The following is a 72,089-nucleotide window of genomic DNA, read 5'->3' as shown; positions in this document are numbered from 1 at the left end:
TTTACCTCTCGTTGTCTTGGTGTAGCAGCCAGCATAATCAAAGACCCCACCCACCCGGGACATCCTCTCTTCTCTCCTCTTCCATCAGGTAGAAAATACAGGAGCCTGAGGGCACGTACCAGCAGACTTAAGGACAGCTTCTGCCCCACTGTGATAAAACTATTGAACGTTTCCCTTATACAATGAGATGGACTATGACCTCACGATTTATCTTGTTGTGACCTTGCACCTTATTGCACTGCACTTTCTCTGTAGCTGTGACACTTTACTCTGTACTGTTATTGTTTTTACCTGTACTACATCAATGGACTCTGTACTAACTCAATGTAACTGCACTGTGTAATGAATTGACCTGTACGATCGGTTTGTAAGACAAGCTTTTCACTGTACCTCGGTACAAGTGACAATAATAAACCAATACCAGTACCAATATCCCATTGTTATAAGACTCTTGAAACGGACCTCTTGTATGAAAGAGATGAACTCTTGATCTCCCAGCCTACCTCGTCATGGCCTTGCACCTTATTGTCTACCTGCACTGCACTCTCTCTGCAACTGTAACACCATTCTGAAATTCTGTTATTGCTTTTCCCTTTGTATGCCTTGATGTACTAATGTTTTGAAACAATCTGTATTGGTGGCATGCAAAACTAAGTTGTTCACTGTACCTCTGTACATGTGGCAATCATAAACCCATTGCCAATTATCTGGGAGCTTCTGCTGCTTAAACAGCTAAAACTCAGCAGCTGTATTTGAAACAGCTATAAATAAGTAATCTGCTGTGATTGGATAATATCAATAATGAGCACAGATAGTAGATAAAAAGCATATAATCATTAAAGGCTTCTCAGACATCAGTACATTAGTTTATTATTATCACATGTACCGAGGTACAGTGAAAACCTTTGTTTGCATGTCATCTGTACAGATCATCTCATTACATCGGTGGAGTACAAGGGAAAACAATAGCAGAATGCAGAATAAAGTGTAACACCTACAGAAAAAGTGCAATGAAGTGCAGACAGACAATAAGGTGCAAAGTCATGACAAGGTAGATTTTGAGGTCAAGAGACCATCTTATTGTACTAGGGGACCAATCAATAGTCTTACAACAGGAGGATAGAAGCTGTCTTTGAGCCTGGTGGTACGTGCTTTCAGGACTTTGTATCTTCTGCCTGATGGGAGGGGGGAGAAGAGAGAATGTCCGGGGTGGGTGGGGTCTTTGATTATGTTGGCTGCTTTACTGAGGCAGTGAGTCCATGGAGGGGAGACTGGTTTCTGTGATGTGCTGAACTGTGCACATGTTTAAAGTAATTAAGTTGTTTTAACTTTCAAACCTAAGGGTAAAAGTCAGTGGAAGAGCGGGGCCCAACCCATGTTGTGTTTGGGCAAAAACATCCACCTCGTCAGTATAAGCTGAGAAAATGTCAGTGAACGGTTGCACTCTGAACACATGTATTGTTCTGATGAGAAACAGGAGATGGCAAGCCTCAAAACCAATTTACATTTCCTTGTCTATTAAGGTGTAAGTACAGCAGTGATAGCACTTTTTCTCAAGCTGCATTTTGGTTAGATTGGAAGATAAATTGTTTTCAGATTGTCTAAATCCAACAGCCTTTTAGAGGTTACACAAATTCAAAGTTTCTCCACTCCACAGATCTGCATTTATTACCGATTGCAATTTGCTTCTGACTTGCTTAAGGCATATTTTAAAATTATTTTTTGACATCCTGTGAGCTTCTGGCTAACACAGATGACAATCTGTTGCTTTAAACCCTTATCCATTGTCTTATATTTTTAGACCCAATGATGGTGTGGCAAACCATGCAAGTGAATTGATAAGAGGTTGTATTTATTTTAATTGAGAGACCTGTGGTTGGACACAGATATTCTTTTGGATTAAACTATGTCACACATTCAATGATTCATCTTCATGATGTCTGTGCTTCCTGTCTGGAAAGAAAGAGAATTTACAGTCTCTTCAGTTGGACTTACTTCTATTTCAGTTTTGGTAAAAAAAGAACAAACTGGAACTTAATAGGATTTCTTCACCAAGTAAAATTTTAGACATAATTTTTATTAATGACTTGGATAAGGGGGTAGAAGGGTGGGTTGGCAAGTTTGCAGACAACACAAAGATGGGTGGTGTTGTGGATAGTGTGGAGGGCTGTTGAAGATTGCAGAGGGACATTGATAGGATGCAGAGCTGGGCTGAGAAGTGGCAGATGGAGTTCAATCCGGAGAAGTGTGAGGTGGTACACGTTGGAAGGACAAAACTGCAAGGCAGAGTACAAAGTTACTGGCAGAATTCTGGGTAGTGTGGAGGAGCAGAGGGATCTGGGGGTTCATATCCACAGATCACTGAAAGTTGCCTCACAGGTGGATAAGGTAGTTAAGGAAGCTTATGGGATGTTAGCTTTCATAAGTCGTGGGATCGAGTTGAAGAGCCACGAGGTAATGATGCAGCTCTACAAAACTCTGGTTAGACCACACTTAGAGTACTGTGTCCAGTTCTGGTTGCCTCATTATAGGAAGGATGTGGAGGCATTGGAAAGGGTGCAGTGGAGATTTACCAGAATGCTGCCTGGTTTGGAGAGTATGCATTATGAGGAGAGACTAAGGGAGCTAGGGCATTACTCTTTGGAGAGAAGGATGAGGGGAGACATGATAGAGGTGTACAAAATATTAAGAGGAGTAGACAGCCAGTGCCTCTTTCCCAGGGCACCAATGCTAAATAAAAGAGGGCATGGATTTAAAGTAATGGGTGGGAAGTTCAAGGGAGATATCAGACAGAGGTTTTTTACCCAGAGAGTGGTTGGTGCATGGAATGCGCTGCCTGGGGTGGTGGTGGAGGCTGATACATTGGTCAAATTCAAGAGATTGCTAGATAAGCATATGGAGGAATTTAAAATAGAGGGATATGTGGGAGGAAGGGGTTAGACAGTCTTAGGCGAGGTTTAAAGGTCGGTACAACATTGTGGGCCGAAGGGCCTGTATTGTGCTGTACTTTTCCATAATTTCAAGATTCTATGATAATTTTGTCAGTCCTGCATTTGTTAACTTACTAAAGGTAAGCTAAGTACAGTTCGTGAAGTGTTCAGAATTATGGTCAGAGATATGGACCACAGGACTCTTCCAATTCAACCATGGTTGGAAATGGGTTGAACTTGGCTGAACTTGGGAGTACGGCAATAATGTCACTTCACCCAATGACACCATAGCATTTACAGGTTTTATTGCCACAGATGAATCCCGGATGCACTGATTCGGATATCACAAGAACATTACTGGTGTATTAGTGCAGTTTCTTTCCTGATCAAGAAAGTAAGTTTGCAGATGACACAAAAGTAGGAGGTGTTGTTGACAGTGGACAGTTATCGCAGATTACAGGGGGATCTTGATCAGTTAGGGAAGTGGGCCGAGGAGTGGCAAATGGATTTCAATACAGATAAGTGTGAGGTGATGCATTTTGGAAAGTCAAACCAGCATAGGACTTATACTGTGAATGGTAGGGCACCAGGGAGTGTAAAGAAACAGAGGGACCCAGGAGTACAAGTGCATAGTTCATTGAAAGCGGCATCACAGGTAGACAGGGTGGTGAAAAAGGCATTTAGCTCGTTGGCCTTCATCAGTCAAGGCACTGAGTATGGGACTGGGACATTATGTTGCAGTTGTATAAATCGTTGGTGAGGCCGCCCTTGGAGCACGGTGTAGAGTTTTGGTCACCCTGTTATAAGAAAGACGCGGTTAAACTGGAAAGAGCGCAGAGAAGATTTACAGGGATGTTGCCAGGACTCGAGGGCCTGAGTTATAGGGAGAGGTTGGCCAGGCTGGGTCTTTATTCCTTGGAGAGACACTGATGAGGTGGACGGTAACAGCCTCTTCCCCAGGGTAGGGGAGTCCAAAACTAGGGGGCATAGGTTTAAGGTGAGAGGGGAAAGATTTTACAAGGGACCTGAAGGACAACTTTTTCACGCAGAGGGTGGTGAGTATATGGAATAATCTGCCAGAGGGAGTGGGTGAGGCAGGTACAACAGTATCATTTAAGAAGCATTTGGATAGGTACATGGAGGGGCGGGGCTTGGAGGCAGGTACATTAGTCAAATTCAATGAGTACTCAATGAGTACTTCTCTTCGGTATTCACCAGGGAGATGGGTCTTGATGACGTGGAAGGGAGTGCTGGTAGGGGTGATGTTCTCGAGGTTGTAGATATCAAGAGAGAGGATGTGTTGAAGTTGTTAAATAATATTAAGACAGATAAATCTCCGGGGCCTGACGGGATTTTCCCCAGGCTGCTTCGAGAGGCTAGGGAGGAGATTGCTGAACCGCTGGTAAGGATCTTTGAGTCCTCGTTGTCTACGGGGGTGGTGCCGGAGGATTGGAGGGTTGTGAATGTGGTCCCCTTGTTCAAAAAAGGTAATAGGGATAGGCCAGGGAATTATAGACCGGTGAGTCTCACGTCTGTGGTGGGTAAGCTGTTAGAAAGGATTCTAAGGGATAGGATTTATGAACACCTTGAGAATCATGGACTGATTAGGGACAGCCAGCATGGCTTTGTGAAGGGAAGATCTTGCCTCACAAGCCTGCTAGAGTTCTTTGAGGAGGTGACCAGGAAGGTTGATGAGGGCAGTGCGGTGGATGTGGTTTACGTGGATTTTAGTAAGGCGTTTGATAAGGTTCCTCATGGTAGGCTTCTTCAGAAGGTCAGAGGCCGAGGGATCCAAGGAAGCTTGGCTGTGTGGATTAGGAATTGGCTTGCCTGTAGAAAGCAGAGTGTTGTGGTGGAAGGAGTGCCCTCGGATTGGAAGGCAGTGACTAGTGGTGTCCCGCAGGGATCGGTTCTGGGACCTCTACTTTTTGTGATATTTATAGATGACTTAGATGAGGGGGTGGAGGGCTGGGTTAGTAAGTTTGCCAACGACACTAAGATAGGCGGTGTTGTGGATAGTGTGGAGGGCTGTCGGAGCTTACAGAGGGATATTGATAGGATGCAGAGCTGGGCTGACAAGTGGCAGATGGAGTTCAATCCGGAGAAGTGTGAGGTGGTACAGTTTGGAAGGACAAACTCCAGGGCAGAGTACAGGGTAAACGGCAAGGTACTTGGCAGTGTAGAGGAGCAGAGGGATCTGGGGGTTCATATTCACAGTTCATTGAAAGTTGCCTCACAGGTCGAAAGAGCAGTTAAGAAGGCCAATGGGATGTTGGCTTTCATAAGTCACGGGATTGAGTTTAAGAGCCATGAGGTGATGATGCAGCTTTACAAAACTCTAGTTAGGCTACACTTAGAGTACTGTGTTCAGTGCTGGTCGCCTCATTATAGGAAGGATGTGGAGGCATTGGAAAGGGTGCAGAGGAGATTTACCAGGATGCTGCCTGGATTGGAGATTATTGAATATGAGGAGAAGCTTAAGATGCTAGGGCTTTATTCACTGGAAAGGAGGAGGATGAGAGGAGACATGATAGAGGTATATAAAATACTGAGAGGAATAGATAGAGTAGACAGTCAGCGCCTCCTTCCCAGGGCACCAATGCTCAAGATGAGAGGGCATGGTTTTAAGGTTATGGGTGGGAGGTTCAGGGGAGATTTTTTACCCAGAGAGTGGTTGGTGCATGGAATGCACTGCCTGGGGTGGTGGTGGAGACAGATACATTGAACAGGTTCAAGAGCTTGTTGGATAGGCATATGGAGGAGTGTGGGATGGGGGGATATACGGGAGGAAGGGGTTAGGTAGTATGAGGGTGGTTTGATGGACAGCACAACATGGTGGGCCGAAGGGCCTGTTTTGTGGTGTATGGTTCTATGGTTCTATGGTTTGGAGGGATATGGGCCGAATGCAGGAAATTGGGACTAGCTGGTTGGGCACTGTGGTCAGCATGGACTGGTTGGGCTGAAGGGCCTGTATCTGTGCTGTACTGCTCTATGATTCTGTGAGCCTAAGTATATTTATGGATGAAAGAGAGAAAGGAAACTAAAATGGGTATGTTTCTGTTTAGGATGATGGAGGTTTTAATAAACTGTGCAGGATATTTGGGTGGTTCTTTAGTAGTAACTGAAGAATACTGACCATAATAAAACATGTGATATGAACCTCACTATTTCATTGAAAAACTCAATACCAGCAGAACATCGTGACCAAAACTATTTACAATTGTTTTGATCACTGTATCCTGCCAAATAACATAGAACATTACAGCACAGTACAGGCCCTTCGGCCCACAATGTTGTGCCGACATTTTATCCTGCTCTGAGATCTATCTAACCCTTCCCTCCCACATAGCCCTCCATTTCTCTATCATTCATGTGTCTATCTAAGAGTCTCTTAAAAGTCCCTAATGTATCTGCCCCCACAACCTCTGCCGGCAGTGCGTTCCACGCACCCACCACTCTGTGTAAAAAACTTACCCCTGACATCCCCCTTATACCTTCCTCCAATCACCTTAAAATTATGTCCCCTCGTGTTAGCCATTGTCGCCCTGGGAAAAAGTCTCTGGCTGTCCACTCGATCTATGCCTCTTATCATCTTGTGCACCTCTATCAAGTCACTTCTCATCCTCCTTCTCGCCAAAGAGCAATATTTAAAACAAAATCGACAGCCAATTTAATAATCATTGTAAAAGTCATGGAAATATGTAGTGAAGAACAAATATAGTTTCAGAAAATGGATCCACTGCTCCTCCACATCCAACCTGACTTAGTCATGGAGTCGTACAGCACAGAAACAGGCCCTTCAACCCAACCCGTCCATGCTGGCCAAGATGCCCACCTAAACTAATCCCATCGGTCTGCATTTGGCCCATTTCCCTTGAGACCTTTCCTTTTCATAAGAGGAACTTGTCCTAAATATTTTACCTGGCCTTGTCTCCCAGTTTACATATCTCTTGAGAGAATCTCCAAATTTATTGAGATAATTGTGTACAGTTTTGGTTGCCCTGTAACAGGAAAGATGTTATTAAAGCAGAAAGAGTGCAGAAAAGATTTACCAGGATGTTGCCTGGACTTGGGGCCTGAGTTACAAGGAGAGGTTGCGTAGACGAGGACTTTATTCCCTGGAACGTAGGAGATTGAGGGGTGACCTGACAGAGATCATGAGGGGCATAGACAGGGTGAAAGCACACAGTCTTTCTCCCAGGGAGGGGGTGCTAAAAACAAGAAGGCGTAGGTTTAAGATCAGAGGTGAGAGATTTAAAAGGGACATCAGGGGCAGCTTCTTCACACAAAGGGTGGTGCGTATTTGGAATGAGCTGCCAGAAACAGTGGTTGAGGCGGGCACATTAGGAAAGTTTACAAGCCATCTGGATAAGTACATGGATAGGACAGGTTTAGAGGGCTCTGGGCCACACGTGGGCAGATGAGACTAGCTCGCTGGGCAACACAGTTGGCATGGACGAGATGGGCCAAAGGGCCTGTTTCCATGCTGGGTTTAATGACTCTTATGAGACATTCTCAGTGATCAAAATGATAATTGAGAATATCTGTGCCACTAAGAATAAATATGGAGCACAGCAACATGAATATATAACACTGGGGTGTTACAAGTACACAGAATGTTTGAATAACGCTAATTCAAATTAAAACCTATTACATTTTCTCTATTGCAAAATAAGCAAAAACAAATACAAAAAAATTGAGCCTGACTACTTAAATACATAAAGAGCAAGACTTTTCCCACAAGCAGTCCAAATCCAAACACGTTAAAGAAAAATGCAAATCTACATTCAGCAGGTATTGTTTCAATCAACTGAAACAGTTTAAACATTTTTTCCTCTGACCAGGATTAGTGGACATTTTTAATATATTAGGAATTAAACAGTTCAGCCTTTGTTAATATATTGTTTGCAAGAGGTGGTTGTTAACCAGGTTCACGAATCAGAATTACTGAAATTTCCACAAAGCTAGTAATGGAACAATTTGAGTAACTAAATGTCTAACTAAACTAATCCCTTCTGCCTGCACATGGTCCATATCCCTCCATTCTCTGCACGTTCATGTGTCTGTCTCAGAGTCTCTTAAACATGACTAACATATCTGCCTCCAGCCCCACCGTTGGCAGCCCGTTCCAGGCACCCACCACTCTCTGTGTAAAAATCTTGCCCCTCACATCTCCTTTGAACTGAGCCCTCTCACCTTAAATGCATGCCTTCGAGTTTTTGACATTGCTACCCTGGGAAAAAAGATTCCAGCTGTCTACTCTATCTATGCCTCTCAAAGTTTTATAAACCTCAGCCTCTGCTGCTCCAGAGAAAACAACCCAAGTTTGTCCAACCTCTCCTTATAGCTCATGCCCTCTAATCCAGGCAGCATCCTGGTGGACCTCTTCTGCACCCTCTCCAAAGCCTCCACATTATTCCTGTAATGTGGTGACCAGAATTGAATGCAATATTCCAGATGCAGCCTAATCAGAGTTTGATAACTCTCACAGAACCAAAATATAAATTATTGCAACTTAAATTGTTGCTTTTAATATCAAAATGATAATTATTTTTACTTACCTCACAAGCCATTTCCAAATCCCTTGTTATTCTGAAAATTTTCCATTACCCAATTGTTCTCATCTGTCATCAAATCATCAGATATTTCACCAAGATGTGAACATTGATATGTTGCTATTTATCAGAATAAAGCAGTCAATTTTTCTGCTGTAGGTTAAAACCATAAGAGGCATTAAGTAAGGTAATCTGTTTCCAAGAGCGTCACTGTCTATTCTCCCCCACAGATGCTGCTCGACCCACTGAGTTCCTCCAGCATCTTGCTCCAGATTCCAGCATCTACACTCTCGTGTGAATCTATGATTAATTTGTTTACTATTCTCCAACTCATGAAAGTACTGTATCATGGTATGTTCGCAGTAAAGCACCTTAAACTACGAGAGGGTCTGCTTCATCGAAGCCAGAAAAAGTATCCACTGATGATGCTCTCTAAGTAAGGCCAATCAAAATGTTTGAGCTGCTCAGATTTGTAAAGGAACCCATGAATAAGTAATTAAAAAGCTTAAAACTGCAGCAGTTAGAAAGCAGAGACTGCCGGGGATACCCAGCAGGGGGAAGGCAGAGACTGCCGGGGATACCCAGCAGGGGGAAGGCAGAGACTGCCGGGGATACCCAGCAGGGGGAAGGCAGAGACTGCCGGGGATACCCAGCAGGGGGAAGGCAGAGATTGCCGGGGATACCCAGCAGGGGGAAGGCAGAGACTGCCGGGGATACCCAGCAGGGGGAAGGCAGAGACTGCCGGGGATACCCAGCAGGGGGAAGGCAGAGACTGCCGGGGATACCCAGCAGGGGGAAGGCAGAGACTGCCGGGGATACCCAGCAGGGGGAAGGCAGAGACTGCCGGGGATACCCAGCAGGGGGAAGGCAGAGACTGCCGGGGATACCCAGCAGGGGGAAGGCAGAGACTGCCGGGGATACCCAGCAGGGGGAAGGCAGAGACTGCCGGGGATACCCAGCAGGGGGAAGGCAGAGACTGCCGGGGATACCCAGCAGGGGGAAGGCAGAGATTGCCGGGGATACCCAGCAGGGGGAAGGCAGAGACTGCCGGGGATACCCAGCAGGGGGAAGGCAGAGACTGCCGGGGATACCCAGCAGGGGGAAGGCAGAGACTGCCGGGGATACCCAGCAGGGGGAAGGCAGAGACTGCCGGGGATACCCAGCAGGGGGAAGGCAGAGACTGCCGGGGATACCCAGCAGGGGGAAGGCAGAGATTGCCGGGGATACCCAGCAGGGGGAAGGCAGAGACTGCCGGGGATACCCAGCAGGGGGAAGGCAGAGACTGCCGGGGATACCCAGCAGGGGGAAGGCAGAGACTGCCGGGGATACCCAGCAGGGGGAAGGCAGAGACTGCCGGGGATACCCAGCAGGGGGAAGGCAGAGACTGCCGGGGATACCCAGCAGGGGGAAGGCAGAGACTGCCGGGGATACCCAGCAGGGGGAAGGCAGAGACTGCCGGGGATACCCAGCAGGGGGAAGGCAGAGACTGCCGGGGATACTCAGCAGGGGGAAGGCAGAGACTGCCGGGGATACTCAGCAGGCCAGGCGGCTGCTGCAGAAAGAGAGAAAGTTCTAGTGCAAGGTTATCAACCTGAAACATTGCCTCTGTTTCTCTCTCCAAAGATGCTGCCTGACCTGCCGAGTGTTTCCTGCATTTTCTGGTATTCTCTGAATAAGTAACATGAGCACGCACAACCCTTCCTGTTCCGCACAACTAGAAATAACTGGCAATTTTCCCAATGCCCCCAATAAACATGGAACATGGAACAGTACAGCACAGGAACAGGCCCTTCGGCCCACCATGTTGTGCTGAACTAATTAAACTAATGGTGCCTAATCCCATCTGCTTGCACATGGTGCACATCCCCCCATTCTCTGCACTTCCATGTGCCTACCTAAGAGCCTCTTAACACCTCTGTTGTATCTGCCTCCTGCACCACCCAGGCAGCACATTCCTTGGCACCCACCCCTTTCTGTGTAAAAAAACTTGGCCCGCACATCTCCTTTGAACTTACCCCCTCTCACTTTAAATGCATGCCCTCTAGTATTAGACATTTTGATCCTGGGAAAACGATACTGGCTGTCTATATCAATGCCTCTCATAACTTTATAAACTTCTATCAGGTCTCTCCTCAGCCTCTGCTGCTCCAGAGAAAACAACCCAAGTTTGTCCAACCTCTCCTTATAGCACATGCTATAAAGATGAAACATTTACATTTTCTTGTGGTTATTGCAGCAAAAGATTCAATTAGGTAAATACATTGAACACTTAGTGAAATGATGGCTTCTTGAGTCAAATTTCCAGAGAGGTTAAGCAGTATGTGTAAAGTAAATGTAGTCCCTGATTAAAAGAAGTAGAAGAGCTTTTAAATTGAGAGGACTCAGAAATAATTGAATTGCAGAACATTATTTATATCATTTGGATTAGGCCAGGAATCTTGGCACAACTTTGGACTTTCCCACAAAATAGTTGGTAAATTACTATAATGCATAACACAGACCAGTACAGCACAGGAACAGGCCCTTCGGCCCACGGTGTCTGTACCGACCATGATGCCGAATTAAACTAAATCTCTTCTGCCTGTACATGATCCATATCCCCCCATTCCCTGCACATTCATGTGTCTAACAGCCTCTTAAACAGCAGTATTATATTTGCCTCCACCTCCACCCCCACCCTTGGCAGCCACCACTCTCTGTGTAAAAAATTTCCCTGCACATTTCCTTCAAACTTTTCTCCTTTCATCTTAAATGCATGTCCTCCAGTACTAGACATTTCTACCCTGAGAAAAAGATTCTGACTATCTACCCTCTCTCTGCCTCTCATAGTTTTATAGCCTCAGCCACTGACGCTCCACAGAAAATAACCCAAGTTTGTCCAACATCTCGTTGTAGGTCATATCCTCTAATCCAGGCAGCATCCTGGTGAACAACTTCTTTCCCTTTCCAAAACCTCTTGGCTGAGTCATGTAAAAGTAAAGCAGGTGCATGAACTTCTCAGCCAAAGAAAGGTGTTCTATAGAGAGCAATGGAAGGAGAGAAAATAGTGTGTTCTCTGTTTAACCGAAGTTTTAAACATCAATTCACTTTTAAGAGGAAATGAGTCAGGGATATATAAAATGCCCAGCTTGTGAGCCTGTGAACATAGCACTGAACAGCTAAGCCAGGAGCAGGATGCAACTTTGAGACTGTGATTCTTGGAAGTTGCCCAGTTGAGTTATCGGGTAAAAATAGAGAAGAACTGGGTGGGAAGACCCAGCAGGGAAGAAGGAAAAGCAGCCAGTAAATCATTGTAATCTTACAGAAATACATTCAGCATTTTGGATACAAGTTCTTCACTTGGAATGATGAAGGATTTGGGAACACGGTGGGATTGTGGGGACAGAAGGAGATGCACACAAATTTGCAGAGTTGTGGACACAGCCCAGTCCATCACACAAACCAGCCCCCCCTCCATGGACTCTGTCTACTCTTCTCGCTGCCTTGGGAAAGCAGCCAATATAATCAAGGACCTTTCCCACCCCGGACATTTTTTCTTCTCCCCTCTCCCATCGGGCAGAAGGTACAAAAGCTTGAGAACACGAATCATCTGTCTCAAAGACAGCTTCTATCCCAGTGTTATCAGACTCTTGAACAGACATCTTGTACGATGAAGAACTCCTGATCTTTCAATCTACCTCGTCATGGCCCTTGCACCTTATTGTCTACCTGCACTGCACTTCCTCTGTAACTGTAACACTATATTCTGCATTCTGTTATTGCTTTTCCCTTGAACTATCTCAATGTACTGATGTTTTGGAATTATCTGTATGGATGGCTTGCAAAAAAGGTTTTTCACTGTATCTTGGTACATGACAATAGTTAACCAATTAATTAAGCAATTAATTTATCAATTAATAAACCAGATGGGAAATAAAGGAACATCGTAAAGAGACTGATATATAAGAATGCTCAACCATTATTCTTTAGGTAACGGTATTCTAGGTGTTTTCTTATTTCGTATCTGCTTGGTAGGCTATGGAACTGCCATTTTCCCACGTCAGGAATTAAATTGAAAATGTAAGCTAATCAGATAGGGAGGAATAAAGACCAGAACATTAAAGCACTTGAAGTCCACTTGTATGTTGAAAAGGCGAATGATCAGATCACAGTCCGCTAGTAGAACACAGGACATACAGCACAAACATGATGCCAATTTTAACGAATCCCACCTGCCTGCACACAGTCCATGCCCTCATTTCTGCCTGTCCATGTGCCTGTCTGAATGCCTCTCAAACATTACTGTCATATCTGCCTCCACCACCACCCCTGGCAGCCCGTTCCAGGCACCCACCTCTCTCTGTGTAAAAAACTTGGCTCACACATCTCCTTTCAACTTTCGCCTTCGACCTATACTCACTAGTATTTGACATTTCCATCCAGGGAAAAAGACTCTTGAATATCTCCCCTACCTATGCCCCTCATAATTTTATATACATCCCTCACATCTCCCCTCGGCCTCTGTCACTCCTGAGAAAACAATCCAAGTCATCACCTTAGAGTTAATACTCTCCAATCCAGGCTTTGCTTCAGAAGTTCTGATCCGGGGAGCTGCTACAAGTGAGAGTGTAGTTCGTGTGTGGGTGAGAGGTGAGATGGACGGCACAACATGGTGGGCCGAAGGGCCTGTTTTGTGCTGTATGGTTCTATGGTTTTGTGCTGTATGGAGAGTAGGTGCCTCTCTGCTCCCTGAAGCTTCAGGGCAATAAAATATGATTACAACCTAAATTGATTTGTGTTTCAAAAATCTTAAAAGTATGTTGAAGTCACTGGTTCCTGACAAGTCATCCTCAGTTCAGATCATCAGATCCTGGGACTTATCAACCTTTAGCCCCATTAGTTTGCCTAATACTACCAAGATGTTGGTGGTATTTAATTCCTTCCCTGTCTTTTTTTATTGATGGTATGTGTTGATAATATCTTCTACCATAAAGACTGATGCAAACTCCTCCACCATTTCATTTTTTCCCCATCGTCATTCTCCAAGGGACCAATATTCACTTTGACCTCTCTCTTCCTCTTGCCTGCTTAAACACGCTTTTATAGCCAGTTTTAATATTTTGCACTAGTTAGTTCTCGTAGTTTATTTTCTCTTCTTGAATTTGTTTTAGTTGTCCGTTGCTGGATTCTGAATTTATCCCAGTCTTTGGACCCACCATGGACTTTTATAGTGATGGAGCTGACCTTGAGTAATGTGTGTGCCTGGAAGAGTAGCTATCTCTGACTTTCCCCCTGATGGGTAAATGGGTGAAGGTTCTGACTGGCTCAGTAATGGATAAAGATTTGATTCTTAAGCTCAGGGCAGCTATAGTTGAATTCTTTTGGGTTACAAAAGTGGGAGAGATCAGTTGGAATCCTTGCTTCTCAGTGGTATATCAGTGACAATGTGATCATAAATCCTATCTGGCTACAGAAATGCCTCTGAGGCCGAAATCCTCAGACATAGAGCTGTCTGCTGTCTGGGTCTGGCAAGTCTGTGACTGATGGGTGATGCTGTGCCCCTGTGTCACCCATTATGCACAGCCTGTAAATGATTTTGTGGATCTCACTGCAAGTGATCTGGTCAAGGACTGCTTGTCCTATCCTGAGCCCTTTGCATGAGTTCCTAGGGATTGGAGACTCTCTTCAGGTTGTCTTTGAAGTGTTTGTGCGGGCAATCCTCCTTTTTGCGACCCTGCCTCATCATCCCAAACAATAGTGTAGCGGTTAGCGTAACGCTTTACAGCGACCTGGGTTCAAATCCGGCCACTGTCTGTAAGGAGCTTGTACGTTGTCCCGTGACTGCGTGGGTTTCCTCCGGGTGCTCCGGTTTCCTCCCACGTTCCAAAGACGTACGGGTTAGCAAGTTGTGGGCATGCTATGTTGGCGCCGGAAGCGTGGCGACACCTGTGGGCTGCCCCCAGAACACTCTATGCAAAAGATGCATTTCACTGTCTGTTTCGATGGACGTGTGACTAATAAAGATATCTTTTCTGTTCTTCTGTTTACATTTCCCTCAGATCTTAGAACTCAAACCTAACTCTCATGCATCACATTACTGAGACCAGCTACATGGTGGAAGATGTAAATTCACAGAATTTCACATTAAGACATTAATCATCTGTCATTATGGTTGCAAGTGAGAGCCAATCATCATTAAAGACATAAGTTTAAACTGAAATCACAGTTATTAAGTATGTTCGTTTCAATTGACAACACATTGCTAATGTCCTATTTGGGAATTCAGTTGGAAAACAATACTTCCTTCATAATATTAAGCTTTTTGCTGAATATTAATTTTATAGCTTCAACCTTATCAAAGCAATTCTGTTAAATTTTCTTCTGATAAATCACAATGGCTCATTATTAGCATTTATTTATTTTCCAATAATCTACCAATGATTTCCAGACATAACCGACCCAACCAGTTCCCCTCCACCACCACTCTCCTCCACCTGGCAGAACTGGGACTCACCCTCAACAACTTCTCCTATGGCTCCTCCCACTTTCTCCAAACCAAAGGTGCGGCCATGAGCACTTGTATGGGCCGCAGCTATGCCGACCTTTTCGTCGGCGACATGGAACAGTCCATGTTCCAAGCCTACACCAGTAACACCCCCCAACTCTTTCTCCGCTACATTGACGACTGCATCGGGGCTGCTTCCTGCACCCGTGCTGAGCTGGTCAATTCCATCAACTTTGCCTCTAAATTCCACCCTGCCCTCAGATTCACTTGGTCCGTCTCCGACACCTCTCTCCCTTTCTGTATCTCTCTGTCTCCATCTCCAGAGACAGATTATCCACCGACACATTTTACAAACCCACTGACTCCCACAGTTACCTTGACTACACCTCTTCCCACCCTGTCACTTGTAAGGATGCCATCCCCTTCTCCCAGTCCCTCCTCCTCTGCCACATCTGTTCCCATGATGAGGCTTTCCATTCGAGAACATCCGAGATGTCCTCCTTCTTCAGTAAATGGGGTTTCCCTTCCACCACCATCAAAGCTGCCCTCACCCACATCTCCTCCATTTCCCACACATCTGCCCTCACCCCCCCCACCCCCATCACAACAGGGACACGGTTCCCCTTGCCCTCACTTGCCGCCCCATGAGCCTCCGTGTCCAACACATCATTCTCCGCAACTTCCGCCACTTCCAACAGGATCCCACCACCAGGCACATCTTCCCCTCCCACCTCTCTCCACTTTCCGCAGGGACCGCTCTCTCCGTGACTCCCTTGTCCACTCGTCCCTCCCCACCAATAACTCCCCGACACTGATCCCTGCAACCGTACCAAGTGCTACACCTGTCCCTGCACCTCCTCCCTCACCACCATTCAGGGCCCCAGACAGTCCTTCCAGGCAGCGCTTCACCTGTGAGTCTGAGGATGTCGTTTATTGCATCCGATGCTCCCAGTGCGGCCTCCTGCACATCGGTGAGACCCGACACAGATTGGGTGACCGCTTCATCGAGCACCTTCGCTACATCTGTCACAACAGCCAGGACCTCCCAGTGGCCACCCACTGCAATTCCACTTCCCATTCTGACATGTCTATCCTCGGCCTCCTCTACTGCTACCTCCTCAAGGCCAGACATAGGTTGGAGGAACAACATCTCATGCTCCATCTTTGGTAGTCTCCAACCTGACCGCATCGACTGATTTCTCCTCTCTGGTTTCCTCCTTCCACCCTCCCCTTTGGTTTTGCTCATTCCCGTGGCTTCTCTTTCCCCTCCCGCACCCTCAAGATTTGGCCGTCACCTCCCTCCTTCCCTTTATTCCATGGTCCACCATCCTCTCCCATTAGTTTCCGTCTTCTTCAGCCCTTCGCCTCTTCTACCCATCACCTCCCGGCTTCACACATCCCTCCCTTTCATCCCCACTCCCCTACCCACCTACCTTCCCCCTCTCACCTGGACTTGCCTATCACCTGCCAGCCTGTGCTCCTCCCCCTCCCCCACCTTCTTATTCTGGCCTCTACCCTCTTCCCTTCCAGTCCTGATGCTGCCCGACCTGCTGAGTTCCTCCAGCATTTTATGTTTGTTACTCCAGATTCCAGCATCTGCAGAATCTCCTGTGTCCTTGATTTCCAGACAAACATCTCAGGGCATGTACAAAGACTCAATGTCATCGGTAAAATGGATCAGCCAGTTTTGTTCATTCATTTCCTCAGGTCGACCTCTTTGTTCATGTTGTCTCCTAATTAAACATCTGGTCATATTTCAAACAGGGGATGGTGATACTGTGGTTATATCTTTCCTATTCATTCAGGGATGTGGGAGTCACTGACAAAACCGGCAGTAAGTATCCAGACCAAAATGACCTTGAGAAGAAATTTAGTTTGTCTCCTTTGACTCTCACCAACTTTTACCAATGAACCATAGAAAGCATCCTATCTGGATGTATCATGGCTTGGGACGGCAACTGCTCTGCCCAGGACCGCAAGAAACTGCAGAGAGTTGTGGACACAGCCCAGCACATCACAGATACCAGCCTCCTCTCCTTGGACTCTGTCTTTACCTCTCGTTGTCTTGGTGTAGCAGCCAGCATAATCAAAGACCCCACCCACCCGGGACATTCTCTCTTCTCCCATCAGGTAGAAGATACAGGAGCCTGAGGGCACGTACCACCAGACTTAAGGACAGCTTCTACCCCACTGTGATAAAACTATTGAACAGTTCCCTTATACAATGAGATGGACTATAACCTCACGATCTATCTTGTTGTGACCTTGTACCTTATTGCACTGCACTTTCTCTGTAGCTGTGACATTTTACTCTGTACTGTTATTGTTTTTACCTGTACTACATCAATGCACTTTGTACTAACACAATGTAACTGCACTGTGTAATGAATTGACCTGTACGATCAGTTTGTAAGTCAAGCTTTTCACTGTACCTCGGTACAAGTGACAATAATAAACTAATACCAATAATAACGTCAAAATTGAAAGAGAGGAAAATAATTCTGATGGATACAACTTCATTAAGATATTTCTCTGACTAACACATCACTTTGGAGTGGTTTGAGTACTGTGTCTATGGAAGAGAAGTAGGCAGGTTTGAGATGGATTAAATGTAGGATTAAAATTTTAAATTATTTTACAGCTCACTCAACCCAAACTACCATCCAATACGAGTGAGCTCTAATACACCATTTGGTTTATTGCAAAACTTGGTCCATTGATTAAACACAGCAATTCTTCAATTTATGAATGTTCAAAGTATGAATCTTCACCGTAATGCCATTGACTTTTTGGGTATGTGTCTTCGATTTACAAAGCTGATTTTCACCAATAAAACACAACACTCTACCCAATGCATCAAAACACCCACATGCACTTCACTCAGCCTCTACATTCAGGAAGTTTTGCTCAATCAATTATTTTCCAGGTATATGTCCTCTTTGGATTCCGAGGACTTTCTCAAATGCCAATTTTCAAACTATGTTTGCTCAACGAATCTTCAATATTGACTCTGCAAACAGTGATATCTACATCAGTTTCTCCAAGAACATATCTATCAATTTCTCTGGGTTGCCTGAGATGGAGTGTTTCAATGATGAGGAGAGACTGGAGAGGCTGGGTCTGTTCTCCCTGGAGTGGAGGGGGCTATGGAGTTATGTAAGATTATGATAGATAGGGTAGGCTGCAGAATACTTTTCCCCTCATCATAGTTGAATAAAACCAGAAGACACAGATTTAGGGAAAGGCGTAAGAGAAGGGATCTGATGGGGACCTTATTCACCCAGAGAGTAGTGAGTACCCGGAAGCACTGACAGAGGGAGGGGTAGATGTAGAGCTGCTGACAGAACTTCAGAGGTGCCCAGGTGAACACTTGAATCACTTACACGTAGAAGGCTAAGGGCCAAGTGCTAGAGGATGGGGTGGACACAGAAGGGTGCCCACTGGTTGGCATGGACATGGACCAGGAAGGTTGATCAAGGAAAGGCAGTGGATGTTGTCTGCATGGACTTTAGCAAGGCCTTTAACAAGGTTACGCATGGGAAGCTGCTCCAGAAGGTTAAGTCGCTTAGCATTCGGGATGAAGTAGTTAATTGGATTCAACATTGGCTTAGCGGAAGAAGCCAGAAAGTGGTAGCAGATGGTTGTCTCTCTGACTGGAGGCCTGTGACTAGTGGTGTGCCGCAGGGATCGGTGCTGGGTCCGTTATTGTTTATCATCTATATTAATCATTTATATGATAATGTGGTAAACTGGATCAGCAAAGCTTGCAGCATGATCTTGACCGGCTGGGAAAATGGGCTGAAAAATGGCAGATGGAATTTAACACAGACAAGTGTGACAAGTCTACTTTGGGAGGACAAACCAGCGTAAGACTTACACAGTGAATGGTAGGGCACTGAGGTGTGCGGTAGAACAAAGGGACCTAGGAATACAGATCCATAATTCCTTGAAAGTGGCGTTGCAGGTATATATGATCATAAAGAGAGCTCTTGGGACTTTGGCCTTCATAAATCAGGGCGCTGAGTACAGGAGTTAGGATGTTATGTTGAAGTTGTACAATATGTTGGTGAGGCTGAATTCAGAGTATTGTGTGCAGTTCTGGTCACCTCCCTACAGGAAAGATATCAATAAGCTTGAAGGAGTGCAGAGAAAATTTACACAGATGTTGCCGGGGCTTGAGAACCTGAGTTACAGGGAAAGCATGAATAGGTTAGGACTTTATTCCCTGGAGTGCAGGAGAATGAGGGGAGATCTTGTAGAGGTATACAAAATTATGAAGGGTATAGTTAGGGTGAATGCATGCAAGCTTTTTCCCCTCAGGTTAGGTGAGACGAGAACTATAGGTCATAAGTTTAGGGTAAAAGGTGAAATATTTAAGGGGAATCTGAGGGGGAACTACTTCACTCAGAGGGTGGAGCGAGCATGGAACGAGCTGCCAGCGGAAGTGGTAGATGCGGGTTCAATTATAACATTTGGATAGGTACATGAATGGGAGGGGTTTGGAGACTATGGTCCGGGTACAAGTAGATGAGACTGGGCAGAAAACCAGGCCGGTATGGACTAGATGGGCCAAAGGACCTGTTCCTGTGCTGTAGTGCTCTGTGACTCTATGACCCTATCATTATACAGCTTGATATTCTCTGATGTTAAGATGCCCCAAGGCGTTCTACAAGTATGTGAAGAGTAAGAGGATGAGATGTGAAAGAATAGGGCCGATCAAGTGCGGCAGTGGGAAAGTGTGTGTGGATCCGGAAGAAATAGTGGAGGTACTTGATGAATACTTTACATCAGTATTCACCACGGAAAAGGATCTGGGGGATTGTAGTGGGGACATGCAGTGGCTTGAAAAGCTTGAGCATGTAGATATTAGAAAGGAGGTGGTGCTGAAACTTTTGGAAAGCATCAAGTTAGATAAGTCGCCAGGACTGGATGAGATGTACCCCAGGTTGCTGTGGGAGGCGAGGGAGGAGATTGCTGAGCCTCTGACGATGATCTTTGCAATGTCGATGGAGACGGGAGAGGTTCTGGAAGATTGGAGAGTTGCGGATGTTGTTCCCTTATTCAAGAAGGGGAGTAGGGATAGCCCAGGGTATTATAGACAGGTGAGTCTTACCTCAGTTGTTGGTAAGCTGATGGAGAAGATCCTGAGAGGCAAGATTTATGAACATTTGGAGAGGTATAATATGATTAGGAATAGTCAGCATGGCATTGTTAAGGGCAGGTCCTGCCTTACGAGCCTGATTGAATTTTTTGAGGATATGACTAAACACATCAATGAAGGGAGAGCAGTAGATGTAGTGTATATGGATTTCAGCAAGGCGTTTGATAAGGTACCCTATGCGAGAGTTATGGAGAGGGTGAGGAGACATGGGATCCAAGGGGACATTGCAGTGTGGATCCAGAACTGGCTGGCCCACAGAAGGCAAAGAATGGTTGTTGAAAGTTCGTATTCTGAGTGGAGGTCGGTGACCAGTGGTGTACCTCAGGGATCTATACTGGGACACTTACTCTTTGTGATTTTTATAAATGACATGGATGACGAAGTGGAGGGGTGGGTTAGTAAGTTTGCAGATGACACAAAGGTTGGGGGTGTTGTGGATAGTTTGGAGGGCTGTCAGAGGTTACAGAGGGACATAGATAGGATGCAGAGTTGGGCTGAGAAGTGGCAGATACAGTTCAACCCAAATAAGTGTGAAGTGGTTCATTTTGGTAGGTCAAATATGTTGGCAGAGTATAGTATTAATGGTAGGACTCTTGGCAGTGTGGAGGATCAGAGGGATCTTGGGGTCCGAGTCCATAGGATGCTCAAAGCGGCTGCGCAGGTTGACTCTGTGGTTAAGAAGGCATATGGTATATTGTTCTTCATTAATCGGGGAATTGAATTTAGGAGTCGGGAGGTATTGCTGCAGCTATATAGGTCCCTGGTCAGACCCCACTTGGAGTACTGTGCTCAGTTCTGGTTGCCTTACTACAGGAAAGATGTGGAAGCCATAGAGAGGGTGCAGAGGAGATCTACCAGGACACTGCCTGGAATGTGGAGCATGCCTTATAAAAGCAGGCTGAGGGAACTCAGCCTTTTCTCCTTGGAGAGACGGAGGATGAGGGGGGACCTGATAGAGGTGTATAAGATGATGAGAGGTATTGATTGGGTAGATAGTCAGAGGTTTCTCCCCAGGGCTGAAATGGTGGCAACAAGAGGACATAGGTTTAAGGTGCTGGAGAGTAGATATAGAGGAGATGTCAGGGGTAAGTTTTTTACTCAGAGAGTGGTGAGTGTGTAGAATGGGCTGCCGGAAATGGTGGTGGAGGCGGATATGATAGGGTCTTTCAAGATACTGTTAGATCAGTACATGGAGCTGAATAAAATAGAGGGCTATGGGTAAGCCTAGTAATTTCTAGGGTAGGGACATGTTCGGCACAGCTTTGTGGGCCAAAGGGCCTGAATTGTGCTGTAGTTTTTCTATGTTTCTATGTCACATGTACATTGAAACACATAGTGAAATGCACCTTTTGCATAGAGTGTTCTGGGGGCAGCCCACAAATGTCACCACGCTTCCGGTGCCAACATAGCGTGCCCACACCTTCCTAACTCGTACATCTTTGGAATGTGGGAGGAAACCAGAGCACCCGGAGGAAACCCACGCAGACATGGGGAGAACGTACAAAATCCTTACAAACAGCGGCTGGAATTGAACCCAGTTCACTGGCGTTGTAGTAGTGTTATGTTAACCGCTACACTACCGCATGGAAAAACTATCAACTGATAAATAAATGCCCTTGACTATTCCTCAGGCTACTCCGCGAGGCGAGGGAGGAGATTGTTGAACTGTTGGCTAGGATCTTTGAGTCCTCGTTGTCCACGGGAATGGTCCCGGAGGATTGGATGGTGGCAAATGTTGTCCCCTTATTCATTCCAGGGATTTACAAATAGTGCAAGGAATTACAGACCAGTGAGCCTTACGTCTGTAGTGGGCAAGCTGTTGGAAAGGATTCTTAGAGATAGGATCAATGGGTATTTAGAGAATCATGGACTGATTAGGGACAGGCAGCATGGATTTGTGAAGGGAAGATCATGTCTCACAAGCCTGACAGGGTTCTTTGAGGAGGTGACCAGGAAGATTGATGAGGGTAGTGCAGTGGGTGTGGTCTACATGGATTTTAGTAAGACGTTTGACAAGGTTCCACATGGTAGGCTTCTTCAGAAGGTCAGAGGCCAAGGGATCCAAGGAGGCTTGGCCGTGTTATTCAGAATTGGCTTGCCTGTAGAAAGCAGAGGGTTGTGGTGGAGGGAGTGCATACAGACTGAAGGGCTGTGACTAGTGGTGTCCCACAAGGATCAGTTCTGGGCCCTCTACTTTTCGTGATATTTATTAATGACTTGGATGTGGGGGTAAAAGGGTGGGTTAGCAGGTCTGCAGACGACACAAAGGTTGGTGGTGTTGTATTGTTCTTGGTTTATTATTGTCACTTGTGTGGAGGACTGTCAAAGATTTCAGAAGGATATTGATAGGATGCAGAGCTGGGCTGAGAAGTGGCAGATGGAGTTCAATCCAGAGAAGTGTGAGGTGGTACACTTTGGAAGGACAAACTCCAAGGCGGAGTACAAGGTAAATGGCAGGATTCTTGGCAGTGTAGAGGAGCAGAGGGATCTGGGCGTTCATATCCACAGATCACTGAAAGTTGCCACACAGGTGGATAGGGTAGTTAAGAAAGCTTATGGGATGTTAGCTTTCATTAGTCGTGGGATAGAGTTTAAGAGCCATGTGGTAATGATGCAGCTCTACAAAACTCTGTTTAGATCACACTTGGAATACTGTGTCCATTTCTGGTCACCTCATTATAGGAAGGATGTGGAGGCGTTGGAAAGGGTGCAGAGGAGATTTACCAGGATGCTGCCTGGATTAGAGAGTATGGATTATGAGGAGAGACTAAGGGAGCTAGGGCTTTACTCATTGGAGAGAAGGAGGATGAGAGGAGACATGATAGAGGTATACAAAATATTAAGAGGAATAGATAGAGTGGACAGCCAGCACCAATGCTAAATACAAGAGGGCATGGCTTTAAATTAATGAGTGGGAAGTTCAAGTGTGATATCAGAGGGAGTTTTTTTACCCAGAGAGTGGTTGGGGCATGGAATGCACTGCCTTGGGCGGTGGTGGAGGCAGGTACATTGGTTGAGTTCAAGAGATTGTTAGATAAGCATATGGAGGAATTTGAAATAGAGGGATATGTGGGAGGAAGGGGTTAGATAGTCTTAGGCGAGGTTTAAAGGTTGGCACAACATGGTGGGCTGAAGGGCCTGTATTGTGCTGTACTGTTCAATGGTTCTATGGTTTTGACAGATTAGTGATTATTCAATGGAAATTAATCTGTATTGACAATCTGCCTGCAATCAATGATTAAGTAAACATGTGCCTTTGTGATTAATATAACCTCTATATTGCTACATGATTTTTTGCGATACAGGAAATCTTTAAGAAAGTATTTAAATTACAGTCTGACATTTTCTGTCTCACACCCAGTTATATGTGAACATGAGTTTAATTGTAATGTTTAATCTGGACAAGTGTGACTTGTTGCTCTTTGAGAGGTCAAGTGTAAAGGGAAATTATCCAGTGAATGGCAGGATCCTTCAGATCATTGATGTGCAGAGGGATCTCAGGATGCAACTCCATAGCTCCCTGAAAGTTGCAGTACAAGTGGTAAATAAGGCATATGACACGCTTGCCTACATCAGTCAGGGTTTGAGTATAAAAGTCGGGAAGTCATGTTGCAACTGTATAAAACTTTGGTAAGTTGTAAGTCACAAAATAAATAGATAAATGAAAAGTGCAAAAGAAGAATAATGAGGTAGTGATCATGGGTTCACAGACCGTTCAGAAATCTGATGGTGGAGGAGCAGAAGCTGTTCCTGAATCGCTGAGTGTGGGTCTTCCGGCTCCTGTACCTCCTCCCCGATGGTGGTAACATGAAGATGGCATGTCCTGAGTGGTGAGGGTCCTTAATGATGGATGCCGCCTTCTTGAGGCACCGCCTCTTGAAGATGTCCTTGATGGTGGGGAGGGTTGTGCCCATTATGGATTATGGAGCTGGCTAAGTCTACAACCCTCTGCAACCTCTTTTGATCTTGCATATTGGAGCCTCCATACCAGGTATGGATTCACCAACACCACCAGGTTAGACCTGGTACGGATCCACCAGCACCACCAGGTTAGACCTGGTACGGATCCACCAGCACCACCAGGTTAGACCTGGTACGGATCCACCAGCTCCATTGACTTCAATGGGAATGAACGACTGTTGGGAGGAGATAAGTTTCACAGTTCCAGCAACCCAGCTTCCCTCCTAAACTCTGGTGCTGTCTGTGTGGAATTTGCACGTTCTCCCTGTGACCACATGGTTTCCTCTAACTTCTCCACTTTTCTCCCACATCCCAAAAACATGCATGTTGGTTGGTTAATTGGCTGCTGTAAATTGCCCCCAGTGTGTGGGTGAAGGGGAGAATCTGGGGGGACTTGATGGGAATGTGGGGAGAATAATCTGGGTCAAATGGGTTAGGGTGGCATTGAGTGGAAAATTGGGTGGGTGATGGTCGGTGCGGACATTGGCAGGATCATGGAGAGCTGGTCCCATGCTTTATCTCTATGACTCTGTGATTCAATCATTTAAATATCTTTGATTGGATTGAATTAGTTTAACTGTGTTAACTTGTGAAGAATTTTCTGGTGTTTAATGAATCAATATGATAAAAACAGGCTGCAGATATACTTCCCATTAAAGAGAATGCCCATTTTCGTCATTTCTACATCGCCCCTGAATCAACCTCCCTGTTACTGAAACTTCCTTTCAGACATTTGCACAGTACAACGGTTCCTTTCCCTGAGAGCTACATATGTTGTACACTGCAAACTTTGGATCCTCTAGAGCATGGCTGTCCCTATCACGGACTCACCCTTCATCCTTCAGTATCCTGAAATTCCTATATCAATATATAAATTAATTTATGATTTTGTTGTTTGTAGTCACTGCGATTCCCCTTCCTTTCTCCTCCGTCAAAATGCAAATACTTCTGAGGACCTTCTCTGTACAACTGCCCTTCCTCTCTCTGTCCACTGTTGAGTGCGGTAAATCTGAACTTCATTGCCCCAAACCACCTATTCTCTTCCCCACCTTTAAACGTATCAACAATTCCAGCCAGCTTTCAGTTTCCCCTCTTTGGCCTTCATCAGTTAGGGCATTGAGTACAGAAGGTGAGATGTTATGTTGCAGTTGTACAGGATGCTGGTGTAGCTGCATCTGGAGCATTGTGTTCAGTTTTGGTCAGCCTGCTACAAGAAAGATGTTATTAAACTGGAAAGAGTGTAGAAAAGATTTACAAGGATGTTGCCAGGACTCGAGGGACTGAGTTTATAGGAAGAGGCGACAGGTTGGGACTTCACTTCTTGGAGTGTAGGAGACTGAAGAGTGACCTTATAGAGGTGTATAAAATCATGAGGGGCATCGATAGGGTGAATGCACAATCATTTTCCCAGAGTTGGGAATCACAAACTAGAGGGCGTAGGTTTAAGGTGAGAGGGGAGAGATTTAATAGGAAATTGAGGGGCAACTTTTTCACCCAGAGGATGGTCAATGTATGGAATGAGTTGCCAGAGGAAGTGGGTGGGGCAGGTATAAAAATAACATTTAGAAGATACTTGGACAGGTACATGAATAGGAAAGGTTTAGGGGCTTATGGGCCAGATGTGAGCAAGTGGGACTGGCTTGGATGGGAACCTTGGTAGACATGGACCAGTTGGGCTGAAAGACCTGTCTCCGTGCTGTATTACTCTTTGGCTCTATGACTCTAGTCTTTGAAGGTTTTCATTAATATTCTTGGAGTGTGGTATTGAGATGTGAAGTAATAAAGTGTGTACTTTGTTCGTAGGGAATATGAGGTCAGATTACAAGAATAACCAGTGAACTGAAGTCAATGTCTGGTGCAGATGTAACATTTATATATATTGCCTTACAAAATGGTTGTCCCTTTATTGCCAGTTCTCCTTCTCTTAATTTCAGAACAACTTACAGATTCTGCTGCAAGTGTTACAAGATGCTATATAAAAAATAAGGACTTTGCTACTTGTATGACCATCTGGTGAAATTATTTTTGGCCTCGGGATGCCTGTATATTTGTTGTTCATTTTCTGTCTTAAATAAGCACCAGAATTTTGGAATAAAACAACAGTTGGAAATAAACCACAACAAAATACAGCTAAAAAAGGAAGTGTTGAAATCTGTTAGATATACAAGTGGGTATATTAATAATAATTCCTGCTTTCTGTATGAGATGTTAAATCGAGGCCATTTGCCCTTTTACATGAATATAAAAAATTCTGCAGCACTTACCAAAGAGCAGCGAAAGTCTCCAGGGCCCTGCCTCTCATTTATTCTTCAACCAAATTCACTCAAACGAATAATCTGGTCATGCGTCTCACTGCTGTGTGAGGGTAGGACCTCACTGTGTGCACATTGCTGCCGTCTTTCTCTGATTTCAAATGTAGCCACTCTCTTCAACGTAAAGCACTTTGGAATGTGCAGGTGTCATGAAAATGCCAAATAAATGCAAGAAACTTTCTTGACATATTAAATGCAACCAATTTCAATGAAAAGAACATATTTTGGAAAGAAAGGTCACAAAGCCCTCTCATGGCTTGTTAATTCCCTCACTGCTCAGAAGGTGAATGGGTAAATACTTGAAGGAGGAAAGGCAGCAGAATGAGACTAATTTTCATTTCCAAGAGCCAGGACAGGTATGATGGACTGAATGGCCCCATACTCTTACTGCTTCAAGACAATTATTGGCTGACAAGATTGCTGAAAAACAATGCTCTCTTTCCAGTCTACTACAGACCAGTGCAGTCAAGTGCAACTCCCACCCTCTAATCTATGGCAGTCCTGAATGTACGCACAGAACAGCCCCATATAATTTGCAGCAAAATTCAAGGCAGTTTTCTTGTGCTGTCTTTTTGATATCAATTGTGGGTTTACAAGAAAGCACTAACTTTGATAATTAATCATCATTAAAGAGAGAATTCTATTATCATCAATTTCTCACTCAACACTCAATAAAGGCATAACTCACCACCGTTACCCTACTCTTTGGCCTGTTTGATGTCTTGTGATTATAACAGTGGTTGCTAGGTCCAAAATGCATGCAGGAAATGTACATTCAGTGTAAATGAATGTCAATTTTATCCAGCCCAAGAGCTACAAAAAACCTCAATCCACTCCCACAATACACGTTAAATCAATTCTTGTGGAGTAACTGATAATTAAATCCTACTCAAGCTGCAAGAAAGGTGTAATTCTGAATTAAATTGTGGGCATCTTTCAGAGTCTCATTAGAAATTACAATGCAACTGAAGCGGTGAATGACAGAGTAAAATTAATAGAAATTGATCATCAACATATTTAATAATCAGTTCTGCATTTTGGTATGCATCTTAACAATTTGAGGTGATTAATATTATTGGTTTAATTCAATCATCCGAAATGATAATTGACATTTACTTTACATTGATCAACCAGTTGTATTGATATTTTTTCTCTTAATAAATGTGAGGTGTTACATTTTGGGAAGACAAACGAGGCAGGACTTTCACAGTGAATGACTGGGCTCTGGGGAGTGTTGCAGAACAGAGTGACCTAGGAGTACAAGTACATGGTTCACTGAAGGTGGTGTCACAGGTAGACAGGGTGGTGAAGAAGGTGTTTGGCATGCTGGCCTTCATCAGTCAGGGCACTGAGTATAGAAGTTGGGATATTATGTACAAGATGTTTGTGAGGCCACACTTGGTGAATTGTGTTCAGGTTTGGTCACGCTGTCATAGGAAAGATGCCATTTAGCTGGAAAGAGTGCAGAGGAGATTTACGACGATGTTGTCAGAACTCAAGGGACTGAGTCGCAGGGAGAGGTTGAGCAAACTAGGACATTATTCAATGGAGCGTAGGAAACTGAGGCGTGACCTTATAGAGGTGTATAAAACCATGAGGGGCATAGAAAGGGTGAATGCACTCAGTCTTTCTCCCGGGTTTGGGCAAATCAAGAACTAGAGGGCACAGGTTTAAGGTGAAAGGGGAGAGATTTAATAGGGACCTGAGGGGTAACAGTTTCACCCAGAGGGTGGTCAGTATATGGACCAAGCTGCCAGAGGAAATGGTTGAGGCAGGAACATTAACATTTAAAAGGCACTTGGACAGGTACATAGATAGGAAAGGTTTAGAGGGATATGGGGCAAACAGGGGCAAGTGGGACCAGCTTGGATGGGCACCTTGGTCGGCATGGACCAGTTGGGCCGAAGGGCCTGTTTCCTTGCGGAATGACTCCATGACTCGACTAAAATTTTGTTTTTACCTTGCAGAAGCTTAAAGCCATGAACTTGCTTAGACTGGCAGCCTTCTGAACATTTTTGGCCACATTTCTGAAACTGCTTGCTTGCTTTGGTTCTTTTGTTTTAGACCCAAACAGTGGTTCCCGAATAGAGTGGAGCAATGCTTTCTTCTTGGAGTTTGTTCCTGATGCTGGTTGAGACCAAAGGTAAGTGGCAACCATGGTGTTGTGGGTTGTCACTTGGACCCACAGCAACATCCCTCATTCTGACAGGTATATTGAATCCCAAAACTTTATATTACAGAAGGACATAAACAAGGAGGGAGACCAAGTACTAGTTGTTGACAGCAAATTCCTCCAGGCCCACTGATCAGAATTGGAGGCAGTGTTACAAAGCTCACCATTTAGGAATGTCAAGAGTAAGCCCTGGAAAATTCAAAATTCTCATCTAGATATATATTTAGCATCAATATTTTGTTTTCTTTTGTCCACAATCCTCAGCCCCATAAAAAATAAAAGTTTACTTCAAATCTCTGTCATCACAAGTCGACCCAACAGATAACTGAATTGCACTCATAGGGGAGTTTTAGGTAAAGTCCTTCCAATGTGCTGTGTCACCTCAGGCAGTGGTTGAAGCTGGCAGAGAAACACCAATCAATTGCCCTGCTATTGATTTCTGCCTTTCACCTCAGTTCAAAGGAAATGGACAGGACAAGTTTTTTTTACACACAGAGAGCGGTGGGTGCCTGGAATGTGCTGCCTGGGGTAGTGGTGGAGGTAGATACGATGGGAGTGTTCAAGAAGCTCTCAGATAGGCCCATGAATGTGAGGGAAATGGTGGGATACGGACATTGTGGAGGCAGAAGGCATTAGTTTAATTGGGCATTTTATTACTAATATAATTTGTTCAGCACAACATTGTGGGCTGAAGAGCCTGTTCCTGTGTTGTACCGTTCCATGTTCCATGTAAAAGCTTTGGTACTGGTGATGTTCTCTCCAACCAGGTAACTTGCCAACGCCACATCTGCACGCACACGAAATAACTTGGTTGAACACATCATTGGGACTTCTAGTTTCCGAGAAGGGAGAGAGAAATTCATGGGGAATATACTCAGGCTGCCCCATTTAGAACAGCTGGCATCTTGATGAGCAAAATCAACAATTTGTTAGGTAATTTTGCGCATGACCTCTCCTTTATTGAAATTATTTTATCCAAATGCCATGATCTGGATGCATCGAGGCTTGGTACGGCAACTGGTCTGGCCGAGACCACAATTGTAGAGAGTTATGGATGCAGCCCAGTCCATCACAAAAACCAAACTCCCCTCCATAGACCCTGTCTACACTTCCCGCTGCCTTGGTAAAGCAGCCAACATAATCAAAGACCCAACCCACCCCAGTCATTCTCTCTTCTCTTCCCCTCCTACCAGGCAGAAGATACAAAAGCTTGAGAACACGAATCATCTGTCTCAAGGACAGCTTCTATCCCAACGTTATCACACTCTTGAACAGACATCTTGTACGATGAAGAACTCCTGATATCTCTATCTTCCTCGTCATGGCCCTTGCACTTTATTGTCTGCCTGCACTGCACTCTCTCTGGAACTGGAACACTATATTCTGCATTCTGTTATTACTTTTCCCTTGTACTACCTTGACGTACTGATGTTTGGAATGTATGTGTAATAAGCTCCAGTCATCAAGGATAACATTAGCAGTCAACAGATCCTAACTACTGAAGATCGCAAAATATAATAATGACAAACATAAAAATGACACAAACATTTTGTAAAAACAAATACTACATTTCATTGCAGAACACAAATTATGCAGATTAATATCCAACAAAGTAAACACAAAGGTGTCTTACACCATGTTTGAAATCCGAATCTAGCAAGAGGTTTATTAACAACAGGTGTTCACATTCAAACAGAATAATACAACTAACTGGAGATTTCAAGCTGTATGTGAGTTTCCACAGCCAGGTTAATACATGGCAGGATGTAAAGAATGTCATACTCCAGACAAATAAGATGTCTGAGTCATGGAACCAATGCATGTGTGAAGTGAAAATGAAAAAATGTTAAAGGTCTGTGATTATTTTAAATCTGCCAGGTTTGACAGAACCCTGACACAAGTTCTTAACTCATTCACCACAAGGCTCTCAAGAGCTGAAGGAAGGATTTAATTAATTACGTTTTTAATTTATGTGGTTAAGGTTCAAAGGTGAATTGAAATCCATTGGAAGCAATCTCCTCTGGGCAGAGTCTGTTGGAATTGGCTGCAACTAATCAGTAGCCAGGGAATATTTGTAGCCACAGGTACAGCTTCACAAAGTGTGGCCCATTTAGGCAATTCTCAAATATCTCTTCCCACTCTTCAGCAGGAAAGTGACATATTCAGTGGCAATGACGAGAGCAGGTGGCTCAACGAGTCAGCACAATGTTCTGAATGGTATGGCACTGAGATTCCAACAAAGTCTGACAGATTTAAACTTAGTGCCACTGGCAAAATGTAAAACTAACATGAGGTACATCCAGGTCTTAAAATTCTGAGATACTTAAATCAGATTGGTCTATGTGATTTTGTAAACAATGTAGTTGGACACATAAACAACATAACCATAAGACAAAGGAGCAGAATTAGGCCATTCAGCCCTTCAAGTCTGCTCTGCCATTCGATCAGGGCTGATTTATTTTTACCTCCCAAACCCATTCTCCTGCCTTCTCCCCGTAACCTTTGACACCCTCACTATTCAAGAACCTATCAACGTCCGCTTTAAATATACCCAATGACTTGGCCTCCACAGCTGCTGTGGCAATGAATTCCAAAGATTCACCACCCTCTGGCTAAAGAAATTTGTCCTCATCTCTGTTCTAAAGGGACGTCCTTCTATTCTGAGGCTGTGCCCTCTGGTCCTGGACTCTCCCACTACTGGAAACATCCTCTCCACGTCCACTCTATCCAGGCCTTTCAATATTCGGTAGGTTTCAATGAAATTACTCCCCCCCCCCCCCCCCCCCCCCCCCCCCCCAACCCACATCCTTCTAAACTTGACCGAGTACAGGACCAGAACCATCAAATGCTCCTCACTCCTGGGATCATTCTCGTAAACCTCCTCTGAACCCTCTCCAATGCCAACACATCCTTCCTTAGATATGGGCCCCATAACTGCTCACAATACTCCAAATGTGGCCTTATAAAGCCTCAGGATTACACCCTTGCTTTTATATTCTAGTCCTCTCACAGTGAATGCTCACATTGCATTTGCCTTCCTTACTACTGACTCAACCTGCAAGTTAACCTTCAGGGAATCCTGCACTAGGACTCCCAAGTCCCTTTGTACCTCTGATTTCTGAATTCGCTTCCAATTTTGAAAATAGCCTACGCCTTTATTCCTTCCACCAAAGTGCATGATCATCGTCGTGGCTATCCCTCAAGGTCGAGGATGATGGTCTTTGTTCCGTTGATCTATTTAACAGAGCAGAGACGCCTGTGCATGTATTTGTTTAACGTGTACTTGACGTTGTCCTACAAAAAGCACACAATACTTCACAAATCAACCAACTGATTCCAGTAGCATGGAAACCACGACGATTGGAGCTGATGGATTTGTTGCAGCCTTCATTTGCGTTCACAGCCGTTGAGTTCAAGTAACTTTGTCCGCCTGTTCCACCGTAGAGGTCTTGATTGGATTGTTCTTTGTCAGGGACCTCACCATTGACCTTACTGCCATGGGTTACCCTACCAGGAGCATTGCTCCAGACAGCATTGCTCTTGGGATCTCAGGACCCCTCAAGCTTCTCCACCACGACAAAGTGACAATCCATGGAGAAGACCATACACTTCCCTGCGCTGTATTCCATCTGCCACTTCTTTGCCTATTCTCCCAACCTGTTCAAGTTCTTCTGCTGACTCCCTGCTTCCTCAACACTACCTGCCCCTCCATCTATCTTTGCATCATCCACAAACTTGGTCACAAAGCCATCAATTCCATCATACAGATCATTAACATATACCGTGAAAAGTAGCGGACCCAACAATGACCCCTGTGGAACACCACTGGTCACCAGCAGCCAACCAGAAAAGGCCCCCTTTATTCCCACTCTGCCTTATGCCAGTCAGTTAATCTTCTATCCATGCTGGTACCTTTCCTGTAACACCATGGGCTCCTATCTTGTTTAGCAGCCTCATGTGCGGCACCTTGTCAAAGGCCTTCTGAAAATCCAAGTAAACAACATCCACTGACTCTCCTTTGTCCATCCTGCCTGTTACTTCCTCAAAGAATTCCAACGGATTTGTCAGGCAAGATCTCCCCTGAAGGAAACCATGCTGACTTCAGCCTATTTTATCATGTGCTTCCAAGTACCCTGAAACCTCATCCTTAATAATGGATCCAACATCTCACCAACCGCTGAAGTCTGGCGAACTGGCCTGTAATTTCCTGTCTTTTGCCTCCCTCCCTTCTTAAGAGTGGAAGCCGTAAAGTTCAAATCAAGAAGTGAAAACACTATAGGAATAGGGCATCCAGCACAAGCGCGCGTACACACACACTCACACACACGCACACACAGATACACACACTCACACACACATACACACACTGGAGAGTTCAAATGTAAACAGGGACAGGACTGCAACGTGCCATTGACTTCAGGAAGCAGGGCAGAGTACCCGGCCCTCTCTGTATCAATGGTGCTGGTGTGGAGATGGTTGAGAGTATCAAGTTCCTGGGTGTAAATATCACCAATAGCTTGTCTTGGTCCAACCTTGTAGATGCCATGGCCAAGAAAGCTCATCATTGCCTCTACCTCCTCAGAAGGCTAAGGAAATTCAGTATATCCCCAATAACTCTTACTGATTTTTATGGATGCACCATTGAAAGCATCCCATCCAGAAATTACAGAGAATTGTGAACACAGCCCAGTCCATCACGAAAACCAGTTTCCCCTCCATGGACTCTGTCTACATTTTCCACTGCCTCACAAAAGCAGACAACAAAATCAAGGACCCCTCCCACCCCAGTCATTCTCTCTTCTGCCCCTCTTCTGTCAAGCAGAGGATACAAAAGTTTGAGAGCACATTTCATTGGACTCTAGCACAGTTTCTACCCCGCTGTTATTCAGACCCTTGAAAGGACATCTCATATGCTGAAGATGAATGCTTGGTAGGACATAAAACACAGAACAGTACAGCACAGGAACAGGCCCTTCGGCCCACAATGTTGTGCCAAACTAATTACACTGGTAATAAAATGCACAACCAAACTAATCCCTTCTACCTACACAATGTCCATATCCTACCATTTCCCTCACAGTCATGTGCCTATCTAAGACCTTCTTGAATACCCCTATGGTATTTGCCTCCACCACCACCCCAGGCAACATATTCCAGGCACCCACCACATTGTGTAAAAAACTTGCTCCACACATCTCCTTTGAACTTACCCCCTCTCACCTTAAATGCATGCTCTCTGGTGTTAGACATTTCAACCCTGGGGAAAAGATACCAGCTGTCCACTCTATCTATGCCTCTCATAACCTTATAAACCTCCATCAGGTCTCCCCTCAGCCTCCGCTGCTCCAGAGAGAACAACCCAAGTTTGTCCAACCTCTCCTAGTAGCACATGCCCTCTAATCCAGGCAGCATCTTGGTGAACCTCTTCTGAACCCTCTCCAAAGTCTCGACATCCTTCCTGTAATGGGGTGACCAGAACTGAACGCAACACTCCAGATGTGGCCTAACTAAAGTTTTAGTTAGAGCTCCCAATCTACCTCGTCATGGACCATCCATCTTATTGTCAACCTGCACTGCACTTTCTCTGTAAATGTAACACTAGATTCTGCATTTCGTTTTCTCTTTTACTCCTCGATGTACTTATGTAAGGAAAGATCTGTCTGGATGGCACAGGAACATCTTTCACTCCATCTCAGTACATGTGGCAATAATAAACCAATACAATACAATAAGATAAATAGCACACCAACTTCATGCTGTCTGCATGACAATACTTTCTGTATGTAGCCAGAGCTACATGATTATTGGCTGTACACATCAGGAGATGCAGCCAATAGTGTGAATGCTTCTCTCTACTGAAAGCTAACTTGTCCTCCAACAGAGGTGGCATGATCTGAAGACAACAACCTCTCCTCTCAATGTCAGCAAAATGAAGGAGTTGGTCATTGACTTCAGGAAGTGGGGCAGAGTACATGTCCCTGTGTGTATCAATGGTGCTGAGGTGGTTGAGAGCTACAAGTTCCGAGGTGTAAACATCACCAATAGCTTGTCCTGGTCCAACCACGTAGACACTAATAGCCAAGAAAGATCACCAGAAGGTTACAAAATGACCCTTCATAATTGTACAGATGCACCACAGAAAGCATCCTTTCTGGATGCGTCACAACTTGATATGGCAGCCGCTCTGCCCAGGACTGCAAGAAGTTGCAGGAAGTTGTGAACATAGCTCAGTCCATCACAATAAACAATCTCCCCTCCATGGACTCTGTCTACACTTCCCGCTGCCTCAGGTAAGCAACCAACATGATCAAAGACCATCTGACACACTGCCCACCTGCCTGTCCCCATCGACCATCTCCTCTCCTACATGTGGAAGGGTCTGTCCTTCCAACATTGGCCTCATTAGCTACCTCAGAAACCACAAAACTAGAGTGAGAGCAAGTTATCCATGTTCCCAGGGAACAGCTGAAGAAGGAGGCTAATCCAGTGGAATCCTCTTGGATCTCTGCATTTCTGCACTGGAAGCAAATAAAGAGATCCAACCAAATCAAAAGTGGAAATACCGTGTCCGAAAACCAGTGTGAGGTTGGTCACTTGGAAAGCAAAAATCTGAAAGTCAGTGGAGACAGAAATAGTGCATTGAACTTACATCCGATACTCAAATAACTGATAGTGGTTTATTATTGTCACTTGTACCGAGGTACAGTGAAAAACTTGTCTTGCATATTGATTGTACAGGTCACTTCATTACACAGTGCAGTTACATTGAGTTAGTACAGTGTGCATTGAGGTAGTACAGGTACAAACAATAATAGCATAGTGTAAAGTGTCACAGCTACAGAGAGAGAGCAGTGCAATAAGGTGCAAGGTCACAACAAGGTAGATTGTGAGGTCAGAGTCCATCTCGTAGTATAAGGGAACCGTTCAATAGTCTTATCACAGTGGGGTAGAAGCTGTCCTTAAGCCTGGTGGTATGTGCCCTCAGGATCCTATATCTTCTAACCGATGAAAGAGGAGAGAAGAGAGAATGACCCGGGTAGGTGGGGTCTTTGATTACGCTGCCTGCTTCACCAAGGCAGTGAGAGGTAAAGACAGAGTCCAAGGAAGGGAGGCTGGTTTCTGTGATGCACTGGGCTGTGTCCACAACTCTCTGCAGTTTCTTGCGGTCCTGGGCAGAGCAGTTGCCGTACCAAGCTGTGATGCATCCAGATAGGATGCTTTCTATGGTGCATCGGTAAAAGTTGGTGAGAGTCAAAGGGGACATACTGAATTTCTTTAGTCTGCTGAGGAAGTAGAGGCTCTGGTGAGCTTTCTTGGCCATGGCATCTACGTGATTTGACCAGGACAGGCTATTGGTGATGTTCACTCCCAGGAACCTGAAGCTCTCAACCCTCTCGACCTCAGCACCACTGATGTAGACAGGTGCATGTAAACGACCCCCTTTCTTGAAGTCAATGACCAGCTCTTTAGTTTGGTTGACACTGAGGGAAAGGTTGTTGTCATGACACCATGCTATTCAGCTCTCTATCACCTTTGAACCATAGAACACTACAGCACAGAAAACAGGCCATTTGGCCCTTCAAGTCTGTGCTGAAACTTTATTCCGCTGGTCCCATTGACCCAGTCCATAACTGTCCAGACCTCTCCCATCCATGTATCTATCCAATTTATTCTTAAAACTTAAGAGTGAGCCCACATTTACCACATCAGATGGCAGCTCGTTCCACACCCTCACCACTCTCTGAGTGAAGGAGTTCCCCCATTGTTCCCTCTAAACCTTTCCCCTTTCACCCTAAAGCCATGTCCTCTCGTACTTATCTCTCTCCTAATCTAGGTGGAAAGAGCCTACTCACATTAACTCTGTCTATACCCCTCATAATTTTGTAAACCTCTATGAAATCTCCCCTCATTCTTCTACGCTCCAAGGAATAAAGTCCTAACTTGTTCAATCTTTCCCTGTAACTCAACTCCTGAAGACCCAGCAACATTGTAGTAAATTTCCTCTACACTCTTTCAATCTTACTGATATCCTTCCTATAGTTAGGTGACCAGAACTGCACACAATACTCCAAATTTGGCCTCACCAATGTCTTATACAACCTCACCATAACATCCCAACTCCTATACTCTATACTTTGATATATGAATGCCAGGATGCTAAAAGCCTTTTTTTACAATTCTGTCTACCTGTGATGCCACTTTCAGGGAACTCTGTATCTGAACTCCCAGATCTCTTTGTTCCTCCGCACTCCTCAGTGCCCTACCATTTACTGTATGTCCTACTTTGATTTGTCCTTCCAAAATACAACACCTCACACTTTTCTGCATTAAATTCCATCTGCCATTTTCTGGCCCATTTTGCCAGTTGGTCCAGATCTCTCTACAAGATTCGAAAGCCTTCCTCACTGTCCACAACGCCTCCAACCTTAGTGTCATCAGCAAACTTGCTGATCCAATTTACCACATTATCATCTAGATCATTGATATAGACAACAAACAACAATGGCTCCAGCACAGATCCTTCCTGTACCCCGTCTCATTGTCGTTTGAGATACGGCCTACAATGGTGGTATCATCTGCAAACTTGTAGATGGAGTTAGAGCAGAATCTGGCCACACAGTCATGAGTATATAGGGAGTAGAGTAGAGGGCTGAGGACACAGCCTTGTGGGGCACCAGTGTTGAGAATAATCATGCCGGAGGTATTGCTGCCTATCCTCACTGATTGCGGTCTGTTAGTCAGAAAGTCAAGGATCCAGTTACAGAGGGAGGTGTTGAGTCCCAGGTCTCGGAGTTTGGTGATGAATTTCTGCATGACAATGCTGTACTCAGTTATCTTTAAAGAATATATTACGTCACTGTTTTACTACAACATAATTCTCGTTAACACTGCACAACAGCACGAAATGAACACATTAAACAGGAAGAAGTAATTGTGTTGGAGAAGACACTGGTCAACAGCACTGATGAGTATCTGGTAAGTAAAGGTAAGGTTCACTGTGCTTGTTATAAATTTTAAGTAGACTACTGCTAGGTAAGAAAAAACATAGTTCAGATGGAGGGCAAGACAATGTGCTGCAGCTGCTTGATGTGGGAGCTAGTGGACCCTGCTGTGGTGCATGGTGACCACATCTGCAGTAAGTGCTTGAGGCAGGAGGAACTTCAGCTCATAATTGATGAGCTGGAGTCACAGATTCAAACACTGTGAAGCATCAGGGAGGGAGAGAGTTATGTAGATGCTGTGCATCGGGAGGCAGTCACCCCCCCTTAGAGCAGGTTCTTCTAGGGTCCAGGAGGCAGATAGATGGGTGACTGTCAGGGGAGAGAAAGAGAAAGGGAACAGGCAGACATTGCAGAGGACTCCGGAGGCTGTCCCCCTCAAAAACAGGTATTCCTCTTTGGATGCTGTTTAGAGGGATGACCCACAGGGATCAAGCGGCAGTAGCCAGGTCTCTGGCACTGGGACTGGTCCTGCTGCTCAGAAGGGAAGGGAGGAGAAGAGGAGGGCTATAGTGATAGGGGACTCGATAGTCAGGGGAACAGACAGGAGGTTCTGTGGGCATGAACAAGAATCCCGGATGGCATGTTGCCTCCCAGGTGCCAGGGCCCAGGATGTCACTGATCGGGTCCACAGGATTCTTGTGCGGGAGGGAAAGCAGCCAGAAGTCGTGGTACATGTTGGTACCAACGACACAGGTAGAAAGAGGGATGAGGTCCTGAAAAGTGAGTTTAGGGAGGTCAGCAGAAGGCTGAAGAACAGGACCTCAAGGGTAGTAATCTCAAGATTACTGCCTGTGCCACGCGACAGTGAGTATAGGAATAGAATGAGGTGGAGGATAAATGCACGGCTGAGGGATTGGAGCAGGGGGCAGGGATTCAGATTTCTGGATCATTGGGACCTCTTTTGGAACAGGTGTGACCTGTACAAAAAGGACGGGTTGCACTTGAATCCCAGGGGACCAATATCCTGGTGGGGAGATTTGCTAAGGCTACTGGGGAGAATTTGAACTCGAATTGTTGGGGGGTGGGAACCAAACTGAAGAGACTGAGGAAGAAGCAGTTGGCTCTCAAATAGAGAAAGCTTATAGACAGTGTGAGAGGGAGGATAGGCAGGTGATAGAGAAGGGATGCGCTCAAACCAAAGGTTTGAGATGTGTCTATTTTAACGCAAGGAATATTGTGAACAAGGCGGATGAGCTTAGAGCTTGGATCAATACTTGGAGCTGTGATGTGGTGGCTATTACAGAGACTTGGATGGCTCAGGGACTGGAATGGTTGCTTCAAGTGTCGGGTTTTAGATGTTTAAGAAAGGACAGGGAGGGAGGCAAAAGAGGTGGGGGAGTGACACTGTTGATCAGAGATAGTGTCACTGCTGCGGAAAAGGTGGACGTTGTGGAGGGACTGTCTACGGAGACTCTGTGGGTAGAGGTTAGGAACAAGAAAGGGTCAATTACTTTACTGGGTGTGTTTTATAGGCCGCCCAGTAGTAACAGGGATATTGAGGAGCAGATAGGGAAGCAGATCCTGGAAAAGTGTGATAATAACAAATATGTCATGATGGGAGATTTTAATTTCCCAAGTATCGATTGGCATCTCCCTAGAGCAAGGGGTTTAGATGGAGTGGAGTTTGTTAGGTGTGTTCAAGAAGGTTTCTTGACACAATATGAAGATAAGCCTACAAGGGGAGAGACTGTGCTTGATTTGATATTGGGAAATGAACCTGGTCAGGTGTCAGATCTCTCAGTGGGAGAGCATTTTGGAGATAGTGATCATAATTCTATCTCCTTTACAATAGCATTGGAGAGAGATAGCAACAGACAAGTTAGAAAAGCGTTTAATTGGAGTAAGGGGAATTATGAGGCTTTCAAGAAGGAAACTGGAAGCTTAAATTGGGAACAGATGTTCTCAGGGAAAAGTATGGATGAAATGTGGCAGATATTCAGGGGATATTTGTGTGGAGTTCTGCATAGGTACGTTCCAATGAGACAGGGAAGTTATGATAGGGTACAGGAACCGTGGTGTACAAAGGCTGTAATAAATCTAGTCAAGAAGAAAAGAAAAGCTTACAAAAGGTTCAGAGAGCTAGGTAATGTTAGAGATCTGGAAGATTATAAGGCCAACAAGAAGGAACTTAAGGATGAAATTAGGAGAGCCAGAAGGGGACATGAGAAGGCCTTGGCGGGCAGGATTAAGGAAAACCCCAAGGCATTCTACAAGTATGTGAAGAGGAAGAGGATAAGACGTGAAAGGATAGGACCTATCAAGTGTAACAGTGGGAAAGTGTGTATGGATCCGAAGGAAATAGCAGAGATACTTAATGAATACTTTACGTCAGTATTCACTATGGAAAAGGATCTTGGTGATTGCAGTGATGACTTGCAGCAGACTGAAAAGCTTGAGAATGTAGATATTAAGAAAGAGGTTGTGCTGGAGCTTTTGGAAAGCATCAAGTTGGATAAGTCGCCGGGACTGGATGAGATGTACCCCAGGCTACTGTGGGATGTGAGGGAGGAGATTGCTGAGCCTCTGGTGATGATCTTTGCATCATCAATGGAGACAGGAGAGGTTCTGGATGATTGGAGGGTTGCAGATGTTGTTCCTTTATTCCAGAAAGGGAGTAGAGATAGCCCAGGAAATTATAGACCAGTGAGTCTTACTTCAGTGGTTGGTAAGTTGATGGAGAAGATCCTGAGAGGCAGGATTTATAAACATTTGGAGAGGTATAATATGATTAGGAATAGTCAGCATGGCTTTGTTAAGGGTAGGTCTGCCTTACGAGCCTGATTGAATTTTTTGAGGATGTGACTAAACACATCGATGAAGGGAGAGCAGTAGATGTAGTGTATATGGATTTCAGCAAGGCAGTTGATAAGTTACCCCATGCAATGCTTATTGAGAAAGTAAGAAGGCATGGGATCCAAGGGGACATTGCAGTGTGGATCCGGAACAGTCTTGCCCACAGAAGGCAAAGAGTGGTTGTTGATGGGTCATATACTGCATGGAGGTTGGTGACCAGTTGTGTGCTTCAGGGATCTGTTTTGGAACCCTTACTCTTCCTGATTTTTATAAACGACCTGGATGAGGAAGTGAAGGGATGGGTTAGTAAGTTTGCTGATGACACAAAGGTTGGAGGTGTTGTGGACATTGTGGAGGGCTGTCAGAGATTACAGCGGGACATGGATAGGGTGAAAAACTGGGCTGAGAAGTGGCAGATGGAGTTCAACCCAGATAAGTGTGAAGTGGTTCATTTTGGTAGGTTAAATATGACGGCAGAATATAGTATTAATGGTAAAACTCTTGGCAGTGTGGAGGATCAGAGGGATCTTGGGGTCCGAGTCCATAGGATGCTCAAAGCAGCTGCACAGATTGACTCTGTGGTTAAGAAGGCATACGGTGTATTGTCCTTCATCAATCATGGAATTGAATTTAGGAGCCGAGAGGTAATGTTGCCACTATGTAGGACCCTGGTCAGACCCCACTTGGAGTACTGTGCTCAGTTCTGGTCGCCTCACTACAGGAAAGATGTGGAAGCCATAGAAAGGGTGCAGAGGAGATTTACAAGGATGTTGCCTGGATTGGGGAGCATGTCTTATGAAAACAGGTTGCGTAAACTCTGCCTCTTCTCCTTGGAGTGACAGAGGACGAGAGGTGACTTGATAGAGGTGTGTAAGATGATGAGAGGCATTGATCGTGCCGATAGTAGAGGCTTTTTCCCAGGGCTGAAATGGTTGCCACAAGAGGACACAGGTTTAAGGTGCTGGGGAGTAGGTACAGAGGAGATGTCAGGGGTAAGTTTTTTACTCAGAGAGTGGTGAGTGCGTGGAATGGGCTGACGGCAACGGTGGTGGAGGTGGATACGATTGGGTCATTTAAGAGACTGTTGGACAGGTACATGGAGCTTAGAAAAATAGAGGGCTATGGGTAAGCCGAGTAATTTCTAAGGTAGGGACATGTTCGGCACAAATCTGTGAGCCGAAGGGCCTGTACTGTGCTGTAGGTTTTCTATTTTTCTATGTTTCTAAGATTGCAAGTCTTTATCCAAATAGGACATTTGACATCTATCAATGTTCATTTTATATTACCCCTTTGAGTTTGTGTAAGCCACATTTTTCTGATGGAGAAGCTGTGTTGTTCACAGACATAAGGTTATCCACAATAAGTGAAACCTGGAATTTCATGGAAAATGTGCATCAAATAACGACTTTCAACTCAGCAAAACATTTACAATCTCTGAAATCGATACAACAACATGTGGAATGAATTGTTTTGATAAGAAATATAGTATAAAACAGAATAAAATTATAGGAGTATATGATTTTGCTGACCCTCTCTTCCAAAGTCATCAAGTTAAATTAGAGCATTAAACTCAATGTGAGCGTTACTGGTTTTGATCTTTGTTTCCTCAGATGGAATCATAGCAAAGATACACGCTCTTCAGCACACACTGCTCATTTCTGCTGCTGTACCTACCAAAGTCAAACCAGGGTAGGACTTACGCAGTGAATGGTCGGACTCTAGGCGGTGTTGTTGAACTGAGAGAAGAAGGAGTACAAGTACATAGTTCACTGAAAGGGGCGTCACAGGTAGACAGGGTGGTGAAGAAGGTGTTTGGCATGTTGGCCTTCATCAGTCAGGGAATTAAGTTCCGAAGTTGGGACATTGTCCTAGACATTGGTGAGACCACACTTAGACTCTTCTGTACAGTTTTGGTCGCCCTGTTATAGGAAAGACATCATTAAATTGAGGAATGCACTGTCAGGGCTGGTGGTGGAGGCAGACATTAAGTGGTGTTTAAGAGGTTCTTAGATAGGCACATGAAGATGCAGGGAATGAAGTGAGGTGGACCACGTGCAGGCAGAAGGAATTAGTTATCATTAGCTTAATTATTTCAGCACAACATTGTGGGCTGAAAGTCCTGTTCCTGTGTCGAATTGTTCTGTGTTCAATGTTCTACTTCATCACCTCATATTTGTCAGGATTAAATTCCACCTGCCAGTGCTTCACTCTACTTCTCAGCTGATTGATATCCTGCTGTAGCCTTTAAAAATCTTCCTCACTATCTGCAACTCCACCAATTTTTGTATCATCTGCAAGCTTACTAATCACACCTTCTACATTCACACCCAAGTCATTAATCTACATCAAAAACATCAAGGGCACCAAGCACAGCTCCCTGAATGCAGTGACACAGGTGGATGGGGGAGTGAAAAAGGCATTTGGTGTGCTTGTCTTCGCAGGCCGGGGTATTGATGTCTGAGAGTTGGGGCGTCATGTTGCAGTTGCATAAAACATTGGTTTGACCGCACTTGGAGTATTGTGTACAGTTTTGGTCTACAGGAAAGATGTGGTAGCATTAGAGAGACTGCAGAAGAGATTCACCAGGATGTTGCCTGGAGTGGAGGGCTGTGGTTATAAGGAGAGATTGCACAGGCTGGGTTTGTTCTCACTGGAGCGTAGGATGCTGAAGGGTGACCTTATAGAAGTTTATAAAATCATGAGGGGTATAGATAGGGAAGATGGTCAGAAACCTTTCTCCCTGGGGCAGGGGAATCTGCAACTAGACAGCACAGGTTTAATGTGTGTGAAGGAGGGAGGCAGGCAGCATCTATGGAGGGAAATGGACAGTCGACGTTTCACATTGAGACCATTCATTTGGCATTTCCCTCCACAAACGCTGCCTGATCAGAATTCCTCCAGCTTTTTGTGTGTTGCTCCAGATTCCAGCATCTGCAGTCACCCGTGTCTCTACTTGGATCTGATGTGCCGCAACCTCCTGTATCCACCTACCATGTAGGACCTTATCAAAAGCCTTTTTATTGTCCAGGTACACAATATCTACTGCATTCCACTCATCAATATGCAGAGTTATTCCTCAAAAATATCAGTCAAATTCGTGTGACACAATTTCCCATGAACAAAGCTGTGCTGAATATCCCAAATCAATCCTTGCCTTTTCAAGTGAAGATAAACCCTGTCCCTTAGATTCTTTCCCAATAGTTTTTCTACCACTGATGTAAGTTGCACTGGCCTGTAGTTATTTGGTTTATTCCTGTTGCCATTTTTGAATAAAGGAATATACGCCACCTCCAATCATTCAAACCCCACCTGTGGTTAACAAGGTTGGCAAGATTTCTGTTAAGGCCCCAGCAATCTCCACCTTTGCTTCCCATAACAGCCTGGGATACGTCTCAATGGCTGCGAGGATTTTTCCACCTTTATGCATCCCAAGACACGTGATGCTCCCTCTGTACCAATGCTGACACCCTCCACAACACCACTATCCCTCACATGCACCATGTGCTTGTCTGGTACGAAGTGTTCATTGAGGACAATGGACCACATCCCCGGCTCCATGAACAGATTGCCTTTATGGTCCAAAAGGCACCTACTCTTTCCCTGGTCGTTCTCCTTCTCTTGAGTATCAGTAAATGCCTTGCTTCTACACTATCCACACCACCAACCTTCACATCATCTGCAAACTTACTAACCCACCCTTCCACATCCTCATCTAAGTCATTTATAAAAATCTTCCTATCTTCCTCAAGAAGCCGCTGTCTTCGGTTCCGTGCACCTGTCATGTGCTTCCATTTTTTCCTTCTTCAGCTCCTCAGCACCCCTTATTATCAAAGGTTCCCTAACCTTGCCATCCTTACCGTTCACCCTCATGAGAACACGTTGACCTTGAGTTCTCATCATCTCCTTTGCAAAAGACTCCCGGTTACTGGATGTTGTTTTATCCAACAGCAGCTACTCCCAATCTACTTTCAGCAACTCCTGCCTTTTGTTAATGAAATCAGCCCTCCCCAAATTTAGGACCCTAAATTGCAGATATAGAACATTACAGAACATCCTTATCTCTCTCTATATAAGTACCGTGCAACGTACAGAATTAGAAAAGTACAGCAGAGGAACAGGCCCTTCGGCCCACAATGTCTATGCCAAGCATGATGCTAAATTAAGCTAAAATCTTTCTGCCTACAAAATGCCCATCTCCTTCCATTCTTTGCATAATCATGTGCCTGTCTAAAAGTCTCTCGAATGCCTCTATCATATCTGCTCTACCTTGGCAGTGCATTCCAGGCACCCACCATTCTCTGTACAATAAAATCTTGCCCCACACATCTCCTGTGAACTTTCCCTCTCTCACTTTAAAGCCATGCCCTCTCGTATATGAGATTTCTACTCTTGGGAAAAAAATACTGGCTGTCCACTCTATCTATGCCTCTCATTATTTTACAAACTTCCCCTCAGCCTCCACCGCTCCAGAGAAAACAACTGAAGTTTGTCCAACCTCTCTTTATAGCACATACCCTCTAATCCAGGCAGCATCCTGGTGAACCTCTTCTGAACTCTCTCCAGAGCCTCCACATCCTTCCTGTAATGGAGCGACCAGAATTGAATGCAATACTCCAGATGCAACCTAACCAGAGTTTTATGAAGCTGCAAAATAACTTCCTGACTCTTGAACTCAGTTCCTTGACTAATGAAGGCAAGTATGCCGTACCCTTCTTTACCTCCCTATCAACCTGTGCAGCCACTTTCAGGAAGCTATAGACTTGAACTCCAAGATCCCTTTGTGCATCAACATTGTTAAGGGTCCTGGCAGTACTCTTTCCCTTTAATTTTGGGAATGCAGATAAGTGCAGGGTGTACACAGTAAATGGGAGGATCCTTGGGAGTGTTGATGAAGGAAGAAGCTTGGGATACAAGTCCATAGATCCCTGAAAGTGGACAAGTAGCTGAATCACCAAGGCCAAGAAGGCCTCAGACCTAACATGGGTAAGTGGGATTAGTCACAGCGTAATTCAGCATGGAAACAAGCCCTTCGGCCCAACTCATCCACGCCAACAAAGCGTTTGGCCCATATCCCTCAAAACCGTTCCTATCCATGTACCTGTCCAAGTGTCTTTTAAATGTTGTTAATGTACCTGCCTCACCCACTTCCTCTGGCAGCTCGTTCCAGAGACCCACCACCTTCTGGATGAACAAGTTGCCCCTTAGGTGACTTTTAAATCTTTCCCCTCTCACCTTAAACCTACGCCTTCTAGTTTATAGTTCCCCTTCCCTGGGAAAAAGACTGTGTGCATTCACCCTATCTATGCCCCTCATGATTTTATACACCTCTATAAGGTCACCCCTCATTCTCCTACACTCCAATGAAAACACCTAGGCTGCCCAACTTCTCTCCATAACTAAGGCCCTTGAATTCCAGCAACATCCTTGTAAATCTCTCCACTCTTTCCAGCCTATTGGCATCTTTCCTTCAGCAGAATCATTCCTCAATCTCCTGTGTCCCAAGGAATAAAATCCTGGCCTGCCCAAACTCTCCCTATAACTCAGGCCCTCAAGTCCTAGCAACGTTGTCATAAATCTTTTCTTCAGGTGGATAGGGTAGTTAAGAAAGCTTATGGGATGTTGGCTTTCATAAGTTGTGGGATCGAGTTTAAGAGCCACAAGGTAATGATTCAGCTCTACACAACTCTGGTTAGACCACACTTAGATTACTGTTTCCAGTTCTGGTCGCCTCATTATAGGAAGGATGTGGAGGCGTTGGAAAGGGTGCAGAGGAGATTTACCAGGATGCTGCCTGGATTAGAGTGTATACATCATGAGGAGAGACTAAGGGAGCTGGGTCTTTACTCATTGGAGGGAAGGAGGATGAGGGGAGACATGATAGAGGTGTACAAGATATTAAGAGGAATAGATAGAGTGGGCAGTAAGCTCCTCTTTCCCAGGGCGCCAATGCTCAATACAAGAGGGCATGGCTTTAAAGTGATGGGTGGGAAGTTCAAGGGAGATATCAGAGGAATGTTTTTTACACAGAGAGTGGTTGGTGCATGGAATGCACTGCCTGGGGTTGTGGTGGAGGCTGATACATCGGTCAAGTTCAAGAGATTGTTAGATAAGCAAATGGAGGAATTTAAAATGGGGGGATACGTGGGAGGAAGAAGTTAGATAGTATTAGGCGTGGTTTAAAGGTCAGCACAACATAGTGGGCCGAAGGGCCTGTATTGTGCTGTATTGTTCTATGTGCTGTGTTCTATGTTCACTATTTCCAATTAGAACATAGAGCAGTACAGCATAGTATCGGCCCATAATGTTGTGCCAAACTATAACAAACACCTCCTCCATGATCATAGAACATAGAAGATAGAAAAACTACAGCACAATTCAGGCCCTTCGGCCCACAAAGCTGTGTCGAACATGTCCCTACCCTAGAACTTACTAGGCTTAACCATAGCCCTCTATTTTACTCAGCTCCATGTACCTATCTAACAGTCTCTTGAAAGACCCTATCGTATCCACCTCCACCACCGTTGCCGGCAGCCCATTCCATGCACTCACCACTCCGTGAGTAAAAAAACTTACCCCTGACATCTCCTCTATACCTACTCCCCAGCACCTTAAACCTGTGTCCTCTTGTGACCACCAATTCAGCCCTGGGGAAAAGCCTCTGACTATCTACCCTATAAATACCTCTCATCATCATATACACCTCTATCAGGTCCCCCCTCATCCTCTGTCTCTGCAAGGAGAAAAGACCGAGTTCCCTCAACCTGCTTTCATAAGGCATGCTCCGCATTCCAGGCAGCATCCTTGTAAATCTCTTCTGCACCCTCTCTATGGCTTCCACATCTTTCCTGTAGTGAGGCGACCAGAACTGAGCACAATACTCCAAGTGGGGTCTGACCAGGGACCTATATAGTTGCAACAATACCTCTCGGATCCCAAATTCAATTCCATGATTGATGAAGGACGTTACACCATATGTCTTCTTAACCACAGAGTCAACCTACGCAGCCGCTTTCAGCATCCTATGGACTTGGACCCCAAGATCCCTCTGATCCTCCACACTGCCAAGAGTCCTGCTATTAATACTATATTCCGCCAACATATTTGACCTACCAAAATGAACCACTTCACACTTATCTGGGTTGAACTGCATCTTCCACTTCTCAGCCCAACTCTGCATCCTATCTATGTCCCTCTGTAACCTCTGACAGCCCTCCAAACTATCCACAACACCCCCAACCTTCACGTCATCCGCGAACTTACTAACCCACCCCTCCACTTCCTCATCCAGGTCATTTATAAAAATCACAAAGAGTAAGGGTCCCAGTACAGATCCCTGTGGGACACCACTGGTCACTGACCTCCACTCAGAATACAACTCTTCAACAACCACTCTTTGCCTTCTGTGGACCAGCCAGTTCAGGATCCACACTGCAACGTCCCCTTCTACCCCATGTCTCCTCACTTTCTCCATAAGCCTCACATGGGTTACCTTATCAAACACCTTGCTGAAATCCATATACACTACATCTACTGCTCTCCCTTCATTGATGTGTTTAGCCACATCCTCAAAAAATTCAATCAGGCTTGTAAGGCAGGACCTGCCCTTAACAAAGCCATGCTGACTATTCCTAATCATATTATACCTCTCCAAATGTTCATAAGTCTTGCCTCTCAGGATCTTCTCCATCAGCTTACCAACCACTGAGGTAAGACTCACCGGTCTGTAATTTCCTGGGCTATCCCTACTTCCCTTCTTGAATAAGGGAACAACATCTGCAACCCTCCAATCTTCTGGAACCTCTCCCGTCTCCATGGACAACACAAAGATCATCGTCACAGCCTGCACAATCTCCTCCCTTGCCTCCCACAGCAACCTGGGGTACATGTCATCTGGTCCTGGCAACTTAGCAACCTGGGGTACATGTCATCTGGTCCTGGCGACTTATCTAACTTGATGCTTTCCAAAATTTTCAGCACCACCTCTTTCCTAATATCTACATGCTCAAGCTTTTCAGCCCGCTGCAAGTCCCCACTACAATCCCCCAGATCTTTTCCCGTGCAAATACTGACGTAAAATATTCATTAAGTACCTCTGCTTTTTCTTCCAGATCCATACACACTTTCTCACTGCTGCACTTGATAGGCCCTATCCTTTCGCATCTCATCCTCTTACTCTTCACATACTTGTAGAACGCTTTGGGGTTTTCCTTAATCCTGCCCGCCAAGGCCTTCTCATGTCCCCTCTGGCTCTCCTAATCTCTTTCTTAAGTTCCTTCCTTTTAGCCTTGTACTCCTCCAGACCTCTAACTTTACCTAGCTCTCTGTACCTTTTGTATGCTTTTCTTTTCCTTTTGACTAGATTTATTATGGCCTTTGTACACCACCATTCCTGTATCCTATCAAGACTCCCCTGTCTCATCGGAACATGTCTATGCAGAGCTCCACACAAATACCCCCTGAATATTTGCCACATATCTTCCGTACTTTTCCCAGAGAACATCTGTTCCTAATTTAATCTTCCAATTTCCTGCCTGATAGCCTCATAATTCCCATAACTCCAAGTAAACACCTTTCCAGCCTGTCTGTTCCTACCTCTCTCTAGTGCTAACGTAAAGGAGATAGAATTATGATCACTATCTCCAAAATGTTCATCCACTGAGAGATCTGACACCTGACCAGGTTCATTTCCCAATATCAATTCAAACACAGCCTCTCCTCTTGTAGGTCTATCTACATACTGTGTCAAGAACCCTTCCTGTACACACCTAACAAACTCCACCCCATCTAAACCCATCACTGTCTGGAGATGCCAATCGATGTTTGGGAAATTAAAATCCTCCATCACAATAACTCTGCTTTTCTCACACCTTTCTAGGATCTGCTTCCCTATCTGCTCCTTAATAACCCTGTCACTATTGGGAGTCCTATAAAAAACACCCAGCACAGTTATCGACCCCTTCCTGTTCCTAACCTCCACCCACAGAGACTCCGTGCACAATCCCTCCTCAACGTCCACCTTTTCCACAGCCGTGACACTATCTCTGATCAACAGTGCCACTCCCCCACCTCTCTTGCCTCCCTCCCTGTCCTTCCTGAAACATCTAAAATCCAGCACTTGAATCAACCATTCCAGCCCCGGAGCCATCCAAGTCTCTGTAATGGCCACCACATCATAGCTCCAAGTATCGATCCAAGCTCTAAGCTCATCCGCCTTGTTCACAACACTCCTTGCATTAAAATAGACACATCTCAAGCCTGGCTGAACACATCCCTTTTCTATCACCTGCCTATGGTACTTACTCCTAGCCTCCTCTATTTGAGAGCCAAACACCTCTTCCCCAGTCTCTCCAGTACAGATCCCACCCCCCAACAATACTTGTTTAAACTCTCCCCAGTAGCCTTAGCAAACCTCCCTGCCAGTATGTTGGTCCCCCTGGGATTCAAGTGCAACCCGTCCTCTTTAAACAGGTCATACCTGCCCCAAAAGAGGTAGTCTAACCCTTCCCTCCTGCACAGCCCATAACCCTCCATTTTTCTTATTCCCATGTGCCTATCTGAGACCCTTTTAAATGTCCCTATTGTATCAGCCTCTACAACCACCCCCGGCAGTGTGTTCTACGAACCCACCACTCTGTGTGTAAAGAAACTTCCTCTGACATCTCCCTTGAACATTCTTTCTCTGACCTTAAACGGATGTCCTCTGGTATTGGCTATTGCCGCCCTGGGGAAAAGGTGCTGGCTGTCGCTCTATCTATGCCCCTCATAATCTTATACACCTCCATCGTCACCTCTCATCCTGCGACGTTTCAAAGAGAAAATCCCTAGCTCGCTCAACCTTTCCTCATAAGACATGCTCTCTAATCCGGGCAGCCTCCTGGAAAATCTCCTCTGCACCCACTCTAAAGCTTCCACATCCTTCCTATAATGAGGTGACCAGAACTGAACACAATATTCCAAGTGTGGTCTAACCAGAGTTTTATAAAGCTGCAATATTACCTTGTGGCTCTTGAACTCAATCCCCTGACTAATGAAGGCCAGCACACTATATACCTTCTTGACCACCTCATCAATCGACGTGGCAACTTTGAGGAATCTATGGACTTAGACCCCAAGATCCTTCTGTTCCTCCACACTGCTAAGAATCCTGCCATTTACCTTATATTCTGCCTTCATGTTCATTCTTCCAAAGTTCATCACTTCACACGTGTCCGGATTGAACGCCATCTGCCACTTCTCCGCCCAACTCTGCATCCTGTCTATATCCCGTTGTAACCTACGACAACCTTCTACACTATCTACAATCCCTCCATCCTTTGTGTCATTTGCAAACTTACTAACTCATGCCTTCACTTCCTCATCCAAATCATTTATTAAAATCACAAAGAGCAGGGGTCCCAGAACAGATCATTGTGGAACACCACTGGTCACCGACCTCCAGGCAGAATATTCTCCATCTACTACCACCCTCTGCCCTCTGTGGACAAGCCAATTCAGTTCAGTGACCTCGGCCTAACTATAATCAGCTGTTCCATCAATGTCTCTTCAATCATTAAGTTGGGAAGTGGAGATGTTCACTACAATTATACAGTGTTGAATTCCTTGGCTAATGAAGCAGTCCATGACTGCATCCAGCAAGACCTGGACAACATTCAGGCATGGACTGATAAGCAGCAAATAAAATTAAGGCATAAAATTCCAGGCAATGATCTCTAACTGGAGAGAATCTAACTACATATCCTTAACATTCAATGACATTACTGCAGGTTTCATACCATCAACATCCTAAGGGTCGCCACTGAGCATAAGCTCAATTGGACCAGATGCATAAATACTGTCACTACAAAAACAGGTTAGAGTCTGGATTTCCTGAGGCAAGCAATACCTCCTGATACCCCAAGACCATTCCTGCATCTATAAGGCACAAATCAGGATGGTAATTGAGAAGCCATTCGGAACACACTACAGGATTCACCCAAACTTTTTGTGGAAAAATCATCCAGTATTGGGATCCAGGAGGAAAGCTAAATTCTTAGAAATCACTGTCAACTCCTGTGTGGTTGTTACACATCAAGTATGGCTGTGAGCTAACGCATTTTACAAAATGAATATCAAACCATAGAACCATAGAACCATACAGCACAAAACAGGCCCTTCGGCCCACCATGTTGTGCCGTCCATCAAACCACCCTCACACTACCTAACCCTTTCCTCCCGCATATCCCTCTATCTCACATTCCTCCATATGCCTATCCAACAAACTCTTGAACCTGTCCAATGTATCTGCCTCCACCACCACCCCAGAAAGTGCATTCCATGCACCAACCACTCTTTGGGTGAAAAATCTCCCCCTGACATCTCCCCTGAACCTCCCACCCATAACCTTAAAGCCATGACCTCTCGTCTTGAGCATTGGTGCCCTGGGAAGGAGGCACTGACTGTTTACTCTATCTATTCCTCTCAATATTTTATATATCTCTATCATGTCTCCTCTCATCCTCCTCCTTTCCAGTGAATAAAGCCCTAGCACCTTAAGCCTCTCCGCATATTCAATACTCTCCAATCGAGGCAGCATCCTGGTAAATCTCCTCTGCACCCTCTCCAACGCCTCCACATCCTTCCTATAATGAGGCGACCAGAACTGAACACAGTACTCCAAGTGTAGCCTAACTAGAGTTTTGTAAAGCTGCATCATCACTTCGCGGCTCTTAAACTCAATCCCGCGACTTATGAAAGCCAACATCCTATTGGCCTTCTTAACTGCTCTTTCCACCTGTGAGGAAACTTTCAATGAACTGTGAATATGAACCCCCAGATCCCTCTGCTCCTCCACACTGCCAAGTACCTTGCCGTTTACCCTGTACTCTGCCCTGGAGTTTGTCCTTCCAAAGTGTACCACCTCACACTTCTCCAGATTGAACTCCATCTGCCACTTGTCAGCCCAGCTCTGCATCCTATCAATATCCCTCTGTAAGCTCCGACAGCCCTCCACACTATCCACAACACCGCCTATCTTAGTGTCGTCCGCAAACTTACTAACCCAGCCCTCCACCCCCTCATAAAGTCATCTATAAATATCACAAAAAGTAGAGGTCCCAGAACCGATCCCTGCGGGACACCACTAGTCACAGCCCTCCAATCCGAGGGCAATCCTTCCACCACAACCCTCTGCTTTCTACATGCAAGCCAATTCCTAATCCACACAGCCGAGCTTCCCTGGATCCCTTGGCCTCTGACTTTCTGAAGAAGCCTACCATGAGGAACCCTATCAAATGCTTTACTAAAATCGAAGGATCAGGATATGCTGAAACTAAGTCAAATTTTATCAAGACTGGTTCAAACAATGAGTGTTTCAAGTTTAATTGACTCCATGCACCATGTCATCATTAGGCAAACCATTTCAGAATCAGTCCCTCAAATTGTCAAGCTACCCCACTGTGGCTTTGATTTTACAGTAAGAAGAAAGCCATGATATTCTTTACTCAAAAGTGGATTTTAAGACTGGCTTTAACCATACAACCTTGTGCATGTGCAATGTCTTCCAACACTGCCTGCTTGGTGAGCAACATAAATATTTTGGAAAAGTCACACAAGTCACTCACTCATCAGTTCCTCTGCCAGTGGCACTTCACGGGTGGTAGATCTGGGCCCAGATGGGGAACCAGTTCCACTGCAATTGTAGGGGTTGCAAATGCGAGGTGGTGTTGACTATAAAAGCTCAACAATGCTGACGAATGATTGTGCTTCAGGCTCATGGGCACCCTTTTCAGAAACACAAGCTGTACAGAAAGTCCAAATGTTAATTATGAGATTAAAAAAAACTAAATGATATGAAATTGTCTTTGCAGCTGCTGAAATCACTTCAGCAATCTGCCAAGTAACACTCAGACATGATGTACTGCACAATACAATCCCGTTAAAACAAGCTTTAACATAAGGAGCACAATTTGTGGCACATTGAAATGCATTAACAATGCACGCAGGATTTGTCTGGATATTGCGTCAAATGAAAATGAGCTTCTCAAAGAGACTGAGCTTCTCTGTGTACCATTTTATCAAAACTTTACTTTAAAAAGGCAGGCACTAATATCTGCTCGATTCAGCGGGGTGATGCAGGGAACACGTGTCTAAAACATTTCTGAGTTTGCAGGAGACACCAGAGACCGCAGATGCTGGAATCTGGAGCGAAAAACAAACTGCTGGAGGAACTCAGCAGGTCGGGTGGCATCTGAGGAGGGAAATGGAAGGTCGACATTTCGGGTCGAGACCCTTCATCTGGGACCACTTATTCCAGCAGCTTTTTCTGCCTCTGAGTTTGCACCTGCTGTGACAGTGAAGCTTTAACAACCATGTTAAAAAGGTCAAGTTTTCATTCTAATTGAACAAATCTGTCAACAGTGAACAAGCACTGTTGGTTGATTTCAAGGTAATTAGTGAGACCCTGATAACTTGATCCAATTTGGAAAATAAAAAAAAGAAAGGAAATGTGCCTTTCAGTTGTGTCTACATATTCCCTCAATGGACCTGATGTGGGCCAGGTACCAATTCCACCTACAACCCAGTGGCACGAACACTGAGGTAACCCTCTCATCCAGTGAGTTCTTTCCCTCCATCGTCCCACCAAACTCCCACTTCCAATCGGTTCCCCCCATTTTTGCCCCCTTTCTCTCAAACCCCCCTTCACCCATCTTCATCCCCCTCCTGGCTCCATCCACCCACCACACACAGTTCACCCACAGCCCCCTGCCCCACCCACCCATCCCTTCTGGTTTTGTTTCCACCTGCCGTTCACCTCTCCCCTCATGGTTCCCATTCTCACCTCCATTACTGAGCAGAGACCAGCGCAGGGAGCCCTGTGTTCCTGCTTACCTCCCTCCAGCAGCTGTCTCCACCTTCACCTCCCCTCTCTCTCCCTTCCTCCATCTATCACTCACCTGCCTCCATCTCCCAACTCCACTCCTCCCTTCTCCTACCTGGCTCCACCTGACCATCATCCTTCACCCCTCCTCAGTCCACCAGTCACCGCGGACACCCGTCTCACTGCTCCCCCTCCCCTTATACTGGCCATCTACTTGCTTGGCTCTGATGCAGGGTTTTCGCCCGAAATGTCAACAGTTCATTCTCCTCCAAAGATGCTGCTCGACCTGCTGAATTCCTCCAGCAGATTGTTTGTTGCTCCTGATTCCAGCAGCTGCGGTCTCTGGTGTCTCCGGACAATAATCAAATCACTTCATTTCTTCGAACATAGAAAGTAGGACAGTACAGCACGGACCCTTCGGCCCACAGTGTTGTGCCAAACCAATTACATCAGTAATAAAATGCCTAATTCAACTAATCCCTTCTGCCTGCACAGTGTCCATATCCGTCCATTTCCCTCACATCCATGGGCCTATCTAAGAGCTTCTTGAACACCCCCATCGTATTGGCCTCCACCCCCACCCTTGGCAGTGCATTCCAGGCAGCCACCGCTGTCTGTGTAAAAAACTTGCCCCGCACGTCTCCTTTGAACTTACCCCCCTCTCACCTTAAATGCATGCCCTCTGGTGTTAGACATTTCAACCTGGGTAAAAGATTCTAGCTGTCTACTCTATCTATGCCTCTGATAATCTTATAAACCTCTATCAGATCTCCCTTCAGTCTTTGTCACTCCAGAGAGAACAACCCAAGTTTGTCCATCCAACAGCTCCTCATTGCACATGCCCTCTAATCCAGGCAGCACCTTGGTAAACCTCTTCTGCACCTTCTCCAAAGCCTCGATATCCTTCCTATAATGGGGTGACCAGAACTGAATGCAATACTCCAGATACGGCCCAACTAAAGTTTTATAAAGGTGCATAACTTTCTGACTCTTGAACTCAGTGTCTCGACTAATGAAGGCAAACGTGCTGTATTCCTTCTTTACCATCCTATCAACCTGTGCAGCCATTTTCAGAGAGCTATGAACTTGGACCCCAAGATCCCTCTGCCCGTCAACACTGTTAAGGGTCTTGTCATTAACAGTGTCTCTTTACATTTGATCTCCCAAGGAGCAACACTTCACATTTGGCCGGGTTGAACTCCATCTGCCATTTCTGCACCCATATCTGCAACTGATCTATATCCCGCTGTATGCTTCCCTAGTCTTCTACACTATCCACAACACCACCAATCTTCATATCATCTGCAAACTTACTAACCCACCCATGACATTTTCATCAGGTCATTTATAGACATCACAAACAGCAGAGGTCCCATTATGGATCCCTGAGGAACACCACTAGTCACAGATCTCCAGCTAGAATAAGTCCCATTGACCACTATCCTCTGTCTTCTATGGGAAAGCCAGTTCTGAATCCTAATGGCCAATTCACTGTAGATCCAATGCATCTTAATCTTCTGGATGAGCCTCCCATGAGGGACCTTGTCAAACGCCTCACTAAAATCCATGTAGACAACATCCACAGCTCTACCTTCATCAATCACCCTCGTCACCTCGTCAACAAACTCAGTCAAGTTAGTAAGGCACGGCTTGATCTTCACAAAGCCAAGCTGACTGTTCCTAATCAGGCCATGGTTTTCCACATGCTTATGAATCCTATCCTACACGCTAAGAATCCTCTCCAGTACTTTCCCTACCACTGATGTGGTATATCAGTCCATAATTTCCAGGATTTTCCGTTTCCCTTCTTGAATAATGGAACAACATCAGCTACTCGCCAGTCCTCCGAGAGAACATGAAGATATTGGTCAAGACCCCAGCAATCTCATCTCTTGTTTCTCTCAATAACCTGGGGTATATCCTATCAGGCCCTGGGGACTTATCCACTGTAATGCTCTTTAAGAGACCCAACACTGCCTCCTTCTTTATCTCAAAATGCCCCAGCATATTGGCGTGCTCCACACTGATCTCCCTGTCCTCCATGTCCTTCTCCTTGGTAAATACTGATGCAATGTACTCATTAAGGACCTCACCTACATCCTCCACTTCCAAGCACATGCTCCCTCCTTTATCCTTGAGTGGTCCTACCCTCTCCCTAGTTATCCTCTTGATGTTTGAATAAAATACCTTGGGATTCTCTTTAATCCTATTTGCCAAGGACTTTTCCTGGCTCCTCCTGGCTTTCCTACTTCCCTTCTTGAGTTCCTTTCTGGCTTCTTTATAATCATCAAGTGCTCTGTTTGATCCTAGCTTCCTAAGCTTTATATATTTTTCCTTTTATTTCTTGATTAAATTCATGATCTCTCTCAACATCCAAGGTTCTCTTACCCTGACATCCTGGTCCTTCCTTCCTTCCTACTGACACATCCCTGTCCTGTACTCTGTGCAGTTAGTCTTTAAACACCCTCCACATGTCAGATGTGGACTTGCCCAGAAACAGCTGTTCCCAATTAATTCTCCCTGGTTCCTGCTTAATGCTCTCATAATTTGTCCGGCTCCAATTTAATATCCTCCAGCAAGGTTCATACTTATCCTTATCTATAGCTATCTTAAAACTTAAGGAGTTGTGGTCACTGAAAGGTCTGTCACCTGGCCAGGCTCGTTAATCAACACCAGGTCCAGTATAGCCCCTCCCCTCCTGGATGCACCTAACAAATTCTGCCCCATCTAAACCTCTTACACTGAGGAGGTTCCAGTTTATATTTGGGAAGTTGAAGTCCCCAACGACAACAACCCTGTTGTTTTTACATCTTTCCCTAATCTGCCTGCATACCTGTTCCTCAATGTCCCAGTGGCAACTGGTGGGTCTGCAGTATAATCCCATCAGAGTGATTGCTCCTTTCTTATTTTTGAGTTCTACCCACACAGACTCAGTGGATGAGCCCTCCATTGTATCACCTCTGAGTGCAGCTGTGATTTTGTCCATGATTTGTAGTGCAACGCCCTCACCTCTTTTACCTCCCTCTCTTTTGTTTCTAAAACGTCAAAACCCTGGAACATTAAGCACCCATTCCTGTCCCCCTCTCAACCAAGTCTCTGTTATGGCCACAACATCGTAGTTCCGTGTACTGATCCATTCTCTGAGTTCATCACCCGACCCATAATACTCCTAGCATTCAAATACACACTTCAACCTGTCCGTCCCATTGTGTCTGTTACTTTGCTCCTGCCTGTGTTTACTGGCCCTGTCATCGACCTTCCTCTCAATCCCTCCACTTTCTGACCCAGTGCTCTGGTTCCAATCCCCCTCCCAAGTAGCACTCACAAATCTCCCGGCCAGGATAAGAGTTCCCCTCCAGTTGAGGTGCAACCTGTCCTTCTTGTACAGGTCACTCCTGCCCCAGAAGAGGTTCCAATGATCCAAGAACCTGAAACCTTGTCCCCTGCACCAGTTCCAAAGCCACTCATTCATCTGTTCTATTATCCTATTCCTGCCCCGACCAGCACGTGGCACTGGGAGTAATCCAGAGATTACTACCTTGGAGGTCCTGCTCTTCAGCCTCCTTCCTAACTCCCTATACTCACTGCGCAGGACCTCTTCCCCCTCTCTATCTCTGTCGTGGGTGCCAACATGCACCACCTCTGGCTGCTCACCCTCCCCCTTGTTCTGCAACCACTCTGAGACATCCCCGACCCTGGCACCTGGGACGCAACACACCATCCTGGTGTCTCTTTCGTGGCCACAGTATCTCCTGTCTGTCTCCCTGACTATCGAGTCTCCTATCACTATTGCTCTGCCTGACTTTACTCTTCCCTGCTGAGCCACAGAGCCGGCCACAGTGCCACTGACCTGGCTGCTGCTGCTGTGCCCTGATAGGTCATTCCCCTCCCACTCAGCAGTATCCAAAGGGGTAGATTTGTTGTATGGCCACAGGGGAAACCTGCACTGACTGCCTCCTCCCCTTCCTTCTCTGGTGGTCACCCATCTACCTGCAGTCTGTACCCTGGGTGTGACCACGTTGACAGTGAGGAAGGCTATCATAGCTTGCAAAGTGATCAGGACCAGCTGGGAAAATGGGCTGAAAAAATGGCAGATGGAATTTAATGCAGACAAGTGTGAGGTGTTGCACTTTGGGAGGACAAACCAGGGTACACAGTGAATGGTCGAGTATGTGGTAGAACAGAGGAACCTGGGGATACAGATCCAAAATTCCTTGAAAGTGGCAACACAGGTAGATAGGGTCATAAAGAGAGCTTTTGGCACTTTGGCCTTCATAAATCAGGGCATTGGGTACAGGAGTCGGAATGTTATGTTGAAGTTGTACAAGACATTGGTGAGACTGAATTTAGAGGATTATGTGCAGTTCTGGTCACCTACCTACAGGAAAGATATCAATAAGCTTGAAAGAGTGCAGAGAAAGTTTACACAGATGTTGCTGGGACTTGAGGACCTGAGTTACAGGGAAAGGTTGAATAGATTTGGACTTTATTCCCTGGACCGCAGAAGAATGAAGGGAGATGTTATAGAGGTGTACAGAATTGTGAGGGGTATAGATAGGGTGAATGCATGCAGGCTTTTTCCCCTCAGGTTGGGTGAGACTAGAACTAGAGGTCATAGGTTTAGGGTGAAAGGTGAAATATTTAAGGTGAATCTGAGGGGGAGCTACTTCACTCAGAGGGTGGTGTGAGTGTGGAACGAGCTGCCAGTGGAAGTGGTGGATGTGGGTTCAATTGTAACATTTAAGAGAAGTTTGGTTAGGTACATGGATGGGAGGGGTTTGGAGGGATATGGTCTGGGTGCAGGTAGATGGGACTAGGCAGAAGATCAGGTTGGCATGGACTAGATGGGCCAAAGGGCCTGTTTCTGTGTTCTATGACTATGGTAAGCTGGTCTGGCAGGTTAGAACACATGGGACCCAGTGTGAGGAAACCAATTGGATCCAAAATTGCCTTGATGGTCGGAGTCACAATGTGGTAGCAGAGGGTTGTTTTACAGATTGGAGGCCTGTGACCAGTGGTGTTCCCAGGGGGTCATCATCGGGTCCCCTGTTGTTTGTCATCCATAGTATGGATTTGGATGACAATGTTGTTGACATGATTAGTAAGTTTGTGGACGACACCAAAATTGGTGGTGTGGTGGATACTGAAGAAGGTTGTCTAAGGTTACAACAGGATCTCGATCAACTGGGAAAGCGGGCCAAGGAATGGCGGATGGAATTTAACTTGGACTAGTGTGAAGAGATGCATTTTGGTCAGTTAAACCAGGGAAGGACTTACACAGTAAATGGTAGTGCCCTGGAGAGTGTTGTAGAATAGAGAGACCTAGGGGTACAGGTAATCCATCTCTTCCAATGTCTTCAGACCTGTGCATTATTCTGTATGCAATAGGAGTGGGGGCAATGGTTTGTAAATGCACTGTCCCTTAAATGAACATTTGTGTCCTCTTGTATTTGTCAACGTAATTATGGTTCTAAATTGAGGTCATATCTCCATAGCTTCAAATTGATTTAAAGTCTAATCCTTCTGGTGTTGTTAATTTACTGAAGATTTTCACTTAACTGAAAAACAGGTTTGGCTTTTCCAAGAAATGTCAGCAGACCTACAATGGGTCTGAATGACATGACCTTAGAAAACTAACCCCCACCAATGGAGCTGCTGTAGAGATGGTCGACAGTTTCTGTTTCCCTGACATCCGTATCACCAGCAACCTCTCCTGTCCATCCACACTTGTGCAGTGATTAAGAAAGCACATCAGTGCATGGACTGTCTTAGGCTTCTGAGAAGATTCAGCATGTCCATGAGGATCCTCTCGAACTTCTACAGATGCATGACGGAAAGTATCCTGATGGGTTGTATCCCAGCCTGGTATGGCAACTGCTCTGCTCTGGACCAACGGAGCCTGCAGAGAGCGGTCAACACTTCCCAGTCCATCACAGGGTCCTCACTTCCTTCCAGCCAGTCCGTCTTCACCGTGCATTGCTTCAGGAAGGCTGATAGTGTCGTCAGGGACACCTGTCACCCTGGCCATTCCTTTTTCTCTCTTTTACCTTCTGGGAGAAGATCCAGGAACTTGAAAGCCCCGACGTCCAGATTCAAGAACAGCTTCTTCCCCACTGCTGTCAGATTCATGACCCAGTCATCACTCTCACATCCCCTTTCCAGTGATGCTGCCACATTCCCGGACTCTTAATTCTCCCTCTCTTGATTATTCTGTTATTGTCATTTCAGCATTTCTGTCTGCACTGCCTCAGACCACACAACAGTCTCTGCACCGTCCTGTTTTTCTGTGCTCATCGCTGTATTTATTGTTACCATGTCCACGTTTACTTAGGTGAGCAAGGAATTTCATTTACCCTGGTGTGTGTGACAATAAACTAATCTGAATCAGAATGAAATCTGAGCAGGATTATTCAGGTTATTTTTGGACTGCTGGTTTTGACTCACAATGATTGAAGCAGGATATAATACAAACAACAGCCTGATCTTGTCCGCAGTAACATGACAGATAAAGGTTCCGTGGAATCCTCCTTAAATTAAGCCCATTATTTTGATACTGCAGTTGGAATTGTACATCCCTTTTTGCTTTCCATCTGACTTCACACCTCAGCAATTGTATTCATGGTCATAAGCCCCAGCTGGGGATGTTCACTTGGAAACTGGAGTAATCAATGGGTGTAACCAAGCTATTAGCCTTTGACATATGTTCAGCACCCTGCGGTTACCACTATTTGCAAGTGAGAACCGGGATTTACAGAAAAGAGATTCATGCTCTCCCACATTATTATTTTGGAAAATAAAAGCACAGTGTGCACGATACACCACTGTTTGATGGCCTGCAGCTTGCTACATTCACTAATACTACTGGGAAGAGTGCCAATTAATGTGTACAACGTTCTTGGAATATATTACACTCTGTATGGCTGGGATAAGAACATAAAAAGATAAGAAGTAAGAGGAGGTCATCTGGCCCGTCGAGCCTGCTCCACCATTCAATAAGATCATGGCTGATCTGGCCGTGGACTCAGATCCACCTACCTGCCTTTTCCCCACAACCCTTAATTCCCCTACGATGCAAAAATCTTTCAAAACTGTGTTTTAAATATACTTAATGAGATAGCCTTTACTGCTTCCCTGGGCAGAGAATTCCACAGATTCACTACTCTCTGGGAAAGGTATCTCCATCCTAAATCTACTCCCCCAAATCTTGAGGCTATGTCCCCTAGTTCTAGTCTCACCGACCAGTGGAAACAACCTTCCTGCCTCCATCTTATCTATCCTTTTCATAATTTTATATGTTTCTATAAGATCCCCTCTCATTCTTCAGGGACACTGTTACAGCTGCAGAAAGGGTGGATAATGTAGAAGGATCTTCTCTAGAGTCAATATGGGTGGAAGTTAGGAACAAGAAAGGAGCAGTTACTCTACTGGGAGTATTCTATAGGTCCCCTGGTAGCAGCAGGGATACTAAGGAGCAGATTGGGAGGCAGATTTTGGAAAGATGCAAAAATAACAGGGTTATTATAGTGGGAAACTTCAACTTGTCAAATATTGATTGGCACCTGCTTAGTGCCAAAGGTTTAGACGGGGCACAGTTTGTTAAGTGTGTCCAGGATGGATTCCTGTCACAGTATGTTGACAGGACGACAAGAGGAAATGCCATATTAGATCTAGTTTTACGTAATGAACCGGGTCAGGTGACAGATCTATCAGTGGGTGAGCATTTGGGGGACAGTGACCATTGCTCCATAACCTTTAGCATTGTCATGGGCAGGGATAGGAGCAAAGGGGACGGGAAGATATTCAATTGGAGAAAGGTGAATTATGAGGCTATAAGGCGAGAACTTCAGAGTGTAAATTGGAATGACATTTTTGAAGGGAAATGTACTATGGAGATGTGGTTGATGTTCAGGGATCTCTTGCAGGATGTTAGGGATAAATTTGTCCCGGTGAGGCAGAGAAGGAATGGTAGGGTGAAGGAACCGTGGGTGACGAGAGAGGTGGAACAACTAGTTAGGAAGAAGAAGGCAGCATACATAAGGTGTAAACAACAAGGATCAGACAGGGCTCGTGATGAATATAGAGTAGTAAGGAAGGAACTCAAGAAGGGGCTGAGGAGAGCGAGAAGGGGTCACGAAAAATCTTTGGCGAGCAGGGTTAAGGAAAATCCCAAGGCTTTTTTCTTGTACATGAAGAGCAGAAGGATGGCTAGTGTAAAGGTAGGTCTGATTAAAGACAAAGGTGGGAAGATGTGTCTGGAAGCTGTGGAAGTGGGTGAGGTTCTAAGTGAATACTTCTCTTCAGTATTCACCAAGGACAGGGGTCTTGATGACACTGAGGACAGTGTTGGTAAGGGTAATGTTCTAGAGCTTGTAGGTATCAAGAGAGAGGATGTGTTGGAGCTGTTAGAAAATATCAGGACAGATAAGTCCCCATACCTGATGGAATATTCCCCATGCTGCTTCGTGAGGCGAGGGAGGAGATTGCTGAACTGTTGGCTAGGATCTTTGAGTCCTTGTTGTCCACGGGAATGGTACGGGAGGATTGGAGGGTGGCGAATGTTGTCCCCTTATTCAAAAAAGGTAGTAGGGATAGTCCAGGGAATTACAGACCAGTGAGCCTTATGTCTGTGGTGGGTAAGCTGTTAGAAAAGATTCTAAGAGATAGGATCTATGAGCATTTAGAGAATCATGGACTGATTAGGGACAGGCAGCATGGCTTTGTGAAGGGAAGATCTTGCCTCACAAGCCTGATAGGATTCTTTGAGGTGACCAGGAAGATTGATGAGGGTAGTGCAGTGGATGTGGTCTACATGAATTTTAGTAAGACATTTGACAAGTTCCACATGGTAGGCTTCTTCAGAAGGTCAGAGGACAAGGGATCCAGGAAGGTTTGGCCATGTGGATTCAGAATTGGCTTGCCTGTAGAAAGCAGAGGGTTGTGGTGGAGGGAGTGCATTCGGATTGGAGGGCTGTAACTAGTGGTGTCCCACAGGGATTGGTTCTGGGACCTCTACTTTTTGTGATATTTATTAATGACTTAGATGAGGGGGTGGGAGGGTGGGTTAGCAAGTTTGCAGATGACACAAAGGTCAGTGGCGTTGTCAGTAGTGTGGAGGGTTGTGGAAGCTTACAGAGGGATATTGATAGGATGCAGAGCTGGGCTGACAAGTGGCAAATGGAGTTCAATCCGGAGAAATGTGAGGTGGTACACTCAAGGCAGAGTAGAAGGTAAATCGCAGGATTCTGGGGAGTGTGGAGGAGCAGAGGGATCTAGGGGTTCATATCCACAGATCCCTGAAAGTTGCCTCACAGGTCGAAAGAGCAGTTAAGAAGGCCAATGGGATGTTAGCTTTCATAAGTCGTGGGATTGAGTTTAAGAGCCACAAAGTAATGATGCAGCTTTACAAAACTCTGGTTAGGCCACACTTAGAGTACTGTTTCCAGTTCTGGTCACCTCATTATGGGAAGGATGTGGAGGCATTGGAGAGGGTGCAGGTGAGATTTACCAGGATGCTGCCTGGATTAGAGAGTATGGATTATGAGGAGAGACTAAAGGAGCTAGGGCTTTACTCATTGGAGAGGAGGAGGATGAGGGGAGACATGATAGAGGTATATAAAATATTAAGAGGAATAGATAGAGTAGACAGCCAGCACCTCTTTCCCAGGGCATCAATGCTCAATACAAGAGGGCATGGCTTTAAGGTAATGGGTGGGAAGTTCAAGGGAGATGTCAGAGGGAGGTTTTTCACCCAGAGAGTGGTTGGGGCATGGAATGCGCTGCCTGGGGTGGCAGTGGGGTCTGATACGTTGGTCAAGTTCAAGAGATTGTTAGATAAGCATATGGAGGATTTTAAGATAGAGGGATATGTGGGAGGAAGGGGTTAGATAGTCTTAGGAGTGATTTGAAGGGCGGAACAACATGATGGGCCGAAGGGCCTGTATTGTGCTGTATTGTTCTATGGTTCTATGAATTCCAGCGAGTATAGTCCCAGGCAACTTAATCTCTCCTCATAGGCTCACCCCTTCATCTCCAGAGATATTGATAGGTTAAATGAGTGGGCAAGGATCTGGCAGACGGAGTACAGCGTTGGGATATGTGGCGTCATCCACTTTGGAAGGAAAAATAGAAGATCAGATTATTATTTAAATGGTGAAAGATTGCAGCCTGCTGTTGTGCGGAGGGACTCGGGAGCGCTCGTGCATGAATCGCAAAAGGTTGGTTTGCAGGTGCAACAGGTTATCAAGAAGGCAAATGGAATGCGGCTGAACCTCCGCTGCACCGCCTCCAAAGCCAGTATATCTTTCCTCATGTAAGGAGACCAGAACTGCACACAGTACTCCAGGTGCAGTCTCACCAGTACCCTGTACAGTTGCAGCATAACCTTCCTACTCTTAAATTCAATCCCTCTAGCAATGAAGGCCGGCATTCCACTTCTATCCCGATGTCTCGCTATTTAACATAGCACAGTACAGGCCCTTCAGCCCACAATGTTGTGCCAAATTTTATCCTGCTCTAAGATCTATCTAACCCTTCCCTCCCACGTTGCTCCCTATTTTTCTATCATTTATGTGTCTATCTAAGAGTCTCTTAAATGTCCCTAATGTGTCTGCCCCCACAACCTCCGCTGGCAGTGCGTTCCATGTACCCACCGTTCTCTGTGTAAAAAAAAATTACCCCTGACATCCCCCTTATACCTTCCTCCAATCACCTTAAAATTATGTCCTTCTCGTGCTAGCCTTTGTCACACTGGGAAAAAGTCTCTGACTGTCCACTCGATCTATGCCTCTTATCATCTTGTGCACCTCTATCAAGTCACCTCTCATCCTCCTCCTCTCCAAAGAGAAAAGCCCTAGATCACTCAGCCTATCCTCATCAGACATGCTCTCCAATCCAGGAAACATCCTGGTAAATCTCCTCTGCATCCTCTCTAAAGCTTCCACATCCTTTCTATAATGAGGCGACCAGAACTGAACACAATACTCCAAGTGTGGTTTGACCAGAGTTCTATAGAGCGGCTCTTGAACTCAATACCCTGACTAATGAAAACCAACACTCCATACACCTTCTTGACAACCCTATCGACCTGCATGACAACCTTGAGGGATCTACGGACATGGAACCCAAGGTCCCTCTGTTCCTCAGCACTGCTAAGAGTCCTGCCATTAACCCTGTATTCTTCCTTCGAATTCGATTTCCCAAAGTGTATCACTTCACACTGATCCGGGTTGAAATCCATCTGCCACTTCTCAACCCAGCTCTGCATTCTATCAATATCCTGTTGTAATCTACAGCAACCTTCTACACTATCCACAACACCACCAACCTTTGTATCATCAGAAAACTTAATAACCCTTCCACATCCTCATCCAAGTCATTTATAAAAATCACAAAGAGCAGGGGTCCCAGAACAGATCCCTGCGGAACACCACTGGTCACCGACCACCAGGCAGAATACGCTCCATCTACCACCACCCTCTGTCTTCTATGGGCGAGCCAATTCTGAATCCACACAGCCAAGTTCTCCTGGTTCTCATGCCTCCTGACTTTCTGAATAAGCCTTCCATGAGGAATCTTATCAAACGCCTTGTTAAAATCCATGTACACCACATCCACTGCTCTACCTTCATCAATGTGCTTTGTCACATCCTCAAAGAATTCAATCAGGGTCATGAGGCACGGCCTGCTCCTCAGAAAGCCATGCTGACTGTCCCTCATCAGCTTTTGCTTCTCTAAATGCCCATAAATCCTGTCTCTAAGAATCTTCTCCATTAATTTCTTCCTCAATGATAGCTTCAAGCATTTTGCCAAATACAGACGTTAAGCTAACTGGTCTACATCTTTTTTTAAACAGTGCAATGACATTCACTGTCTTCCAATCCAACGGGACCTGCCCAGAGTCCAGAGAATTTGGGTAAATTATCACAAGTGCATCTACAATAAATTCCGTCACATACTTTTTTAATGTTTCACCTGTTAATTTACAAGGTCTTTTTCTTAGGGTTGAGGAATCAAGAACTAGAGGGCATAGGTTTAAGCTTAATGGGGAGAGATTTAATAGGAACCTGAGATGCAACATTTTTTTACCCAGAGGGTGGTCAGTACATGGAACGAGCTGCCAGAGGAAGTGATTGAGGCAGGTACATTGATAACATTTAAAGGGCACTTGGACAGGCCCATGGATAGGAAAGGTTTAGAGGGATATGGGCCAAACACAGGCAAATGGGATTAGTTTAGATGGTAATTTTGGTTAGCATGGACCAGTTGGGCCGAAGGGCCTGTTTCCTTGCTGTATCGCTCTGTGACTCTAAGCTGGAAAAGAGTCATGTAAAAGAAGCATGTGGCTCCCGAAGAACTCGTTGCCATTTGATTTGAGGACCTGTAGCGTTGTGGGGATTACATTGCTGAGCTCTGCTGCTCTCATAACCTCTCTCTGGATTTTCGTAACAACAGTGAATACTGCGATATCAAATACTCTCCTACGCCACTTCCCCCACCCACATTGTATTTAAATTGAGAATCATTGCAATCATCTGCTCGAAATCATCAAGTACTGGGACTAAAAATGTCCCTGTCTTCCTCAATCTTTGCTGCCTCCTCCAAATTACAGGCTTTTAAAATGCAAGTTTCGAGAAATTAATCGTCACTTCTTATTTTACTTCAGGCTTCTCTTTGCAACCCATGTGTCATGCAACACAACGCACATAATCCAGTGTGGTGCACTTGGCAAAGCCTCAGTTTGCTCATCATTAGTTCACTAATGGTTATTTTTCAGAATCCAATTACGTACATGACTGGCCGGAAACCTCCCAGAAACATCTGTCGGCATTCATCTGGCCGTAGTTCTTGCTGAAACTGTGCACGATATTGTGAATTTAAACCTATCTGGAGCCCTGAATATCCTGAGCATACAAAGGCCTTTGGCTTTGCTGGAAAGCCCTGAATTTTCTGGTATCGTTGAAAATTTCCTCTGTTATTGTCCTGCAAGATCCCCCCTGCAACCCACCTCACAGCAAAGTACATTGTGATAGGATAAAACGTGGTGGTTCTGTGAGATTTACCAATGGTATGGCATAAAGCAAGTGTCCTCTTGAAGTTCCTCACAGGGTCGTGAGAGAAATAGAGAAATTAGACAAATGGAAACCAAAGAATTAAAGAACATTCAACAAAATCACAATAATATTAAATTGATAGATAATTTTCAGTTGTTCCAGAAAACTTGTCAGAACCAAATGATCCAAAAAACACCAAGTTTTGGCATTCCAAAATTAGAGTACAATTTAATAAATGACTTCAAAACATATTCTCTTCCAATGTCTATTCCTTTTCTTGCAGGGAGTATTATAACATTAATTGTAACCACCATTGCCAGGACAAGTCAGTATATCTGCAGCAAATGGACAGTATTATCCATTTCAAATTAAATTAGAATTATTCAACCATCTTTAAATTAGTGGCAAAGTACAATGCTCCAACAACTGACATACTGCAACACCAAAGCAAGTGTAAAAGTCCATGACGAGATCCTGCAACATGTGGACCACTTCCTTTGCCTCAGGAGTCACATCTGCAAAGTCAGACATCGACAATGAAAGTCAGCACCAGCTCCCCTATATGTCAGAACTATTTGTGGAAAAGAATACAGAAGGATCTCGATCTTAAAGCTGACACAAAGTTTATGGTCTACTGAGCAAACTCATCTTCTTCTTCAGAGACATGGACCATCAGTAAAGAGAACCTCAAAACATTGGAGGAGTATCTCTAAATGAACACAGAAGAGTGCAGCACAGGAACAGGCCCTGTTATGCTGAACTAATAAAACACCGACCTGAACTCATCCCTCTGCTGACATTATGTCCCTATCCCTCCAGTCTCTGCACATCCATGCACCTATCTAAAAGCTCCTTAAACACCCCTATCGTATCTGCCTCCACCGCCACCCCTGGTAGCGCATTCCAGGCACCCACCACTCTCTGTGTGAAAAAAAATTGCCCCACACATCTCCTTTGAACTTATTCCCTCTCACCTTAAATGCATGTCCTTTAGTCTTTGACATTTCGACCCTGGGAAAAATGATCCTGGCTGTCTATCTATACCTCTCATAATTTTATGAACTTCTATCAGGTCTCCCCTCCGTCCCTCTCCAACCCTACTGGCAGTTTGTGTCCTCTCTATGGTCAACATTGCCACATGAAGGCTCTAATAAAACTCAGTCAGATCCGAAGAGCAGCTCAAACAACTCACATACTTGGCACCAGACTTCAGAAGCAGGCTTTCCACTCCAAGCCCCCTTGTGATAAGAGATTTCCAAGATATTGCCAAGAGAAAGGGGGAACATTTAAGAATGTTCTCAAAGCTGACTGGAAGAAATGGAACCTCCTCACCAACTTGTGGGAATCCTGGCCTATGATTGGTTGAAATGGAGAAGCTGGAGAGGGGACCTTGAGACTCTTCATTGAGAGCCCAGAGAGACCTCACAAAAACGAGGAAGGAGCACCCCATTTCTCAAACCATCCACCCCCTGGTCACCTGCAACAAATCCTGGAGGTTGCAGATTGACAGAATCAGAAACCTCAGACCCCAGAGAACTATAGTGCAATCAAATCATCTTTGACCAGAGGAGAAGATTTGAGCTATTGTACACAGTGGGATTGGAATGGTAAAGAAAGAACACATACGTACTGCAAAATTTCAAAGGGAAACTCTGATGTAAAGTGTCTGTGGGGATTTAACTGCAAATCCCCAAAATACCCCACATGAGGATTATGATATTTTATTAACCTTGGTCCATTTAGTGTAAAAAGAACATAATAAGCTCCTCATAGGCTAACCCCCTCATCTCCAGAATAAACCTGGTGAACCTCCTCTGCACCACCTCCAAAACCAGTATATCTTTTCTCATGTAAGGAGACCAGAACTGCATGCAGTACACCAGATGCAGCCTCACCAGTACCCTGCAGAGTTGCAGCATAACCTCCCTGCTCTTAAATTCAATCCCTCCAGCAATGGCCAACATTCCGTTTGCCTTCTTGATAACCTGTTGCACCTGCAAACCAACCTTTTGCGATTCATGCACAAGCACTCCCGAGTCCCTCTGCACAACAGCATGCTGCAATCTTTCACCATTTAAATAATAATCTGATCTTCTATTTTCCCTTCCAAAGTGGATGACCTCGCATTTACCAACATTGTACTCCATCTGCCAGACCCTTGCCTACTCACTTAACCTATATCTCTCTGCAGACTTTCTGCATCCTCTGCACAATTTGCTTTTCCACTCAATTCAGTGTCATCAGCAAACTTAGATACATTACACTCGGTCCCCTCTTCCAAATCGTTAACGTATATCATGAACAGTTGCAGGCCCAGCACCGACCCCTGTGGTACCCCACTCACGACTGATTGCCAACCAGAGAAACACTCATTTATCCCAACTCTCTGCTTTCTATTAGTTAACCAATCCTCTATCCATGCTAATACATTACCCCCAACTCCGTGCATCCTTATCTTATGGATCAGTCTTTCATGTAGCACCTTATCAAACACCTTCTGGAAATCCAAGTATAAACATCCACCTGTTCCCCTCTAACCACTGTACTCATTATATCCTCAAAAAACTCCAGTAAGTTTGTCAGACAGGAGCTGCCCTTCCTGAATCCGTGCTGCGTCTGCCGGATGGAACCACTTCTATCCAGATGTCTTGCTAATTATTCCTTAATGATAGCTTCAAGCATTTTCCCAACTGTAGACATTAAGCTAACTGGTCTATGGTAGTCTGCCTTTTGCATACATCCTTTTTTAAACAGTGGTGTAACATTCGCTGTCTTCCAATCCACTGGGACCTGCCCAGAGTCCAGAGAATTTTGGTAAATTATTCCACATGCCTCTACTATAACTTCCACAAGGCAGAACACTCCAGGGCATAACAGCAATGTGCCCAGTAAAATCAGCAGTAGCAAATATTGTCAACGTCAAGGAGGACCTATCCTGGGCCCATAAGACTATTAGAAATAGGAGAAGAATTAGGCCATTTGGCCCATTGAGTCTGCTCTGCTATTCAATCATAGCTGATTATTTTTCAAGCCCATTCTCCTGCCTTCTCCCTGTAACCCTGAACCTCCCTTACCAATCAAGAACCAATCAATCTCTGCCTTAAATGCACCCATTAACTTGGCTTCCATAACCCTCTATAGCAATGAATTCCACAGATTCGTCACCCTCTGGCTGAAGAAATTCCTCCTCGTCTCAGTTCTAAAGGGACGTCTCTTTATTCTGAGGCTGTGCCCTCAGATCCTCAACTCTCCTACTAAAAGAAGCATCCTCTGCATATCCACTCTATCCTATCCATGTCATCGAACATTCTGACAAACGTCTACAGATGTACAGTGGAAAGCATTCTGACTGGTTGCATTACAGCCTGGTGTGGAAACTCCAATGCACAGGAAGGCATGAGGCTACAGACAGTGGTGAACTCAGCCAGTTCCATCACAGGTACAGATCTCCTCACCATCGAGGACATCTACAAGAGGCAACATCCATCGTCTCAGGAAGGCAACATCCACCATCAGGGACCCCACAATCTGGGCCGTGCCCTTTTCTCGATGCTGCCATCAGGCAGGAGGTACAGGAGTCTGAAGACCCACACCTCAAGGTTCAACAACAGCTTCTTCCCCACTGCCATTAGGTTCTTGAACTGACTTGTTATACCTTAACACTACCTTGGACTATATAAATTTTCCTCTTTCTCAATCTTGCACTAATGTCATTATGTTTATTTTGCTTATTTTGAACTTGTGTAAGTTCTGTATAACTTACGTTAATTTGCCCTCACACTTCATGCTGAAGCCATGTTTCAACTGTACAAGTCGTGTTGAACCTCACTGGGAGCACTGTGTTCAGTTCTGGTCACCCTGTTATAGGAAAGATGCCGTAAAGCTGGAAAGAGTGAAAGGCTGATGAGGATGTTGCCGAGAGTTGAGGGAACAGGTTACAGGGAGAGGTCAGGCAGGCCAGGACTTTATCTCTTGAAGTGTAGGAGACTGAGGGGTGACCTTATAGAGGTGTATAAATCATGAGGGGCACAGATAGGGTGGATGCACACAGTCTTTTTCCCAGGGTTGGGGAATCAGGAACTAGAGGCCATCAGTTTAAGTTGAGAGGGGAAAGATTTAAAAAGGACCTGAGGGGCAACTTTTTCACTGAGAGGGTGGCCCATATTTGGAATGAGCTGCCAGAGGAAGTGGTTGAGGCAGAGACATTAACAACATTTAAAAAAAACACTTGGACAGTTAAATGGATAGGAAAGGTTTAGAGGGGTTTGGGCCAAACGTGGACAAACATGACGAGCTTAGATGGGAATCTTGGTCGGCATGGACCAGTTGGGCCGAAGGGCCTATCTCCATTCTGTATGACTTGACAACTCTATTAAAACTTTTCTTGAGCTGCCTCTATTCTCCTTCACTCCTATTTCCAAAGCATGCACACTTGATTCAGTCCAAGCACATTTCAGAAACTTGCCATTCATCACAGATGTCAAATGGATGAGGTGAAAATATCCACCAGCTCAAGGTATACCCATTTGGGACATTGAACTACATCTAAATCTTGTGCCCAAAAAATTAAATATCTGATATTAATTGCCCAGTAATATAATCTAAGGTTAGGCAAAGCCATGCCACCATCCTTTTTTAATTTTTGTAAATATTTCTTACTTAACCTTGGTTTTTTTTTTCTGCCATATGTATGAAAGAATTTTTGAATCAATAGTGTCAAAAAAGGATTTCAGGATGAAAGTTGGAATTGCCTGAAATAGATATAAAAATTTTGGTAAAATATTCATCTTAACCGCATTAATTTGGCCTGTCAAT

Source organism: Pristis pectinata, chromosome 10 (assembly GCF_009764475.1).
Source record: "Pristis pectinata isolate sPriPec2 chromosome 10, sPriPec2.1.pri, whole genome shotgun sequence".
NCBI classification, from domain to species: Eukaryota; Metazoa; Chordata; class Chondrichthyes; order Rhinopristiformes; family Pristidae; genus Pristis; species Pristis pectinata.
The sequence above is the reverse complement of the archived record's forward strand: the minus strand, read 5'-3'. Positions refer to the sequence as shown.